Below are 72089 nucleotides of genomic sequence, written 5' to 3'. Positions count from 1 at the left end.
ACTGCATCAGCCTTTGGGTTTCGTTGATTTGTATTTGATTTCTGTTGAGCTCTCTTAAAAGATTCATGACTTCTGTCGTAGGATCCTGATGATCTGTCATTCTATCAATAGGGATATTTTGCCTTATCCTTCGAGTATAAATTTGCATTCACTTCTACAGGCTGGCAGAATCAAAAGCTTTGATACCACTGTAATGTTCCTAAGTACAAGGGGGTTGAGACTGAATAGAAATGAACTTTTTTGATGCCTGTACAAGGTGTCTTGGTAGGTGACGTACGATATGTGATGCAGGAGCATCTAGTAGTGTAAGGGCAATCCTATATCACCCAAAAATATGCTTAGTGTTAGTTTCTGTTTAAAGTGTTTTCATTTCTGGATACCCATTTGGGTCAAATAAAGATTCCAACTCTCATAGTTCCACTATTGGTTTCTGGGTTAGAGTTTTTGAGCACCTTGGGATATGTGTCAAATGCAGAAAATGGGTTATTTTGTAATTGAGCCATAATTATGATGAGTTAGAGGGTGTAAGTTGGAGGGATGATTATATTTGTAATTTGAAACACTCCAAAAAAAAAATTAGGTCAGAGGCTTTACGGTTTGAAAGTTATTGCAGTTTTAAGTTGCCTAGAGACCTCCTAAGAGTGCTTCCGAGTCAATCGGAGTCCTGGATCAAAAGTTATGCCTCTTGGAAGTTGGACTACCATTTCTGGATTCTTCTAATTTTACACCGGCTTCTAATGCGATTTCTAGAACCTTCTGTTTTGGCGGTGGATTCCCAATGGCATGTTCTAGAATGTATTCCTAACCTTAAACCTAATTGGGGTTTATTTAAGAATATTTCTGGCATTGTAAAGGCAGTTCTTGGTGTAATTTGAGAGAAGATATTGTGAGGAGGATTTTTTTCCAGGATCTAACCATTGTAGGCCCATAAGGCATGTATTTGGGTCTGTTTACATGTACTGAATGTAGTAGCATATTTTACTGATAATAATATTCCCCTTTTCCCCTGTTGCATTCATTCTAGTTGTGGTTTGTGTCTTCATCAGTATGGAAGGCACAAGAGTGACCGTACTGAGTCTAAACTTTGGCCGTATAGTAGCAAGTTGATAGCAAGGGGGTACAACCAATAATGGTCATATGGTGGAATGATATTCATACGGTGGAGGGTGTCAATGATGGTTGTACAGTGGAGGGGTGGCATACAGTAGGGGGCAGCAATCGTACGAGAGATGTGAAGGCCATATAGCAACACAAGATGTCGTACAGTGGTAGGTGGATTGTAGGAGGCGTATGGTTGAGATGAAATGAAAGGGCCATACGGTGGAGAAAAATGGAGGGCTGTACAGAAAGTAGACAATCGTGGGGAGTGGAAGGAAGCCATATAGTCGATCTAGGTGGTCGTACGTGGTCTAGGGAAAGTCGTATGGTGTAGGAGTGGTGGTTGAACAATAAGTGGAAGCCGTACAGTGAGTGTGGGGGTGTGATAATAGATTTAATGCCAAAGAAAAACCAATTCGTTGCCAGAGATTGAAATTGCCCAACAGAAGAGAGTAGATTAAATTAACCACAGTGATTCCTTCAATTCGCAATATGATGGTGCTCTGATTTGCCAGATCTAAGAAAAGTATTACAGGCAACGGAATAGGGTGAGGGTTGAATCCCACCGAAACTGGACAAAACAAATAAGGAAGGTCTTTCACTTCCGAAATGGCGAACAACACAGAAATCCAACAAAAATTCGTAGTACATAGAAAATAATCAAAAACTGCATATCTAACAACTAACTATCTATCGTGCTTAAATACCCATCGGGTAAGCCTTTCGAGGGTGAACAAAGATAGCCAACAGTCACACCTACCTACGAAAATGATTAAAAATAAAAATGGGTTCGAGATATATTAAATCAATCAGCCCATTAACAAGGTTTAATTAAATACATTTAGTTTATGACGGGGACATTACATTACGACAAATTTTCTCTATTTTTTAGCAAATTTACCTTGTCTTACATTGTCCTGAGGAAATATCTTTAACATCATTTGTTGAACCATAGGAGTCTTCTTTTGCGAACAAGTCGGGTCTTCTCTTCAAGGTTGCATTAGTTTCACATACTACATCTTGAGTATTGCATTATCAAAACCAAATCCAAAATCATCATCAACTAAATAACTCTCAGTATTTTGTTTGAGTTAATATATATAATAACTGATATCACTACTTGGAAAAATATTATTATCAGTTCATGTGATTACCTGCAGCAATTTCTGAAATAAAGTATTTACTCTCAGTGTATAGTATATAATATTAGATAGACATCAGTGATATTAACATAGTTACAAAACCATGTCCCTTTGGAGGAAAGGGGTGAGATGTTTGGAGGGAAATTGTGAAAAAATAAGATTCTGAGAGGACAACTGACTGGGGGGGAACCACTGATTTACAGCAAGTTCAGCGATCTTCAAGAACCTTTAAAAAGAATGGTGGGGGAGAAGGTGGCTGACTATATCGATGCCCAAAGGAGATGGAAGCATTTATCCACTGCTGGTATTCCTAACAGGGATGACCCTCTAGTTAAAGAGTTGGAGGAAATGATCAGTTACCACAAACTTCCCTTGCATGCTCAGCCTGATAAGGTGGTTTGGGATAAGAGGACTAATGGTTAGTTCTTGGTTAAATCTGCCTACCTCCTTATATTTGATAAGGATCAGACCCCTATCAGCTAAAGAAAGATCTGGAATAGTAATTTGCTGCCGAAAGTTAATTTCTTATGGTGGACGGTCATGCACGGCAAGATCTTAACTACTAACTGTCAGATTTAGGATCTCTGCAAATGTAACAACATTGTTGTAATTCTATTTGTTTCAATTGCAGATTTCCAAGATATATAAATATATCTTCAAGAGGCATGTGTTGTGAAGAGACATGTCTCTATGGTTATATTAATTAATCATTAATTAAAACATGATTAATTATAACATATATATAAATATATAATATATAGCATACTATATATATATATATATATATATATATATATATATATATATATATATATATATATATATATATATATATATATATATATATATATATATAGATAGATATATACTAGAGTATGTCTAATTAATGATTGCCAATAACCATAGAAGGATTAACTCTAGGACAGTTCAATCTGACAGAAGCTATAACTTAACACTCCCTCTTAGCTTAGGAGGATTGTTATAGAATACATTATCACGATAAACTTAGAATGTCATATTAAAGACATCAATATATATTTATCACACTAGATGTTATCCTTTGATAATATAAGTTTCAACAATAAGTCTTAATCATATAGTTGTGATCTTTATGTTTATAGTAGACATCGCTTCACGAAATGTGTCAGTATAAACATGCCAACAATATCTAATTCTAACAATGATATGTATATCAATCGTTTTCTACCACAGCTATGACTTAGATACAATTGAGGTTATTTCAACACTCCCTCTTTAGCAATGAGGGTTTGAAACATCTTTATACTACTAGGTATGAGTACCACTCAAAATGTGGCTGATAGAATATCCACTAGTAGTTTCAATATACAAAATTGCTAGCATCCTTAATACTCCCTCTTAACTAGGGAAGATTGATATATAACACATTATTCTTTTGAGTATATGAAGAGATATGATCTTAGAATGATATTCCTAAAATGACTTATTAAGAATATCAATATAATTCCATCAACACACATATGTATATATCAACATATTTAACATATGAAATTTAATTCAATTCACTATGAGGCTAAATTCCTCAAGAGGGAATTTAAAGAAGTATAACACAAGATTATACTCCACTTAAAATGTGGTCAAATTATGGTGTCCGGTAAAATCTGGCCCGAAGAACCATAATAGATTTTTCATGGTGTCCGGCAAATAATAGCCTGAAGAACCATGATGGTTATCAATGTGTCCAACAAAATCCGGCCCGAAGAACAATGACACCACTTTACCTTCAACACATTTGAAGGAGGGTCATCCAATCTGAATAACCAATTTACTTTCAACACATTTGAAGGAGGGTCATCTATTGATAAGATCGTCACCTTACAATAGATACTTTAAAACATATGTCAATGAAAGATCGTCACCTTCCATGACATATGCACCAACTAAATGATGCAAGTGCACCTCCATATCAACTAAATGATATAACTCATCCTTGTGATAAGTGCACCAGTATCACTCTTAAGATACATATCACAAGGTCACATGACATTAAGTCATGCAGCATTTTCCACAAGAGCAGATTTATTGCTATATGCATATAATCATCAACCATATGATGTTAGTCATAAGTGCATAAGAAACAAAAAAACATTAATCATATCAAGTTTACCTCTGAAGTGATATGGTCTACTCCCTCTGAATCTAATAATAATCTTTTCAACCTTTAGGTGATAAATCAATACTTCCTCATGATGTAAATAGAGTAGGCCCATCATAAATCACGAAGACACACCCATGTATTTCTAGACTCCCTCTGATTATAAATCTTTTGAGCTCCAACGTTGCCTTAGAAGAAATGTTAGACTCCCTCTTAATAAAGAAGGATACTCATAATCTCAATCATCGTGAATATTTGTTTCAAGATCCTCACATTATCACAACTTCTTTGGAGCTACTGTCATAAGATTGTTCAAACATAAAGGAAATGATCAAGGCAAATAACTCTTATAGTATGTATAGAATTACAAATAGGAGAGAGACTACAAATAGTAGATAAATGAAAAAGATAGGAAATACTTATCTGTACATGAAAGTTCCGAAATTTCCTTCTTAGATTATTTGAGAATGGAATATGGTTCAAGTGGGAATAGAACATTGACTATTATTCCCCCCTCAATGTAAGATTCCCACTCTTATATTGTTGACCCATAAGATCTACTTCAGTCTTGTGTCTCATCTACATATTTTGAGTAGAGTTTTGGTGATGGTTATCACACCAAATGTGTATGTGTTCAATGGAATCCTTTGAATAGACTACAAAATTCATAGTTATGATATCTTGCCCCGCAAAAAAGTGCACCTTATTTCTTATAACTGTATTTCTCAAATGGACCCATAACTTGATCGAAGAATTATAATAAGCTCTTCACACTCTTCTATTACAAATGATCAGTATTACACTTTTTTATCATAAGCTTACAATTTATGACCCACCATCATACGAATATGCGTATTCAACCAACAATACATTGTAGCAATAGAGTTCCTTCTGCAATCCTTTTTGGCTGTAGCAATTCTCTTGACTGAGTTTACACAAAAACTGGGATCTGATGTCAACACTGAAATATGGGCTATGTTAGTATGAACAAGCTCATGTGATCCTGCAACTCGAGGCAAATAATCATCTGCTTCTTCAACCAAAGTAGAAAGAAATGAACAGATGCAGATCTGTACTGCTGGAGACCTGTGTTGGACTGCAGTTGGACTCTGTTTTGTACCCTTCAGTAGATGGCAACCCTCTCAATACAGTCCACCGTGAGTTTCTATCCGCAATAATCACTAATTGTTTTGGCATTAGATTCCATATAAGCATTGCCCTCTTTGCCACTTTTTACTCTAATTTCTCCTTTGTCCGAATCTTTTATTGAAGACTCTTGGAACTTATCATCTGCTCATAGTATCCTCTATGATAGTATAGAGGTTTTTTTTTTTTTTTTTTTTTAATTTACAAATTTAAAATCTGCTTTCCATCTTTCATCTTTTCATAATCCACCGTAATGAATTATTTGTATTTAATTAAATCATGGCTTTGATCACACCCTTTCTTATCTTAGTTTTTTTTTTTAATTGCACTAATAATAGTTTTAATCTTTAGGCCGTGCAATTACTTTGAACAAATCATTCACATATTGTCGTATGTGTCAAACTTCTTGTTATGGACGGGTTACATTCCTTATAGATGTGTTGGTGGCTTAATCTTTGTTTGTCTGTAGACTTGGAGACTCGTACCAACAGACACATTCCTTATATGGCATCATTTCTGTCTATACCAATCATTTCTTTCCTCTATCAGGAGTCACGGTAAATCTGTGTGTCTATTTTGTTGTCAATAGAACCCCATTTCAGAGTATAACAGCCAATGACTTGGCAGATATATGGCCACTTTGACTATTCATGTGTATTCCCTATTATTTGTGTTTGCAGGATTTACAACTTCTCATTCTTACTCATTATGATTCATCGTAATTGCTCAAGAATCATAAATTCCAACTTCCTATCTTTGTAAAGAAAGCTTACTTTCTATTTTAAACACTCAGCATCATTCCCCTGAATATTATTTGATATCATTTTGACAGAGAGATGTATCATCTTCCGCACTTTTCTGTCTGAAGACTTTTGTTGTTCAGAAGTTCATTGATGTTGTGACTGGTTCGAATTTCTTTTACCAAACATGCACAAACTTGGTAAGCCTGCTTCAAAGGTGTTCATGCCAGACAGCAATTTATAATACTGGTGTTTTTGTTCAATTTAAGGTGTTCATGTTAAGGAAGTTAAGGATCAGTGATAGAGAAACTTAACAGTCTTTTATATCAGATTATATCAGATGATAGCTTTAAACTTTATCACAGATTTATATCTCTATATTCTTCCTTGAAGAATAATATATATGATCAACTTATCTCAGCCTTGATTGATATTGCAATAATATTGTGATTGTAAATATATATTGAGAACTTTATGAAGAATGCTCTTAATATCTGATTCAAATGACTATACTGTGAATTGCCTTTTAACGATAACAATATATTGTATATTGTATGCTTGCTGTAGGTAACAGTATTACCTCCTTTATTGATATGTTATGGCGTATAATATATTCTCCTTGGCAATTTTATGACCGTCCAAGAATTAAAACTAGCCAGTTCACTTCAGAGAAATCAGATAACCTAACTATCATTGTGTTCTAGGATTACTTTCCTGAATCTGTTGTTTAATTTACCACCTAACAACCACTGTAGTTGAAGCGATGAAGGCCATAGATATGTTGTACTTTGAACCGTCATAATTTTATTATCCTTCTAGATTTGCAGTTGGCTCTGATAGCATGTCAAATTTAGAATCTCTGCAAATGTAATAACATTGTTGTAATTCTATGTGTTTCAATTGCAGATTTCCAAGATATATAAATATATCTTCAAGAGGTATGTGTTGTGAAGAGACATGTCTCTATGGTTATATTAATTAATCATTAATTAAAACATTATTAATTATAACATATATATATATATATATATATATATATATATATATATATATATATATTAGAGTATGTCTAATTAATGATTGCCAATAACCATAGAAGGATTAACTCTAGGACAGTTAAATCCGACAAAAGCTATAACTTAACACTGACAACCTAAGGAAAAGAGGCATACCGATTACTAACAGATGCTATCTCTGCGAGGAGAAAGAGGAAAGCATTGTGCACCTCTTTCTTGAATGCCCCTATACTTCAAAGATATGGTCCTACATTTGGAACAAATTCCCATTGGTTTGGGTCATGAATAGAGGAATGGAAAAATTTGTGGAGAACTGGAATCGCCCCTTCTACCACCCCTAGCTCTAAATTCTTTGGAATATCCTCCCCCCACATGTTTGCTAGGGTGTCTGGAAGGAGAGGACTAATAGGATTTTCAAGGAGGAAGAAAGGGAGGAGGAGGTTGTGGGGGAGATATTGAGGAAGGTTGTTATTGAGAATGTTATGGTGGCTAAGTTTAGAGCACCACAAGAACCCCCAAGCATGAAGGATGGGGAGATTGCTAGAAATTGAAACATTCTCCCCAACTTCTAGCACTTTGACAGCTCGAAAATTTTAGCAAGAAAAAGAACCAATTGGATCCCTCCCATCATGTCTACTATCAAGCTCAACTTTGATGGTACAACGAGAGATGGTTTGATGGTAGTTGGTGGTATACTATGAAATGCTAGGGCAAAAGTGTTGTTAGCCTACTCGGGGAATTTGGGACAAGGAACCAATAACGTGGTTGAGACCACTACCTTACTTTGGGGTCTAAAATTTGCTGTAGAGATGAGGTTTAGGAAGTTACGCATAGAAGGTGATTCTAAAATCATCACTGACTCTATCCAAGGGAGAGCCCAACTAGGTTGGGCTATACATAGCATCTTGGGGGACATTTGGCAATTCCCTACGGCCCTTGATCACTATGAGCTATAGCACACTTACAGGGAAGGCAATGTGGTGGCAGATGCTATGGCAAGCTTGGGATTTGATTCGGGTAGCCTAAAAAGTTGGACGAGCACTGAAACGCTACCGAACTATGTTAATTCCCTCATTAGTGGGGAAAGGATCTCTCCAAATTATTTGTTAAATTGTTAAACTTTGTTAGTATTAAGTGCATGAGCTTTAGTACTTTTATTTACTGTTATGACGTTACTTTTGTTTTTGATGTAAATCATTAAGGGGTCTATTTGGTTGTCTGTTGATCTTCTGCTAGTAGTTTTGTGTAATGTCCCCATCTTTTTAGCATCTCAGTGGAGTTCTTAGCCTTTACATTCTCTGAAGGCTAAGTGGGGGAAATAAGGAGAAATTGATTAAATTAATTTCTTATAAAGTCATTAAATTAATTTAAAATTAAAAGGTGACTTTATATTTAATTGATTTAATTAAAAGTGACTAAAGTTAAATTAATTAATTAAAAGAATCTTCTAGGAGGAATTAAATATTATTTTATTTCTTCTAGAAGGAGGTCCATCTATTGGAGAAAAAGAATAAATAGAAAGGGCAGCCTCATTGTTGAGCATCGGATGTGTTGCTTCTACTCTTTTGGATAACTTGTGGAGCCAAAGGTTTCTACAATTGCTTCATTGATCATTGGGAACAAACACTCCAATTGACAATCCGTCTTGTTTTGATTCCACAGCTGCAAGGATATTTCCTTGGATAGATCCACGCATTCTAGAGTTGTAGGAACTTTGAAGATTTCTTCAATCACATCCAGATCCAAGCTGAAAAGTACCTTATTGTCTGCATCCTTAACTATCTTTGACTTGATAATAAAATGACATTCCCAGATGAACTTGAGTTCGAGGGCTGCCATAGAAAAGGTGGATACGAGATGAATGTGAGTTCTCCTGATACGCTGCATATCATGGCTAGAAGATGTTTCAACCCTCTACAAGAAATTGACCATATCTACATGACCAATCTTTGTATCTGAGATCTTATAAGAGGTAGATGAAACATGTGATGTAGTTGCATAGGCTAGCTCCTTATCATACTGATACATCATTTTTCCTTTAGCCTTTGGAGGTGTGGACACATCTCATGCTGCAACATGCAAATTCCAAAGAGTGAATACATCATTTGACAGGATTGGATCCATGAAGACATTGAATTTTGGGTTGCAATGGTAGATCTATGGAGGATAGGTGTTTGAAGCATGGATTAGATACTTATGGAACACATTTCATGGCTGGAAATGAACGGGACAGCTTGTATTTTGGGAAAAAATGACCAAAATCGGGTTTAGAATGATGGATTACATGTAGGCAAATTGGGGCTTTCGTTTTGAATGGCCAAGAATGCGAGTTGGAAACATATGGATATGTGCAAAATGAGAACTTTGTTATTTAAAAGTATGATCTTTCACCAAAAGCAGGTCTATGAGAGGTATTTACATGTGGTAAAAATTCATCAATTTTATTTGAAATAAATATGCAATCGGGTTTGGAAGATGCAACTGCATATGTAGGAATATGGATTTTGAATGTATTTGGAAAATGGATTGAGCATGGAAGATCAAAGCATGGATATGCACTTGCATTCTTGGGCACAAATCTTCAACTTTCCTCCAAAAAAAAAACCAAAACAAGTAACAAAGTATATACAAAAACTTGAAGACAAAAGAAAAACGTACCTCTTGCTTTGACTCAAACTTTGACAAACTCCAAAACATCACTTTGCATGCAATTTCATTTTTGAAATGGAGGAGCTTTGCATTCACAACAAAAATGAAGCTTTCAAATTTATTTAATAACTTGATGTAAAAATCTAGGGCTGCATTTGAACAAATGGACAACAAAGAGCCAAAGAATGCAACAAATTAGCAAAACAAGCAAGAAATGCAAGGAAAATTGAATCCGTACACTTACTTGGAGAGCAATGAGCAAAATTTGGAAGAAGAAGTTTGGATGAACTTGTTCTCTTCAAAATCAGGTTCTCCAAGTGAATTTGCATACAATGACCCAAAGTCTTTGAAAGATTCAAACCTTGGCTTCGAATTGGGTTTAGAAGATGCAAATACATGTTCAAGATGTTATCAATGAACTTGCAAATGCAATCCTAAGTAACAAAGTATATACAAAAATTTGAAAACAAAAGATAAACATACCTCTTGCTTTGACTCAAACTTTGACAAACTCTAAAACTTAGCTTTGCATGCAATTTTTTTTTGAGATGGAGGAGTTTTGCATACACAACAAAAATGAAGCTCTCAAACTTATTTAATAAGTTGATGTAAAAATCTAGGGCTGCATTTGAACAAATGGACAACAAAGAGCCAAAGAATGCAACAAATTAGCAAAACAAGCATGAAATGCAAGCAAAATCAAATCCTCACACTTACTTGGAGGGCAATGAGCAAAATTTGGGAGCAGAAGAAGTTTGGATGAACTTGTTCTCTTCAAAATTGGGTTCTCCAAGTGTATTTGCATGCAATGACCAAAAGTCTTTGAAAGATTCAAACCTTGGCTTCAAATTGGGTTTAGAAGATGCAAATACATGTGCAGGATGTTATCAATGAACTTGTGAATGCAATCCTAAGTGCAGATCACACTATTTGAAGAATTTCAATGTCTGAAAATGTCTCCCTTTGGCAAATCCTAGCCTTCAACTTGCATGTGGTTGTGTTTGATGCAAATGCTTCAAGAGACTCCTTCCTTCCAACATTTTATGCAAAATTGGATTTAGAATGCCCTATTGCATTGATGTTTTTGGCTTTGAGTAGAAAATCAGGAGGGCCAAACACATGTATTAAATGTGCAAGGTAAATGCATATACTTCCTTCCCAAGTCCAAATCGGGTTCTTTGGAGGCTAATACATGTAACATTTTTTAATGTAAATGCACTATTTCAAGGCAAACCAAGTTCTCAATGGACCTTTACATGTCACATTTTTACCTTATAAGAAAAAAAGGGTTCTCTAGACCCAATTGCATGCTTTAAAAATGCAATAGCGATTACATGCTGTGTTTCTACATGCAAGACTCAAAATTGGGGTTAGAAGAGCAAGATGCATGTAACGTTTTGCATGTTTTTGACCAAAGTTCATTTCCTTTGGAAAATCAGGTTCTCAAGAAGCATATACATGTGGTGTTTGGAGTTGAAGACCAAAATCGGGATCTCTATATGCAAATGCATGTTTCAAACATGTAACATGGATGCATGAAAGTCATATTGCAAGAAAAATCAAGGTCGTGAGAGGCTTTAGCATGTCATGCATTTGAACTTAGAAGGAAATCGCACTCTCTAGAGGTCATTGCATGTTTTAAATGTAATGTCCCCATCATAACTAAATAAATGTACTTATTTATTCTTTGCAACGGGCCGATTGATTTATTTTATCTCGAACCCAATTTTATTTAGTTTTCGTAGTTTGTGTCGCTGTCGGCTAACTTTGTACACCCTCAGAAAGCTTTTCCTGATGGGTATTTAAGCGCGGCTTGTAGGTAGTCTATAGGTATGCTCTTGGAATATATCTCTCTGCACTACGGATTCCTGTTGGAGTTCTGCATTGTTTGCCATTTCGGAAGTGAAAGACCTTCCCTATTTGGCTTGCACAGTTTCGGTGGGAATCAACCCTCACTCTATTACATTGGTGTTCATCGCAAATCTGTACTTGGCAAACTTGAAGGCTTAACTATATATCTCTGTTCCTGTTGGTGAATCAATTGGCTCTCCTTCTACAATTTGTGTATGTTTCTTCCTGCAATTCTAAGTAGCATTATTAATTTATCTTGCAACTTCTCCATTCATTCCACTTTCCACACTCATCGTACAACCTTTCCTAGCTTTCGTACGACCTTATTTTGCTAGTACGGCATGTTTCTGTGTTTCCACACTACCTTTCCTATCACTATATGGCTGAAATTGTCTTCATACAGTTTGTCACACCAACCGTACTGACTGCTCCTGGGTTGTTGTACGGCTTCTAATTACTCACCGTACGGCCTTGTGCCTTCCCTTCTTGTCGCACAGCTTCCACCGTACATCCTTCAACATCACACTATACGGTTTCTAGCCCGTACTGACATCTCTCCTACACCATACGGTCAATTCTATGCCACCGTACGGCCTTCATACAGGCATATCTATACTGCTTCATAGTCTCAAGATTTGCAGAGAGTGTGAATTAGAGGGTTAAATCGTAGAGGGAACCTTACAGTGGTATCTGAGCCTTCGATCTTGCCAACCTGTGGACTGTGAATGAGAGTTTATAGTCGGAAGAGGACACATTCCGTTGATCAAATGGCTGACAAACGAGAACCGACCGGCACCAAACTTGTGGCACTTCTAAGGGAACTTGCCCGGAATCAAGCACAAATCATGGATACGCAGTGACTCATGGAGAAAACCCTCAAGAAGTTGGCGGAGAACAAAATATCTAGTGAACAAAATGGGCACAGCATGGACTCAGTATCGGGTAAAGCACACCTTCAACCAGCACGCTCTCGACATTCTATGTTGACTTTCCCACCACAAACGGAAGCACATCACGAAGAGAGACTACCAACTTTCGAAGAGATAAGAGAAGATTTGCAAACCTTGAAGAGGATATTTCCTACAAAGATTACACAGATCTAAGGATGAGATAAAAGGGAGGCAGAAATAGGGGAGGATACTTTAACGATGATCTTAGGAGAAAATTGAGTAAGGTGAATCTGTCTCCATTTGAGGGATCGGGTTCTATTTCAGCACAGGTGTGGGTGATGAAAGCCGACACCTACTTCCGGCTGAATCCTAATGCCTGAAGAAGAAGCTATCAAATTTGCCACATTGCACTTGGAAGGAGTTGTGCACGAATGGTGGCACCACGGCACCATCACATTAGGGCATGATCAAATAAAGACCTATGTGGAATTTACGGAGAGATTAATAGAACGATTCGATGGGAAAGACCCCGAGCTCAATTTCAAAGATCTGGTGCAACTGAGGCAAACTTGATCCATAGATCAGTTCATTGCGAAATTTCAGAGACTTTCTGTGCTAGTCACGGACATTTCCAAAACAGGGCCGGTCATTCTCTTTATGGACGGACTGGCAGAACCACTGAAGGGTTGGGGGAAGGGATTCAATCCATCTACCCTGTCGAAAGCAATCAATAAGGCATGAACCATGACATCATTGTCGGCATCATCCTCATCCTCTCGGAGTCACTCACATCCGAAACTGCCAATGTTTCCGAGGGAAAACCTCTGCCCAAGAAGCCATCATTGGATGAAGCATCCCGACAAGAACTCCGAAGGAAGAAGTTGTGTTTCAATTGCAAGAGGCCTTGGGAGCTTGGCCACTGATGCCTTGGGAAGGGGAAGATCCATTACATCGAGGTAATGTCCGATGAAGAGGATGAACAGGAACAAGAGGAAATGCCAGTGGAAGATATCCAACGTAGCAGTGACACCAACATGGCCAGTTTAAATCGAACGGAGAGGATTTCCGCCTTGGTATAGCGCGGGGAATCCATTGCTTTGGCGGCCAGTCCAAGGTTCACAATTTTTCGTGTACGGGGTACCCTTCAGGGACAAAGGGTCACGATAATGTTGGATAGTGGAGCTACTATGAACTTCATAAACTCATCCTTGGTAAACCGCAAAAGTCTCCCTATGGAAGCACACGCAGGCTTTTAGGTCAAGGTTGCCGGAGGGACTTTCCTGCCTTGCACGCACCTTGTTCCTCAATTGAGCATCACGATGGCAAATCACATGGTGACGGAGGACTTTTTCATAGTGGACCTCGCTGATATGGAAGTCATTCTAGGCATACAATGGATGGAAACGCTTGATGAGTACACTCAGAGTTTCAAGCGAATGGACTTCACTTTTGTGGTTGACAAGAAGAATGTGGTCCTCTGAAGAACGGCAAATGAAGGACCAAAGGAAGTTTTCGCGCATCGTATGGAGGCAATCCTATGGCACGATGATGTTGCGTGGACTACGCATTGCTTTATCTCGGTAGAACCTATAAAGGGGCACCAAACACCTCCACAAGATAAAGTGCTTTAGGATATTTTAAGTAGGCATGAAAAGGTTTTCATGGATATTCCTCCTGGCATACCACCGCGTCGGGGATTTGAACACACAATAGAGTTGGAATTAGGAGCAAAACCCGTCATAACCACACCATACCGCCACCCCAAGAAGTTCAAGGATGAGATCGAATGGACGATTCAGAAGTTTCTTGAGAAGGGATGGATCTGTCCTAGTTCTAGCCCGTTTGCGTCATCCGTGGTGTTGGTCAAGAAGGACGGAACGTTGCGCATGTGTGTGGACTATCGCACTCTGAACAAAAGGACAATAAAGAACAAGTACCCCATCCCAAGGATAGATAAGTTGTTGGATGAACTACATGGCACAGTCTATTTTTCAAAAATAGATCTTCGTTCCGGATACCATCAAATCCGAATGAGGGAAGATGTGGAGAAAACGGCTTTCCAGTGCCACTACGGACACTATGAGTTCCTGGTCATGCCGTTCAGTCTGACCAATGCACATGCTACATTCTAGTCATGCATGAACCGCATCTTCAACAAACAGTTGCATAAGTATCTATTGGTATTTTTTGATGATCTTATTTATAGCAGAACATGGGAGGAGCACCTGTGTGTCTGAATGAGGTTCTAAGTATCATGGAGGAACAATCCCTGTTCGCCAAACAGTCCAAATGTGAGTTTGGGATGACAGAGATATTGTACTTGGGGCATGTTGTCAGTCAATATGGGGTTCAAGTGCATCAGGAGAAGATTCAAGCTATCCTTGACTGGTCTCCCCTACAATCACTCACGGATCTGCAAGGGTTCTTCGGATTATGCAGCTACTATAGAAGATTTATCCAAGGTTTTTCTTAGCTCAGCGCGCCTTTAACGGATCTGACAAAGAAAGGGGCTTTCCAGTCGAACAAAGAAGCACAATTCACATTTGATAAACTAAAAGAGGCCATGAGCACTTGCCTAGTTCTGGCACTGCCTGACTACACCCAACCGTTCATTTTGGAATGCGACGCGTTCGGGGAGGGCATTGGAGCGGTCCTGATGTAGGATAGACACCCCATTGCCTATGAGAGCAGGACGTTTACCCTAGCAGAACGCCTGGATTCTATCTATGATAAAGAAATGTTGGCCATCGTACATGCACTGACCAAGTTCCAACAGTATCTGGTTGGTGCCAAGTTCGTTGTCCATACGGATCACAACAACCTGAGATATTTCCTGGAGCAGCGGGACTTCAACGAACAGTGGTAAAAATGGGTAAGCAAAGTTCAATCTTTTGATTTCAACGTTGAATATGTAAAGGGGAAAAACAATGTTGTTGCAGATGCCTTGTCCAGAAAACCCACCATCTTCTCACTAGACCGGATTTCAGCTGACTAGAGGGGGCAACTGTTAGTAGAATATTCGAAGAATACATTTGCCTGTGAGATAATGGATGGCCACATCCTTGATGATCGCTACAGAGTGGTGGATGATATCATCTACTATAAAGACCGGATATACCTAGTGCGCCAGAATCCAAACTGAAGCAAAAGATTCTGAAGGAAGTGCACGACTCCCCTCTGACTGGACATCCCGGCTTCCTTAAAACCTACAGAAGTATTCAGGAGAGATTTTCACAGAAGGGACTAAAAGGGGACGTGTTGCAGCATGTCAGAGAATGTACGGTTTGCCAATAGGACAAGTCCGAACACACTCTTCCTACCGAGATGCTACAGCATTTGCCTATTCCTGAACATAAGTAGGAAAGTATATCCATGGGCTTCATAACAGGTCTTCCCAAGGTGAACGGAAAGGACTGCATCTTCGTGGTGCTTGACAGACTGAAAAAGTATGCTCACTTCTTCACCATTCCCTCGGACCTTCAGGCTGCACAAGTTGCCGAACTGTTTTTCCAAGAAGTCTTTCGCTTGCACGAGTTACCCTGAAACATCGTTAGTGATCGGGATGGTCGATTCATCAGTATCTTCTGGATAGAACTGTTTCGAATGGCAGGGACAGAATTATCACCGAGCACGAGTTACCACCCACAAACAGACGACCAAACTGAAATTGTAAACAAATGGCTCGAAGGCTACCTACAGAACTACATCTTGGCTCAACAACGCGCGTGGGTAAAATGGATCCATCTCGGGGAGTATTGCTACAATACCATCTATCATATGTTGATCGGGATGGCACCATTCCAAGCTCTGTACAAGCACGAACCACTCTCCTTCATCGACACAATTCTGGGTGACAGTCGCGTTCCAAGGGCGAAGGATTGGGTTCAAGAAGGATAGGACATTCTGAGGAGCCTAAAAGAAAACCTGCAGCAGGCACAAAACCAACAGAAGGTGTACGCGGACAGACACCGGATAGACAGGAGTTTTTAAGTGGGGGATCTGGTCTATCTCCGGCTTCAGCCATACTGATAGTCTTCATTAAAAGGAACAGGAAAGAAGCTGAAGCCGCATTTTTATGGTCCCTACCGCATGATCCGTCACATCGGTGAGGTAGCGTACGAACTGGAACTTCCAGAGGGTAGCCGCATTCACAATGTCTTCCATGTTTCCTGTCTGAACAAGGCTATTGGGAAAAATGTCACAGTCACTAGCGACCTTCCGCCACTCAATGAGGAAGAAAAGCTCATTCTAGAACCTGCTAAGATTCTTGAAGTGTGTGAAAAGGTCCTGCGGAACTGCACCGTGAGGGAGTACTTGGTACATTGGCGACATCTACCGATGGATGACGCAACATGGGAAGTCGAACACATCCTTCAGCACCCAGCATTGCACTTGCTTGAGGACAAGCAAATTTTAGGACAGGAGTATAATGTCCCTATCATAAAATAAATAAATGTACTTATTTAATCTTTGTAACATGCCGATTGATTTATTTTATCTTGGACCCAATTTTATTTAGTTTTCGTAGTTTGTGTCACCGTCGGCTAACTTTGTACACTCTCGGAAAGCTTTTCCCGATGGGTATTTAAGCGCAACTCGTAGGTAGTCTGTAGGTATGCTCTTGGAATATCTCTCTACACTGCAGATTCCTGTTGGAGTTCGGCATTATTCGCCATTTCGGAAGTGAAAAACCTTCCCTATTTGGCTTGCACAGTTTCGGTGGGAATCAACCCTCACCCTATTCCATTGGTGTTCGTCACAAATTTATACTTGGCAAACTTGAAGGCTTAACTGTATATCTCTGTTCCTATTGGTAAATCAATTGGCTCTACTTCTACAATTTGTGTATGTTTCTTCCTGCAATTCTAAGTAGCATTATTAATTTATCTTGCAACTTCTTCATTCATTCCACTTTCCACACTCATCGTACAACCTTTCCTAGCATTCGTACAGCCTTATTTTGCTAGTACGGCACGTTTCTATGTTTCCACATTGCCTTCCCTATCATCGTATGGCTGAAATTGTCTTCAAACAGTTTGTCACACCAACCGTACGGATCGCTCCTGGGTTGTTGTACAGCTTCTAATTACTCACCATACAGTCAACTGCTCATCATACGGCCTTGTGCCTTCCCTTCTTGCCGTACAGCTTCTACCGTACATCCTTCAGCATCACACTGTACGGTTTCCAACTCGTACAGACATCATCTCTCCTACACCGTACAGTCAATTCTGTGCCACCGTACGGCCTTCATGCAGGCATATCCGTACCGCTTCATAGTGTCGAGATATGCAGAGAGTGTGAATTAGAGGGTGAAATCGCAGAGGGAACACCACATTAAATATGCGATGCATTTACATATCCAAGCCAAAATCACACTCTCCAACTGCATTTACATGTATTTCATTTTCACGAATAACATGTAATGGAGTTACATCACCTAAGTTTCCTATTTAGCACATGTCTAATTGATTATTGAGAGAATATCACTTAAAGGGGTCAAATACAATTTTTTACACTATATAGCTTACATATTATGTGTAAATATATTCAAAAAGTAATATTTCATTTAAATGTTTTAAAATTAAACATTAAAGTAAATCTCAACATTAAATTAGACTATAAAATGCATGATGAGGGCACAACCTAAGACAAAATGAATGCAACAGGAAAGGAAACTTTTATTATCAGAAATGATATGCTAATACATTCATTATAGTAAAAACAGACTCAACTGTATGCCCTATGGGCTTACAACATAATCAGATTCTGGAGAAAAAATCCTTCTCGCAGTACCTTCTCTCAAACTCCACAAAAACTACCTTTACAATGCAAGAAATGACCTCAAGTAACCTGAATCAGGTTAAAGGTTAGGAATACATTTTAGAATATGCCATTTGGCATCCACCGCCAAAGTAGAAGGTTCTAGGAGACACGTCAGAAGTTAGTGCAAAATTAGAAGAATCCAGAAATGGTAGTCCAACTTCCAGGAGGCATAATTTTCTATCCGGGGGTCCAATTGATGAACAGTTTACATTTCCGAAAAGCTCTTTGAGTGCTCTATATGCCTATGCACCAACTTTTCTCATCCCCTATTTTTTGGGCCTGTACAAGGCTGTTTAGTGCCTCAAATCTGACTTTGAAGCATTCTTAAGAGGCCTCTAGGCAACTTAAAACTACAATAACTTTCAAACTGTAAAGCCTTTTGATCTGATTCTTTTTCTAGACTGCTTGAAATTAAAATCATCCTTCCAGCTTACACCCTTTGAATCATCATAATTATGGCTCAATTACAAAATAACCCATTTTCTACATTGGCACATATTCTGAGGTGCTCAAAAACACAAACCCAGAAAACTAATAGTGGAACTATGAGAGCTGGAATCTCTATTTGGCCCAAATGGGTATCCAAAAATACAAACACATTAAACAGAAACTAACACTAAGCATATTTTTGGGTGATACAGGATTGCCTTTACACCACTAGATGCTCCTGCATCAGTGCATAAAGTCACATAAGTGAAAAATTAAAAAGCAACTCAACATTAAATTATATCATAAAGTGCACTATAATGACTTAAGTGATAAAGTAACTTTGAAACATTAACATCAAGTCATTTTAAGTTATATTTTTCAAAAAGTGCAACTCAACATTAGAATATAAGGCCAATATTATAAATATGCAATTGGACTTGGAGAACCCACTTTTTAGGCCCTTAAACCTTCACATCTTTTGACTGATAACTCTGATTAAGCCCCAATAGATATTGAATCAAAGGGAAAACTGAAAGCACAAGATTAATGGGAACAAAAAGATTAACAATCTAAACAAGCACTCAAAAACGCAAAAGGGACTTTGAAGGCCTCACAAAAAAAGTATAGGCTAATAAACTGAAAAAATGGAAAAGACTTGATGAGAGCCTTTAGTAAAAAGATTCATTATATGAATTGGGAACGATCGGTTGATCAATCTTGGCCAATCAAATAGTGAATTATCTCAAAGAAATGCAAAACTCAATTGAAAAAGTTTTGTACCATTACCTACATGTTGTGGTGACAAAATGCAGCACAACAATAACACTCACAAAGGCAAATTTATTTCACCCAAGCCTTTTGTTGTTCTACATATAGTTTCTTAGGTATCCCTCCACCCATTTGTTCACTATCATTGTTTGTCCATCTATCTACGGGTGGTAGTTGGTGCTCGAAGTAAGCTTGGTTCCCCACAATCTGAACAACTCCTAGAAATGGCTCATGAACTAACTATCTTTGTTACTGACAATATTTTGAGGTAACCCATCAAGCTTGAATACCTCTCAGAAAAACAACTCTACTACCTGTGTAGTTGTATATGCAACGGTAATTGGGAAAAAGTGACCATATTTTGTCAGTCAATCAACAACTACATTTATACAATCCCTTTGGGCATTTGGCAAGCTCCTGAAAAAATCCATTGACAAACATTCTCACTTCCTATTAAGAATTAAAAGTGGTTGAAGTAGTCCTGCAAGGTATGTGTGCTCATGTTTATTCTGTTAACATACATGGCACTCTCTAACATATCTAAGAACATCTGCTAGATCCCTTTTCCAAGCAAAGTGCTCACGAACCTACCTATATGTTTTGAAATAACCCGGATGCCTTGCCATTAACTCATCATGAAAGAATCTCAACACTCTGCTCTTCATCTCCGACCTTGGGGTCAAATAAATTTGGCCTTTGTAAATGATCAGCTCATTTACAATAGAATACATGTTGTCGTAAATAGACTCCTCAACTATCCCTGCAACCTAGGTGTCTTTGGCATATTCTGCTACAATATTTTGGGTTCCCTTATAATCCCCTCTTTTGAATGTCTTCAAATTTGAGATTTGAGATTTGGAATAGGTTATAGTTTGATTGATTATGAATATATTTACACTCGAAAATATACAGAATCTATGTTTACCTCAAACTTAAATCATATGAATATATATGAAGAGTTATTCCATAAACAATATATATTATTATAGATCTCTCTAATAATATAATCTCCTTTACTACTTCCCCTCACTTTACTCCAATCATTCAATTAAGTAACCCTTATAATGGTTTCAATTTATTAACCCCTTTATCTTATTTGGGGTCTCTCATAATTCACTTTATTACCTCACCTCACGCTTTATTATCCCACTTAATAGTGGGCCCCTTATCCTGTGCGATGTCCTTGACTTCCTTGCTAACCATGCGCTTATTCTCCTATCCTTTGCCCGTCCTCTATGGTGATATCGCCCAAGGTTTATTTTTCCTTACTCTCAATTGTTCCGGCGGTCCTTTGTTTATAATCCAATTTCAAATCCATCTAATATCCCCTTTGCTATTTGTAGTCGCTCTTCTTTTTGGTCAACTGCCTTCTATTCCTCCCACTCGGCAATATAAGTTTAATTCGCTCCCTTTTCTCAATGTTGCCTTATATTTATGTTTGTCCTTATATGTAGTGGACCCCTTGGTTTTAAAGGCTTCCAAGCAATCATGTGGGACCCGTTTCACTTTCCACCAAATTCAATGTAGTAGGGCTAAGTGTGGTTATCACTTTACTGGTGACCTTCATAATTTGCTTCGACTCTGTTTTCTTCTATTTTGATGCTTGTTTATTGCCTCCATGTCAAACTATTTCCTCCTCCTCCAATTACGTTATTTTCGCCTATATCCTTCAATGTTTCTTTTTTTGTCTTTCGTTGCTGCTTTATATTTCGATTGTCCGCTATATCCATCTTCTCATTTGTTCCCACTTATATATCTGGTGGTCAAATGTCAAGACTCGCGTCTATTCATCACATGGGCCCAAAAGGTGGTGCCTCCTTCCCTGGGGTTGGAATTAAGAATAGTTTATAGATATACATTTAATGAAGTTTTTATGATAACTATAATGAGTAAGATATATAAGAAGTTGTTCTATTCAGGAACATTTAGAATGTTAAATATTATTATTATAAATAGATAATAGACTATTATAAAAATATATAATTGAATAATATATACAATGAATTGTGATCACTTATAAAGAGTGTTTTATTTCAATTAGGTATATAAATTTATTCATAATAGTGGCATAATTATCTTATGTATAATTCAAGGTTATATAATCATACTAATGTGTTAAAAGTATAGTCCATTGTTATTATACATTTAAATAATAATCATTTATGATTATCGCATCCCATTCTGGGAGGGGTCATGACAGCTCACCCTTCCTCAAATTGCTTGTCGTCAAGCAATGTAGAATCACTATGAGTGGCTTTTGTTGGAGGCTATTATGTTAATTAAGAAATTTATATTTCAATCTTATTCTAATTATTTTCTTATTCTAGAAATGCACGAGTGGCATGAAAGAATACACATGAATGCAAGATGCAGACACAGAGAGAACATATTGACGCATGGAAACACAAAGTATACACAATGCAAACACATAAGACACACATTATTCAATTCTATAATTTACATTTTTGGAAAGAGTCTAGGTTTAAAACATGATTCCCAAAATTTACTTCTTCCTTATGCTTTTACTATGAATCCTGCAACCACCAAGTAAATGTCAGTACTTACATATATATAATCTTTAAAGAAACTAGATTCATGATAAGTTAGTTCAAGTCCATCCCATGCTAAGCCCAAGAGCAGAACTTTGCCCCCCTTGGCTTCAGTGGCAAGTGTTAGGCATCCACACGAGGTTTTATACTTAGTGGGACGCTTGTTTCTATTTTTGTCTTGTATCTTCTCCAAGGCTCCCTGAGCCTCTTTCCCTTAACTAGTACTACAATAGGTTGTCCTAGTGGTACTCCATTTTGTAGACTCCGTAGGAAAGTTTCTTGCATCAAAGTACATCAAATTGTCTTTCCTTTAACTAGTACTACAATAGGGTGCCCTAGCCGTACTCCCTTAATCACAAAGTAGCAGGCTGCTTTCTTAGCAATTCTCCCCTAACTCTTTATCTAATAGGGTGCCCTCGCGATTCTCCCTTAATTGTAAACTCCATAGGAAAGGTATTTGCAATAGGGTGTCCTAGTAGTTCTCCTTTGATTGTATAGCAATAGGGTGCCTTCACAGCAGTTCTCCCTTAACTGTTTCTACAGTAGGGTGCCCTCGTATTTCTTTTAATTTATTTACAATATAATCAAAATTAGGTTACATTAATAAGATATTAGTACATTACCAAAAAAAATGATTTGAATTACTCTTGCGACTTTGGATGAACTTCCTCAAAAATCCATCGACTTTCTTCTTTGTCTATTGATTCAATGTTATTGAGATTCCCTTGATCATACTATTTTTCTTCGATGATGTTCCTTCTATATCGAGTATTCATTCTATTGTATGAACTTGACTTCTCTTTATGCACTTATGTCCTGGTTCCCATGATTCTTTATATCAAAAACATTACTTTCTCTTTCTCAACTCTTCTCATTGCTTTTGGGCTTTCACATCTCGATATATGTGTCCACATTAAAAGTTTTCATTACAATGAAAACATTTTTCTTTTTGGAGAATTCCTTTGTATGTCGTTCATCTCTATCATGAAATTGTTTTGTGTGGCTGCCTGGGGTCTATTGCTTGCTGAAGAGGTTTCCAAATTTAGAGTTGCTTCAAAAGCATCTTCAAGATTTCCTAGTTTTAAAGCACTGACCAAACCTTTTGAGTGGTTCCTTTAATCCGTCTATAAATAGAAAAGTGAGTCTATCCTCGTCTATTCTTGTCACTCGCACTGATATTCTATCAAACTTATTAATATAACTTTCGACTGTCCCATTTTGTTTAATATGTGTTAGTCTTTTGAAATCTTCTTGGGGACGTTTTCTATTGAATCTTTTCATAAATTTGTGTGAATTCCTTATATGAGTTAATATTGTCAAGGCCCCGAGTGTTTTTCCCATGGTACCTGTTACTAAAATTTTGCACACATGTAAAATTTAAGTATTCATATAAGGAAAGTACATAAATGCCTTTATTTCACAAAAAATAGAAATGTCCTTGTATTATTCATTTTCAAATATACAATTGATGTTTTCAAAAAATAAAATGAATTGATATGTTGAAAAGAAAAGATCTCAAACAAGCCGTGAGTATAGCTAGCTAACTTTCTTTCATAGAAGAACACACAAACGGATAACATATGTTTAAAAGAAAGAAACAAGGATAGCAATAAGCAGTCATTGCCTTTTGCTTTGCCCTGGCTTGCTCATCCAACTTTAAGCTTCGCATTCTTCAACAGCTGCAAAAAAGAAAGAAAATGATATTAGATCCCAAAGGATCTAAGCAATGACTGCCTATCTCTACTATTACACATATTATATGTTGATGTATTTCGTTACAAAAAGAAAGTAAGAAGTGACACTGAAATCTAGTGCTGAAACAGAAATAAAAGTTATTTATGAGTGTCATGAGCCCATGCTCAAACCTCATGAAATACAATTTCAAACATCATCAAAAGTCAGAATATCCCAACAGTCAGGAGATCATTATTTCAGCATGCAAAGACAATGAGTATTCAGGTGAATTTCAGCATCTAAAGTTTCTTGCAATAGTGTACAAAGAAAGAAGCAATGGCAATGAAATCCTCAATGCAAATTCAATTATTAAGGGATAAAGAGATCCATCTTCATCTTTTTCATGGCAAAAGAGAAAAAGAGGCAACTTAAAAGAAAAAGGCAAACAACTTTTGAAGGGAGGCCAAATTACAAATGTATGCAACGAGTTCCTTCAAGTTACCACAATGGTCAATGCACAAGAATTGGTGAGTGTTTCAAACATTAGTCACACAACGAAATTGAACATTGAAGGATGAATGCAAGAAAGTTTTTTTTTGATCTACAGAGCTCATGGTGGAAGTCAATGGGATCTTCTGAAGATTTAATGTACAGATGGACAGCTACAGCAGCAAATGCACAGTTTGGAAGGTTACATTCAGCAACAAGTTTAAATAATCATTTACCAAGCTGAAGGATTTAAATGTACGAAAAACACATTTCTGAGATTGGCTAATGGTTAGTGACCAGTTAGGAATCCTGCTGAAACTGCTGAGAAAAGCCTTAACACTTAACCTCAGGATTGCATTCAGTGTGGACTGCGGATGTTGCTAGAATCAACCCTGTAAATGTGGTTAAAAACTCATATTTTTCCAACGAGTGTAACCGTTAAATCTGCAAAGAAAATCACATTTGGATTTCATAATATAAAGTTTTCAGTCAAAACCGAACAGCACAAAAAATTCTCAAGTTCATTGTTCCAGTGATATAAAGGGTTTCAAATTGCCATTGGAAGAGAGAGGTCATTCTTCAGATCAAGGTGAGATCCTATATTCAGCTACAAATATTCTCAAGACAGTTTAAGGGACTTGGTCTTTTCTTAAGCAAAAGGGATTAATTGGCGCCCTCAAGAGTTTGAGTGAGTGCAGAGAAGCATTGCGAAAGATTGAAAGAAATATTTTCTTGCAGAGATAAATATGTACAAAAAACCCTCATAGAGATAACAAGCCCCAGTTTTCTATCACGAAGTAATCAAATGGTAGTTCAGAATGAAAGGCGCTCACAAAAAAACAATTTCCAACAAATGCAAAATGGTGGACAGCGAAAAATACATTTACACCAACTACTAGAGAACCCGAGCTTTGGGTTTTTCTTGAATGGAATTACTATAAAACCTGCAAGTAAACCCGTTCTGGGTTTTTTATGGGAACAAAATATAAGTTCCAAATATCTATCTTGCTCCAGCAAAACCCAAATATCTATAGAGCAAAACCCATTCTACAAAAAATGTAACTAGAATGTATATGTACAGCAGACACAACAAATATTTCACAGTGGCGGCATCAACATACATGATGGCATTTACAAGGAAAGAACAACAAAAGCCCGTATGAAGGCATTTTAAAACTAAAAGATATATGCTATGCACATCCAACAAATTCCTTCCAGGCATCTAACAATGTAATGGCTGCTCAAACAACAACAAAAAAATGCATCAAATTTCTTACCATATTTCTGGCAAGTCACAGTGAAATCCAAATTCGAAGTGCCAGCTGATGTTTTTCACGGTGGCTTCATCAAAACAGAAGGAAATCTATTCATGCAGTGAAATCCTTCACGATTTCTCCAGCAAGCTTCATGGATGGCAGCCACAAAAGAAGACCCAGAAAAAGCGCAAAAAAGGGATTTAAAAAAAATGCATAAGAGGCTCTAATTTTCCTCACAAAACCCTCGTTTTCCTCCATGGCGGCGAGAAATCATCTTTCACAATTTGCAAAAAATAAAATGAAAAGTTTTGATGTGGTTTAGGGTATTTGTATGATACCTTTTAGAGCTTTCTCATTCCATCAATTTTTGTGGGATTTTATTTTATTTTTCCAAGAGTCTTCTATGTCATGCGTTAGCCTTCTTGCATTTTGTTATAACTTTGCTAGGCTTTTGTAAAAAACAACCCAAGTGCCTTCCCTAGTTTCCTTTTTAGGTAAAATAAATATTTTATTTTTATTTATTTTTTATATTTATTATAAACCTTATAAATTATACTTCAATAAATATTAACTGGATTAATAATGTTAAGTGATTTAACGTATCAGTCAATAACATTATTAACACAATTAATACTTATTGAAATATAAATTATAAATGTTATAATAAATATTATTAATTTAAATATTAAACAAATTATGATTTATTTATCTAATTGATATTGATAAATTTTGACTAGATAACTAAATCACAAAGTATTTAATATTAATGATAAGAATAAGATTTTTTTTTATTTTTTTTTTTAAATAATTAGGAGGATCTTGGGATTTTTTTTGCAAAGTTAACATGAGTCATGTGTTGGTAAGACTTGAAGGCCAGGGAGTTATTGCATTTTGGGGACTTTTGGGAGTTTGCTTGGAGATATAACTGCATTTATGAGGGGCAATTATGATGATATTATCAGACCATGCCTTTAGGGCTATTTTGTACACCTTTTGAAGTCTGTTTAAAGACTCAAGTTTGGCCTCAAGGGCTGAATCCGACCCAGCATTTATGGCTTTCAAAATGCAATTGGATGGAGAGTGCATAAGTATGAGTTAAAGGCTCATTTTGTAAGAGGTTCTTCTTTTTCTCTGCCTTGCTGTTTCTTGTAAGTTTTTCAGGCTTCTTGACAGGAGCAGAGATCTTTTTGTAACCCATTATTCAGAGAGATATACAGATTTGCAACACTTTTGGACAGGAATTTCAGTTGTGCCTTCTTCTTTTTTAATGTGTGTGCGTCATATCGATGCCTTCTACAAGATTGTTTCAAGTCTTTTGCAGGTTGAAAGTTGTGTTATTGAGCATTTTTGAATTGTGAGTAATTTATCCTCCTTTTAAAGACTGTTATTTTAGCCTTCTTATCAGTTATTGATGCAAGGATTCTAATTATTGAGTTGTGCAAAGGAACTTCCTTGCTACTGTTTTATTATGTGTTGGTTATATGTTAGATCTCAAAGATACTTTTTCTAGTGCATCACCCTTAGGATTTAGATTTTTATTTTCTATTATCCTTCTACCCTTTTCCTCCATCAAAAAGAATCAGCTTCAGGTAGTATAAAGTGATTTACCAGATAGGAAGCTAGCCTAGAATCTGGAGATTCATTCCAGCCACAGTTTACCCACAACCTTGGAATGTTTCCATATTACTCTAAAAGGTTAAGTTTTTTGCAAACTTAACAGGGTGTAATTTTGGTAGATAATAATACCATCATTCTCGTGCTATACCAGCTAGATGGAAAATGGCGAATTGGAGTGCATCTTCTTCAATCATCGGGTTGAATGTTAGGTAAGTGTTCAATGTTTGTAGCCAATCATATGTCGTGATCTTTTCTGATCCATCAAAGTTCGGAACATCCACCTTATTTTCTTTATGCTTAAGATCCTTATTAACATGTGTCTTGGGTGTTTCCTTTCGCTTATCTTCACAAAACTCCCTAAATGATACCACTTCCCTAATATGAGGTTCTAGTTCGTCATATGCTCTTGCTTTATCCTCAATTCAATTCAAGGTTTGTTCTATCTCTTCTTCTTCTCTTAGTGATTCCCTCTTCGGTAAGAATGCGGTTGTGGTACCTTAGCCCTGGAAGACATATTATTATTCTCTGAGTGATTTGAGCTAGTATCTCTTGTATGAGTAGGTTGTCCTTTCAGATTATTACTGATTGAATTTCCCATACTTTGCAGTGCTTGGTTACAATTTTCCATTTAATTAATTAGTGTTTGGTTGTTTTGTTCCACACAGGCTCTTATGTCATTTGCTAGGTCATTCGTGGTGATTCTTTTTGTTCTTCCCTCTTGACTTTTCATAATCTTCTATTCACAGGATGGAAGGATTATGCTCTAATACCACTTGCAATGTCCCATTTTGAATGTCTTCTAATTTTTAATTTGAGATTTGGAATAGGTTATAATTTGAATGATTATGAATATATTTTACACTAAAAAATATATAGAATCTATGTTTACCTCAAACTTAAATAATATGAATATATATGAGAGGATTATTCCATAAACAATATATATTATTATAGATCTCTCTAATAATTAATATCTCCTTTACTACTTCCCCTCACTTTACTCCAATCATTCATTTAAGTAACCCTTAGCGTGGTTTCAATTTATTAACCCCTTTATCTTATTTAAGGTCTCTCTTAATTCACTTTATTACCCCACCCCACACTTTATTATCCGACTTAATAGTGGGCCCCTTATCCTATGCGGTGTCCTTGACTTCCCTTTTGACCTTGCACTTATTCTCCTATCCTTTGCCTGTCCTCTATGGTGATAACGCCCAGGGTTTCTTTTTCCTTACTCTTTATTGCCCTAGCGGTCCTTCATTTATACTCCACTTTCAAATCCATCTAAGATCTCCTTTGCTATTCATGGTCACTCTTCTTTTAGGTCAACTGCCTTATATTCCTCTCCCTCAGCAATATATCTTTAATTTGCTCCCTTTCTCGATGTCACGTTAATTTATCGGACCTATATAATTATTTATGTTTTTCCTTATATGTACTAGACCCCTCGTTTCCAAAGGCTTCCAAGTAATCACGTGGGACGCATTTTACTTTCCACCAAATTCAATGTGGCAAGGCTAAGTGTGGTTATCACTTTACTAGTGACCTTCGTACTTTTCTTCGACCTTTGTTTTCTTCTCGTATTTCGATGCTTGTTTATTGCCTCCACATCAAACTATTTCTTCCTCCAATTATGTTATTTTTACCTATATCCTTCAATGTTTATTTTTTTCTTTCGTTGCTGCTTTATATTCCGATCATCCCCTATATCCATCTTCTCATTCATTCCCACTTACATATCCAGTGGTCAAATGTCAAGACACGTATATTCATCACATAGGCCCAAAAGGTGGTGCCTCGTTCCATGGGGTTGGAATTAAGAATAGTTTATAGATATACATTTAATGAAGTGTTGATGATAACTATAATGAATAAGATATATAAGGAGTTATTCTAATTAGGAACATTTAGAATGTTAAATATTATTATTATAAATAGATAATAGACTATTATTACTATTATTATCTTAAAAAATTAATTGAATAATGTATTCAATGAATTGTGATCACTTATAAAGAGTGTTTGCTTTATTTCAATTAGGTATGTAAATTTATTCATAATAGTGGCATAATTATCTTATGTATAATTCAAGGTTATATAATCATACTGATGTGTTAAAATTATAGTCCATTGTTATTATATATTTACATAATAATCATTTATGATTATCGCATCTCATTCTGGGAGGGGTCATGACATCCCTTGACATAAGTGATGTCAAAGTCATATGCCTACAACTTACTAACCCACTTCTGCTGACGTTCATTGAAGTCTCATTGTCCTAGGAATACCTCAAGCTATTATGATCAATTTTTTTGCTAAATTTGTCGCCCACAAGATACTACCTAAACTTCGCCAAGGCATGCATAATGGTCAACATTTCCTTATCACATATGTTGTAACTCCTAAATGGTCCCCTAAGTTTTCAACTCTCAAAAGCAATCGAGTGCTTATCCTACATAAGCATGGCACCAATATGTATAAAACTAAAGCTCAAAAGGCTTTGTGAAATCAAGCATGACAAGAATAGATCATGTATTCATAAGCTCCTTAAACCTCATGAAATACTCCTGCACCTCAGGCGTACATATAAATGTACCATTTTTCATCAAATCCATCAAAGGTGTAGCGTGTTGTGAATATCCACTACCAAACCGGCAATAGAAGCCACATAAACCCAAGAATCCATGGAGTCGAGTGAGCTTTGTAGGAGACCAACCAATAATAGTGTTGATCTTCTTAGGGCCCATTTGCACACCCTCTGCACTGATAATGTGGCCTAAGTACAATAACTCTGTCATTCTCAAGTCACACTTCGAATCCTTGGCATAAAAGGACTCACTATTCAAAATTCCCAAAACTATATCCAAGTGTATAAGATGCTCCTCCCATGTCTTGCTATAAACCAAGATATCATCAAAAAAGACTAACACAAATTTCCTCAGCTAAGGCTGGAAGACACTAATCATAGTGGACAGGAAAATAGTCGGTGCATTGGTTAACTTGAATGGCATAACCACAAACTTGTAGTGCCCACAATGACACCTAATTGTTGTCGTCTCTATATGCTGCTCCCTAACACGGATCTAGCGATAGCCTGACCTCAAATCTATCTTTGAGAAATAAGTGTCATGCAACTCATCTATCTACAGAATGGGGTCCTATTTTTTATTGTCCTCTTAATCAGGACCCTACAGTCAATGCACATCCTCAAGGTACTGCCTGTTTTCTTCACTAACACAACTAAGGAATCATATGGTGACTTACTCGACTTGAAGTGTCTCATAGTGAGCAACTCGTGAATAGTTTTCATTATCTCATCCTTCAATTGCTTTGGGTGTTGGTAAGGTGTAGTCATAACAGGATTTGCACCCTCCTTCGACTCTATAATGTGCTTAATGTCCCTATTTGGAGATCTACCCAATGGAATGTCATTGAAAACATACACTCACTTGCCCACTCAACCATGTCATGAAACATGAGTCGTTCCATCCTACTAAGTGAAATCGTTCTGCAACTAGTATCCCAGATGGCTTTCAGCACATGTTTTTCCATCCTTCTTAAATATCATCTCCATATCTTGAAGGTCAAGAGTGAACCTCCTTATATCGTGCAACCATTGCATACCCAGAACCAAATCAATGTCTCCCATATTCACTACATAAAGATAAGTTTTGAACTCAATTCTTCAAGCATAAAGGAAGCATTGTAATCATTTTGTCACACTTAAGAGTGTAACCATAATGGGGTTTTGAACTGCAACTATGATGCAAAGCAGGCGAAGGATGATGGGAATACGGATGATCCAATTGTTCCTGTCAACAATGTTCCAGTTGTTGCAGCCCCTGGGGCCCCACAAGGAATTTATGGAGGGAAGGGGCCTTCACATGTGGAGAATATCACACAAGTTTTAGATGCTCCATGTGAGTTTGGTGAGGTGGGTCAAGGTGAATTGGAAAAAGGTCCCATTTGTTCTTCCTTATTTGGAAAAAAGTCTTCGTTCCCACCTGTCACTTCTAAATATTGTTGGGGAAAAGCTGAGTTTCATGTTTTTGTCCCAGATCCCTTTGTGGATCATTCAATATCTTCAATGGAATTTACCTTGGTGCGTAAATTTTTGAGGATGAGGCCTGACATTGAAAATTTGAGGGCAATGGTCAAAAGGAAATGGGCTCTACGTGGTCAAGTTGACATTGCGGCTTTTCTTCATTTCTTTTTACTTACAAAGAATTTATGAATATAGTGTTATGTATTGGTCTGTGGTCCTTTGGAAAAAGATCTCTAACTGTGAAGAATTGGGAACCTAATCTGGATTTGTCAGATGCCTTTTTGCTAATGACCCCTGTGTGGGTCAGACTCCCGAGTCTTCCTTTAGAGTTTTGGCACGAAGATGTTTTTAAAGGCTTGGCCGGATCTTTTGGAGAACTATTGGTTATTGATAACAAGACGATTGCTAGGTCAAGGTTGGTGTTTGCAAGAATGTGTTAAGGTGCACCAACTTAAGGATCTGCCCCAGAAGATTGATATTTTCTCTAAGCTAGGAAAATGGTTTCAGGAAGTTGAGTTTGAAGGCTTCCCTAATACTTGCTTTTAATGCAAAAAGGTGGGGCATTGGGCTAAGAAATGTCCAAAAAAACCACAAAGGCAAGCAAGAAGGAAGCTCCAAAATAGAAGAAATCCCAAGTGAAAAAAATGGTTTGGAAACCAAAGGTAGTGCAGGATAAGGACCATAACAAAGAATCAATGAAGGAGATCTAAGAAGAAGTTTACAAGGTGGTTGTTGAAGATCTGGTCAACACTGAAGAGGAACTAGTAGCTTAGAATGAAATAAATGCTAAAGTTGAGGATGAGGCACTCCCTGCCCAGAGTGGTAAGGAAGTTAAGGCAGATAGGCAAGTTCTAATGGACTCACAATCTCAAAACATTCAAAAAGATAGGGAATAGAAAAGCTATTGGGAAGGTATTGAGGAAGGATAAATCCAAGAGAATGATAATGAAGACCAATCTGGAATCTTGGTAAATAGAGTGGAAGATTCGTTGGATGGAGGGAACCCTCCAAAGTTAGAACCCTTCTTTGAGGAACAAACGTGTGAAATTTTGGGAGTTGATTCCCCCTTGGTTGAATGTGTGAAGTCAACCTATTTGGAAGATTATGCTAGGACAGAGGATTCTCAGGACAAATTACCTACTAAAAAAGGGAGCTTACCTATAATGGAAGAAAAAAGGCTCAAAAATGGAGACAAGAAGTCAGAGAAGGAAGGGTCGTCCTCATCTTCTTTGGTTGGGGTGTCAACCATAAGAAAGAAAACGGATCTGGCATCCCCTGTTGTTAAAGCGGATGTTGGTTCTCCAAGTAAACTGGGAAGGAAAAGCCTAAAAAACAAGAGAGGACAGGGAAGTTTGCATAATATAGTTGATGGAAAGCAGGTTACTATTTTGGAATTTACACCAAAAAGGAAATGAAAATCATATCTTGGAATATAAGGGGGCTTAATGGCCACCATGAAGTTGATGTGGTTAGAAATATTGTTCATGACCACAAGCCGGATATTCTTGTGCTTCAAGAGAATAAGATGAATAAATAAAGGGTGGAGAAGATTAGGCCTTTTAAAAATTGTGGTGTGATGGATAGAAGTTCTGAAGGGGCATCTGGAGGTATGATGGTGCTTTGGAACCACTCTTTGCTAAATGGCTCTTAAGCTTCGCCACTCAAGAATTTTGCTTGTTCTTTTTCCTTCATTCCTAAGGTGGCCTCTGATCATTTTCCTTTGGTTCTTGTTGCTGGTTCCTTTATGGGGAGAAGGAATTTCCCTTTTAGGTTTTAAAAAATGTGGATTTAGCACTCATAATTCTTGCATGAATTTGAAGGGTGCTGGAATATTAAGGTGGAAGGGTCTGCTCTCTTTAGAGTTGCAAAGAAATTGAGATTTGTCAAGGATATGATAAACATTTGGAATAAGACTTCTTTTGGAGATATTTTTCAGCTGTAGACATCTTCAAAACGAGATCTTAAAGAGATGCAAGATAGAATTCAAGTAGCAGGGTGTACCTTGGCGGGGATGATACCCTAGCCAAGCGAAACCCTGGCCAAGGGAAAACCACAGTGGGGATGATACCACAAGATGATTCACTAAACAATAGGATCTTGTTAAGGATATTGACTTTGTTAGGAGTCTGTGAAGTACATAGAGTGTCTCGAGTCCTTGTTAGAGGACTAGGCCTTGTTAGAAGCCTCAACCCTATTAGGAGTTGCTTCAACCTTGTTAGGAGTTGGTAGATCAAATACAAAGTATGCAAGAAGAACCCACTGCCCTAACATGCAATAATACAATTCAGTTCTTCACAAGAATAGATATACATACAATACTTTCTGTCTATTGTATTTTGCACTTGCTCTGATCATACATCAGATGTAGTTCACATATCATCTCATCAACTTCACATCAATCACAAATATTGCATAGATCATACATATGTCACACACTTATCTTCGCAAGATAAGATCTTTACTTATACCTCGTACATTCATAATTCATTGTTTAGTCGGCCTTCATGCTTTTACATGCTTGGTATAATATAAAATAACTTATGAAATAATATCCACATAGTCAGTTCATCATGACTTGGTTATTTTTTTTGTTACCTAAATAATTCCTTGAGTAGTACAACCAAATTCTCTGCTATGCTCTATTCTGCTCTATTTAATACCTGTACTGGTATTTCAATCATATCTTGTGTCGTATTGTCCGTACACACCTACGCACTAGTATACGTCATCATGACATTGTCATAGAACTTTCCTCAACTATGCATAAGCAAATTCTCAATGAGTCGTCCATACGCATCACATCTGCTCTTTGTGTTGCTGTAAACTGTCTAACACTTAGACAATTTTCTAACACTTAGACAATTTTCTATCCCTTTTCATCTCTCTTTTTGGGGGAGGGTTTTTCCCATGAGATTTTGCCTCTTTCTCCGCTTTATGAGAGATTGCATTTCATTATGTACATGGGTACCTAACATGGCCTAGTAGTCAGGACCCATTATGCATTTCATCCTAGTTTGTGAACTTAAGTGCATTCCCCTAAGTCGCACTTAGAGGGGGTATTGGTGTAAATAAGTATTTATTATTTACACTTAAGTTTACTTAGGTTAATGCATTATTTTAATATTTATTTATTAGTCACCTAGGAGTATGTGCACTCTTGTGAGTTGTTATATTGACAACACAAGAGTTCGCACCTCATTTATGCACATGGTGTCTACAACATCTCCACAAGTGGGACACCTTGTCATGCCTATCCTCTCATTGTTGCACGTAGATTCATGCATAATGATGTGTGCTTAGTTGTTAAGCTTATCTCCTAGCACCTTCTAGAGACATTCTAGATGCATCTTAGAGGCCTTTATATATAGGCACTCCTAGTGTGTACACTCATCTGAACACAGTAATGTGTCAGAACATGCTATGATATGTTGATCATATTCTTTTTGGTCTACAGTTGTGCTTGTGTTCAAGTTCTTCGATCTTGGGTGAATTTGCCCGAAGACAAATTCTTACATGGTATCAAAGCTTGGAGAATCTCTCTTCACATAGCCGTTTGAGACCATTGTTGCTTCAGCACCTCGATCCGAATCTGGAGAATCTGCAAAAATTGGGAGCATCTAGAGCCAGAATGGACCTCGCCATTGCATCTGAAACATCGAGTCGGTGCAAATCGGCTATAAATTCGGCTACCTGACGCCAAAGTCGATCGTGAGGCAAAAAAAATTTTGCAAATCGACACCCAAAGGCCCGATTTGCAACTTGGGTATGGTCATTTTTCAGATGTATTTAATTGTTTTCTAGATCTGATTTTTCTATTCTTTTTCAGGCAGTAGTTTCGAATATTTTTCCACTAGTTGCCTCTACAAAGAAAAAAAAATTTGCAGGAACCGGGCAATGAAACTTCGGCCCTTGCAAGTATTTTAGCGGGCATTTATTACAATACGGAGGCATAATCGGATCGGCGGGCATCACAGTAATTTCTATCATTCAAATCCATTTTCGGGCACTGTACATTCCGACCAGCCACATTAACTTCCCAGAGAGCACACAAGCCCAAGCACCCTACACCCACAAGCTACCTTATTTGCCTTGTTATCATGGAGCTTTGCTTTTAAAAACTTGGTACCCAACCTGCACAGCGGATGTGGGACTAAAGCCACAACCGCTGGCGGCCCTTACTTGCAGTCTGACTCCTTTCCCGGCCCGACACCGTGACAGCAACCCCCCGTGGCAATTAATTACACCGGCTCTAACATCAAATAACTTTCCGGCATGTTGTGATATTTTTTCCGGCTACACGCACAGTTGGCGACTCCAACAACTTCCCTCCAATCCCCGCACAACACGTGGAAAAGTAGCCACCATGGACCCTACCCAATCAACCAGTATAGGTGTACCGCACAGTGACTCAGCAGTTGTCCCAGTCAGCTGAAGTACACGTCATCTACTGAGTCACATAGACAACTTAGTGTACACAGACACATGCCTTCCTTTAGACTGACACGTGGACCGTTTTTTTTCCACGTGGCACGTTGCCACCTTAGCAGCCTGACCAATCAGCACGGACACATGTCCATCCGTCACACAATGACTCCTCATCTGTACTCTGCCACGTCACAAGTCATACCCACATCATCTTACACGTCAGCAGCCCTGACACATGTACTTTTCCGTACGACATGTGTCATCTGTACGTCCATACAATCTGCCACGTCAGCAGAGGAGGCTGATTTTTTGCCATGTCTACATTTCAGGCAATTAAATTTGACAATTATCTGACTATCATTCCCAGGCATTTTCTAACTACAACAACGATCATTTAACCATCAAATTTAAGCTCACAATTTTCTGCCCAGACCCCTCTCCAGATTCAATTTTGATTTGGCAACCCAACTTTGCGAGGCCATAACTCGATCATCCGAACTCCAAATCATGTGCAATTTTTTTTTGATTTTGGGTAGAATTTCTTGAACCTTTCAGTGGTGGTGTTCTTTTCTGGTTTTAGTGCAAGGATTTGTCAGAATTTGTGTCTTTTGGCGACTGTACCTGTCCAATCCTGCATTTTGCAACTTGAAACGCTGCTTACGGGCTCATCTGGACACATAATCAGGTTTCTTTTTTTTGAAAGTGCGTTAGTTTTCGTCTACTTTCTAGTTCTGCAATCAGAGTATAGGTTTGTGTGGACAGAAATATCACTTTCAGCATTAGGGCCTTTTTCGCATTATATTGCTTTGATTACTTTTCAAAATTGTTGTATATTTGAGCTACAATGCTTAGTTCCAAAGTTAGGCCTCAAAAGGCAGTTGTAACAGGCAAAATTAGAATTCCACTTTGTACATTTTGACAAGTGGCCTATTGTACATACACCACTTCTAAAGCACCGAATCTTACATTAGGAGGGGTTCTTTCATTTTTCTTGCATCTTTGGGGCCTACATTCATTTGTATATCATGGAAGAGGAAGATTTAATCATCTTGACACCAGACAACTATCAGGAATGGAGTCAATTGGTTATCCCATATCTCAGTCAGCACAATGCATTACCATATGCGAGAGGACTTACCTACAATGAGGACACAATTTCCCTCATTTAGCATACTCTCTTTCTATTTATGGATATGGAGGTGATGGATTCATCTTTGGGAGACGTATGGAGATCCACATATTCCTCCATTCCCAAAAGATTTACCTCCAGTTGTAGCTGCATCCTCTCCAGATGAGATCACACATCCAGATGCTCCTATTGTGACTTCTAATCCAGTTTCAGCCATAGATGTTTCGGATTCAGTGCAACAGGAACCTTCATGTCTTCTTACTTTACCTTCATGCGACGACTTCCTTCCAAACATTGCAGTGTTGTTCATGGAGTCTCACATTGAAGATGTGGGAGACGTCCTTGATTATATTCGTCATCTCTTTGAGGCGAATTTTTCATCTATTGCCACAATGACCGACTCATGTACTTTAGTACAATAGGGTACACTTTGTCTTCCAATTCCAACCTCAGGTGATGACTTCTTGACTGACATTTTAGGTTTGTTCGTGGAGTCACACAGCCGATTTGGGAGACTTCTTTGATGATATACTGCTTCTCTTTGATGAGGACAATCCTTCTATAGTTGTTGCGAGGGCTCACTCTGACCCTCATGTCCATTCTCTACATGATAGGTCTTTACAGGCTGAAGTGATTGTGGATCCTTATGTACAACAGGTGCAGGAGGTCTCTCTATCATTTGAGGAGATTGGTGGTTCTTTGAAACAGGTTCTACAGCAATCCTTGCTAGATCTGCACTTCTTCTCAGTAGTGTTGGAAGGGGCGACTATCAACATCAACATAGGGACAATTGAACAGGTTTCAGAGACACCTTTCATCATCGAGCTTCTTTCCACACCCAAGGGAAGCATCTCACCAGTACCTCTACCATTGTTTATTCCAAAGGGAGGAACATTATTCAGCAGTCAAGGATAAGCTTCTACATTGGAGCATTTCTCACTGGGCGGCACACTACTTTTGGGGGGGGGGGGGGGGGGGGGTGTGGCGGAGCCTACCTTGTCTCCTTCTTCATCTCCTTTATGGGGGGGACTTTTTCCTCTTAGGGGGTTTTTGTCCTTCTCCCATTCCTCTCTTGTATATACTTGATGTATGTCATAATGGGGGGTCTTAATTACTCCATCCATCCATGCATCTAGTTTTTTCATCAGTCTTTTTTGGGGGAGGGTTTTTCCCATGAGGTTTTCCCTCTTTCTCCGCTTTATGAGAGATTGCATTTCATTATGTACATGGGTACCTAACATGGCCTAGTAGTCAGGACCCATTATGCATTTCATCCTAGTTTGTGAACTTAAGTGCATTCCCCTAAGTCGCACTTAGGGGGGGGTGTTAATGTAAATAAGTATTTACTGTTTACACTTACTTAAGTTTACTTAGGTTAATGCATTATTTTAATATTTATTTATTAGTCACCTAGGAGTATGTCCACTCTTGTGAGTTGTCTACAACACAGGAGTTAGCACACTAATTGAGCACATGGTGTCTACAACATCTACACACATGGGACACCTTGTCATGCTTATCCTCTCAATGTTGCATGTACATTCATGCACAATGGAGGACGTGTGCTTAGTTGTCAAGCTTATCTCCTAGCACCTTCTAGAGACATTCTAGATACATCTTAGAGGCCTTTATATACAGGGACTCCTAGTGTGTACACTCATCTGAACACATAGTGATGTATCAAAACATGCTATGATATATTGATCATACTCTTTTTGGTCTACAGTTGTGCTTGTGTTCGAGTTCTTTGATCTTGGGTGAATTTGCCCTAAGACAAATTCTTACATGACCATATTGCCAACAATCCCCCCTTTGGCATTTATGGCAACATTTGGGAAAATTAGCTAAATCCCAAAATAATGTTATACATAACAAAAACAAATAAAAGTAACTATACAAAATTGCCTTCAAAACATAACAATTTTATTCATGTTTTGATGGATCATTACATTCCTTATCACTCCTTTACATTGATACATGAGTACATAAGTGTACTCCCCCTTTACATATACAATACATACAATTTTCCTTTACATATTACTCCCCCTTTGACATCAATGGCAAAGGTGTCAAAAACTGTGTAGCCTATTGTTGATCAACTTGTCATTCTGGAAAAACAATCTGCATAAACAAGTTTTAGCTTATTCACTTCTTTCTTCCAGTTTCCTTTACCGAATCAGAAATACTGATTAGTGCGCATAGTGCATAGGATGTCACTTCAACTGCGCTCAGGTTAGTATATGCAAACTTGTCATAGGAAGTCTTTGCTGCAAGACATTCCTCTAGCTGCCTCAAACAAAGTACTTATCTTTGGTGACAAATTTTCTCTAAGACTAGAGAATCTCTTTGTTGCCTTCTCCTTGTCAAATTCCAAGCCTCTGATCACACTCTGGATCTTCTCCACTTCTATTCCACACTCTTCAATGCTGGTCTCTAGGAGTTGTAATTTCGCAGTGAGTGATTCAAGTTCACTCATCTTACCTGTAATTTGACTCTCAAAGTCAGTCAGGTATTTGTATGACAGTGCGTACTGTCCATACAATCTCTTCCCTTCATCAATGTGTTTTCTAATTTCCTTGATGCTTCCATCAAGTGCTTTCAAGTCATTTCTCACATTAGTGCATACTGTATGAAACAGTGATGCATCATGCTTCGCCTGTGCTTGCACTGAAGCTACTTCTCCTAAAGTTGTGAAATCTTCATCAAAGATTTTATTCACCAACTCTTTGGCCTTTACCTGTAAGTCTGGATTAGCTACACTTTTGTTAACTGTCTTCTGTATTTTGTCCAAAACTTCAATAAGAGTCTTTTCCAAAGACTTTAAAGATTTGTTCTTCTCAAACAATTTGCTCAATAAGCTCATTAATCCTTTTTTATCATCATCATCATCATCATCATTTGATGGCACTGATACTGTTGCTGCTATGATTGGAGTTATTATAGGAATAGGTGTAACTACTTTCAATTTTGCGATCTTCTCTTCCTCAACTTTCTTCTTCTCTTCTTCAAATTTTTTAGCTTCTTTCCTTGCATCTTCTTCAGCTTTCTTCTTTCTTTCCTCATCTACTTTCTTCATCTTTTCTTCTTCTTCCTTCTTTCTCTTCTCCTCTTCTTCTTGCTTTTCCTTCTTCTCCTCTTTCTTTTTCTTTTCTTCCTCTAACCTCTTTACTTCTGCATTCCTCTCTATTTCTTTCTTCTTCTCTTCTTGTTCCTTCTTTTTCTCAACTTGTTTCTTTTTTTCTTCTTCTTCATCTTCATCTGAGCTGGTGTAAGTTGTTATATTGCTGATATTGCCAACAATATTTGCTCCATATCCTACAAAAGGATTCCCCTTTGCATCTACAGTTATGTGTGTATTGTCCACTTGCATGGATTCAGTACCTGTAACAATGTGCGGTGGTGAGGGTGCTTATTGTTGCTCATCTGCTTCTCCCTCATCACTAGATGGTGAGTTTGCTTCCACATATACTAGGCTATCAGGCTTTGACTGCGCACTCACCTCAGGCATTGTAGTCATGAATTTAACAATTGCCTCTTCAGTTTCCTTCCTAACATCCTCATAATTGCCTCCCATCAGAAGAATTGTTCTTCTTTTGTTCCTCAGCAAGGGCTTAATACCCTTCAAAATTATGTCCAAATCCTCCTTAGAGTCAACTTCACCTAGTTTATTTATCATTGTGATCCTCAAATTCAGATCTTTTTCCAATACTCTCTTCTTGTTTATTAGCCTATTATAAAGGTCTTTAGGTATCTTATTCTGAATATTATCAAACTTCTTACATCTTATAATCATGTTCCTTACAATGGCATTTTCCAATTGCCTTCTATCCATGTTACTATACAAGCTATAATACTTATTAAATTAAACAAAATTATCATCATTTATTATTTGTATGTTAAGGTTCTCTACCTTAGGCCTCCATGCTCTATTTCCAGCTGATGTTCTGCCTTCCTGCACATCTTGTTCAATGGGTCTATCTTCAGCTTCTTCTTCTGATTCCTCAGAATCACTTATTTGCACCATTTTCCTTCTCTTGCCTAGTTCACATGTGGTCTACTTGACCCTTTTCTTGGATGATGTTGCAGGTTCTTGCTTTACCTTTACCAATCTCTCAGATTTCCTCTGTGTTGTAGGTGCTTCCACCTCTTGCTACTTCCTTGGCCGATCACTTCTTGTCCTCACAAGTTGCACTTGCGCAACTGTTGCATATGGTGGAATGGTGACCTACGCACATGGTTGTGCTATTGTCACACCTTCTGAAGGTCTTGCAACAGCAATAGGAGTTGTTTCCTAATTCCTTGAGGATGGAATTGTCATGTCCCCAATTTCTGCCGTTCCTTAGTGACAACATTTCTAGCAAAGTTGGTCTATTATCTGGTTCCCATAAGCCAGCAGAGCATAGAGGGAACCAACCCAGGGGCTTTGAGAGTCATGCATGAGCATCGCAAGTAGTTTGGAGCAGTAGACAATAGTTTCTTACAATTTAGGAGGGATTCCTAATTTGTAGGGATTGACTAGGAGTGGTCTAGAAGGCATTTGGAGACCTCAGCGAACGTTTTGGAGATTTAGAGTGCATCTCCTATTTTTTAGGAGGAACTCCCAGTTCAGTGACAGTTCTCTCAAAGGTGCACACAGTAGGGGAGTCATTGGAACTCAATTTTGGTTGATTGGGGCTGTCTCCTACTTTTTAGGAGCATCCCTAGATTTTAGGGATGGACTGCCAGTTGACCCATCTTGTCCAGCATCAGTCACAGACAAGTGACAAGGTCAAATTCATGTTTGATTGGTCATTTTGGGCCTTTTGGGACCATTTGGGAAATATTTTAATATATTTAAATATTTCCTAAGTTGGTGATTAAATAAATTAAAATAAGGTTAATAATATAACCATTTTGGAGTAATAAGGGGTTTTTGGCTTCAGTTGATCAGGTACACCTATGTGTTATAGCTCGTTGGAAAGGTCTCGAATTATTATACATGATTTTTACTATCTGTAGACTTTTTGGTGCCTTCAACTATGGAATTTTAATAAAGTAATGTTTTCCCTATAGCATGAACGACTTTAATTGGGAAAATGTTATTTTATTATATTTTATTTAAAGGGAAAAGTGAAATTTCCCTTTAGGGTTCAATTTACAATTGGAAGGGGATATAAGGAGATGGAGACCTAATTTCTTATTATCTTTTGCATATTGAAAAACTTGTTTTTGTGAATTGGCTCTGAGAAAGCAATTCTTCATCTGGGACGCAAACACCAGGTTCTGGATTGGCTGGGACGTAGCCCTCAGCAATTATTGGCATTGGATTCTTCAGACAGTGTGCGTTGCTATCAGGGATAGAGTACACCATTCTTTATTGTGGATTCAAATTGCAAATTTATGGTTTCAGCGCTACAGATTGATTCTTTCAGCTGGGACGTGATTCCTTGTAGTCTTACGAATGCCATTTGCAACAGTTTGGCATCATTGTTGGATGTAAGCTCCTTGGAACTGCATTGGATTTATTATTTAGCTTTATAAATCAGAAATCTGCCTGGTACAATTTATAGCAATTCTGATTTGGTTCTATGTTCTTATTTATTTCCAGTCTGCTCTCATGTTTATTGTTCATTATTCATTACTATTGTGAAAACTATCAAAAAACACAAAACAAACCTTCTGCAACTTCTGTCTATTCTCATTCTATCTATTCTCAAAGACCATCAAATAAATCACAGGAAAATATAGTTTATTAATTTAAAAACTACAGCAGATCAGCAAGGGCATCTATCAGGGATCTTTCAGTGGTATCAGAGCCTACATCCTGCCAGCCTGTAGGGTTTGTGAAAAATTGTCACAACAGATTTTGGCATCTGGGTATTGGATAAAAAGTTTTGATAATTCATTTCAGCATCTGGGTACTTGTTTAAAAGTTTTGATAATTCATTTTGGCATCTGGGTATTGAATAAAAAGTTTTGATAATTCATTTCAGCATCTGGGTACTGGCTAAAAAATTTTGATAATTCATTTTGGCATCTGGGTACTGGATCAAAAGTTTTGATAATTCATATTAGCAGTACAAAGTCGATTTTTGCTCTGGCATGTTAGTTTCAGTTGGTCAGCGTGGTAGTTCATTATGGAAAAATTATTAAGAGATATAACCCTATGGAAAGAATGGGAACAGTCACAACAAAAATTCAAGCTTCAATTGCAGCAATTCAATGATTCTATGTCAAGGAAATTTGGACATGCTAGTGGATCATCATCTTCTTCTAGAAAGGATCCATTGCTACTAGACAGGAAAAAAGAAGTAATTAGCATACTTGAGGAGTATAATACTCTTCCTCAATATGTTAGGGAGAACTTTCATTTCAAAGATTACATTGACATGCATCCAAAAATTTGTCATAAGGTTAAGCTTGCAAAAAATGAATACCATGCCATAGTTGATGATATGTTTTCATGTGAGAAAGAAGATTTGTGTCAATCTATCCATGTTCATGATAAAAACACCATAATGGATCAGTCACTTGCAGGGTATGCAGAAGAAAGGCATGAAGATGTGTTATCATTTGAGTTGCAGCCTATGAAAAACAAAAATCAGTCATCATGTGGGATTCCTAAAGAAGAAATAACTCTAGATCAGGAGGAGACACATAGCACACCATTGATTCATCAAGTTGATCACAAAATGGAAGAGATTACAATCATGGATCAGTCCATTAGGGATGCTAAAAGCATGTCTCCAAGGTCTGATCCCTATTCCAATTTTTGCAATAGTAGCTCTAGTCATGTGGTATCATCCATTTCACATGAAGGTAATGAGGTTGTTGAGTCTTCCTATGATGGTACTCAGGTTAAGTGTGTTGCACATGAGATTTATATTGTGGATTCAAACCACAAAGGTTTTGATTGTGTTTACCCCACCTTGGAAGATGTTGAAAAGGCTCAAGAGACGTGCAATGGATGGTCACATAGAGCTAAGAAGGCCAAGATGCTTGCTGCCCAAGCAAGACAACACTTACAAGAGGTCAAGGAAAGATGCAATCAGCTTGATAATGCAAGAAGACAAAGAGAGTCATACATTAGATCCTTATTTCTTCCAAGGGAAGAAAGTGAGAATGTTGAGCATACAAGGGAAGAGCTTCTTGAGGTAAGTCCACAAGAAGAGCATGTCGAGATGTGTGAAGAGGAAAAGAGTTATGATTTAGAAAACTCAGTTTGGTCTAGTTTGCATAATGAAGTTTATGACGTTCCTCTTTTAAAGAGCCCCTTAAAAGCTCCAAACAATGATGATATTAGTTTCACACTTGATGGACCAGCCACAAGTGTTATTTTCATTTGTGTGGAATGGAACATTATTGATTCTGATTTGGTTAGTCATGCATCATCTACAATGGAAGGACAATTGTTAAGATTATATGAAGCATCTTGTCTTAAAGAGATGATTAGGGAGACTAAGAGGCTGCTTACTAAGAAGATATTGCATTTTGATAATGTTTGGTTTGTTTGGCATACTACACCTTGTAGTTTGTTAGTAATGGAAAACATATCAGTTATGGAGATAGAGGTATGGATCAGATTTTGGGCAGCTAAGGCAGTTAATGGGACATGCTATATTCATTTGAGCACACCCCATGGACCAGCACCTTTAGAGGAGTCACCTACCTTGGAAGGAGAGGCAAGAGAAGACCGCAAAAACATTGTGGAAAGGTATGAACATACTTCTGATTTTCTGACTTTGAACAGCAATTCTCTTTCATCTCATGAGTCAAACTTTGAACTTTGGGTTGGTTACATTCAAGTTGGGGTGTTCAAGTGTGAAGTTGATCCTTCCCTACTAAGAGTTGATGATATATTAAGTTGCATACCTAGTGGACCAGCCACAAAGAGCCTGTCTTAGTTGAGAATTAGAAACATCTCTCATTCATCAATGGGTTTATCACCTCTTCCATATGATAGGGCAGCGATGTACCTTTTCATTGAAGATTCAGACTTTTTAAATATTAAATTGGGCTTTCAAGATCAGAATATAAGGGACTTCGTTGGTTACATGGTTAAACAAAACATTTACTTAACAACCTTTAATGAAGGCACACTAATTTGTGGAAATATAGGTAAAGTTGCAGCAGCTGTTTGGAAGAGTTGGAAAAGTATTCAACAAACTTTCCTTGCCGATGATTGGCTCATTTGTGAATTCCTAACAGCATTGGTTGTTGGTAGTAATTGTGGTTTCATTTGGAGTGAAGTTCTTAGTTGGTTGGATGAGGTGCAGTTTCACAACAACAACATAATGAGTATCAACATGCCGCAGGGGTGTGTCAGTGCAAAGATTTGGGATCTTGGTATCAACATGTGTTGGGCATTTCTTCAGTGGATTCATATTGAGTTGCTTCACTTTTGGTATACAGATGTTTACATCAGAGTAGTGCAGTGGTTGGGTGGAGCAACATTTCTCAGATCGATATGGGATTCAAGAATTGATAATCCTACAATGTTAGGTACAAATGACACATGCTTTGGTTTTTCTCATGATGGCATACATACTTCATCTTCAAGTTTGTCATCTACATCCATTGATATGGCAGTGGTATCCTTGTTGATTGGTGATTCCATAGTCTTCGATTCCTTATGGACTAGTGGTTGTCCAAGCTGGGATCATTTACTATTTGACTTGGCATTGACTACATCCATGATTCAGTATGAGGGCATTGAGGAGTATTTCTTTGGGACATTTGTTGTTTGGACTTGGTATGATGATGTCTATGATATCATTCGAGTTGCCGGTCAGAATTATAGCAGCATTGTTAGGTGGTCATGTGGGTTGGAATACTGGTTTATGGGAGTTCACTTTCACACCTTGCTGGTCTGCTTCATTGTATGTATGTTTCATGGAGTGCGGTTGAGATACTTCTTCATCTCATTCAGTACATTTGGTATTTTGGTTTGGGATCCAAGCCTTGGTCTCATTAATACATTGGTGCTTGAGCGTCCTAATGAATTGCTTCACAACTTGTGGTTCACTAATATTTATATCAGAGTGACGAAGCGTCAGCATGGTGGTTCCCTTTTGAGGTGGATTTGGAATCCTGGAATCACTTGGATTTGTAGTTCAATAGTTGAGGATGTGGAAGCCAATGTAGGCTTACTAGAGTTTCCGCCTTTAGTGTTCCAGTTTGGTTCTTTCGGAGAGCAATTCATTGAGGAGTTGACAGAGTTGGTACAGTATTTGATTGCTCTTCCTTCAGGGAGTTTTCATGAGGCTACTTGTTTGGGTGCAGTGCAGGACAGTGTTTCTAGAAGATGGAACTACAAACCTTCCAGGATGGCTTGGGACCCTAGGATCATTCTTGGTTCTGGTATGGACTTGCCTAATGTTTGTGGAGTTGGATTGACATTGCTTGAGGACAAGCAATCTTTGGGAAGGAAGGATTGTCATGTCCCCAATTTCTGTCGTTCCTTAGTGACAACATTTCTAGCGAGGTTGGTCTATTATCCGGTTCCCATAGGCCAGCAGAGCATAAAGGGAACCAACCCAGGGGCTTTGAGAGTCATGCATGAGCTTCCCAAGTAGTTTGGAGCAGTAGACAATAGTTTCTTACAATTTAGGAGGGATTCCTAATTTGTAGGGATTGACTAGGAGTGGTCTAGAAGGCATTTGGAGACCTCAGCGAACGTTTTGGAGATTTAGAGTGCATATCCTATTTTTTAAGAGGAACTCCCAGTTCAGTGACAGTTCTCTAAGAGGTGCACACAGTAGGGGAGTCATTGGGACTCAATTTTAGTTGATTGGGGCTGTCTCCTACTTTTTAGGAGCATCCCTAGATTTTAGGGATGGATTGCCAGCTGACCCATCTTGTCCGGCATCAGCCATAGACAAGTGACAAGGTCAGATTCATGTTTGATTGGTCATTTTGGGCCTTTTGGGACCATTTGGGAAATATTTTAATATATTTAAATATTTCCTAAGTTGGTGATTAAATAAATTAAAATAAGGTTAATAATATAACCATTTTGGAGTAATAAGGGGATTTTGGCTTCAGTTGATCAGGTACACCTATGTGTTATAGCTCGTTGGAAAGGTCTTGAATTATTATGCATGATTTTTACTATCTGTAGACTTTTTGGTGCCTTCAACTATGGAATTTTAATAAAGTAATGTTTTCCCTATAGCATGAACAACTTTAATTGGGAAAATGTTATTTTATTATATTGTATTTAAAGGGAAAAGTGTAATTTCCCTTTAGGGTTCAATTTACAATTGGAAGGGGATATAAGGAGATGGAGACCTAATTTCTTATTATCTTTTGCATATTGAAAAACATGTTTTTGTGAATTGGCTCTGAGAGAGCAATTCTTCATTTGGGACGCAAACCCCAGGTTTTAGATTGGCTGGGACGTAGCCCTCAGCAGTTATTGGCATTGGATTCTTCAGACAGTGTGCGTTGCTATCAGGGATAGAGTACACCATTCTTTATTGTGGATTCAAGTTGCAAATTTATGGTTTCAGCGTTACAGATTGATTCTTTCAGCTGGGACGTGATTCCTTGCAGTCTTACAGCTGCCATTTGCAACAGTTTGGCATCATTGTTGGATGTAAGCTCCTTGGAATTGCATTGGATTTATAAATCAGAAATCAGAAATCTGCCTGGTACGATTTATTATTTGGCTTTATTATTTGGCTTTATAAATCAGAAATCTGCCTGGTACGATTTATAGCAATTCTGATTTGGTTCTATGTTCTTATTTATTTCCAGTCTCCTCTCATGTTTATTGTTCATTATTCATTACTATTGTGAAAACTATCAAAAAACACAAAACAAAAACAAAACCTTCTGCAACTTCTGTCTATTCTCAAAGACCATCAAAGAAATCACAGGAAAATATAGTTTATTAATTTAAAAACTACAGCAGATCAGCAAGGGCATCTATCAGGGATCTTTCAGGAATCTATCACCTTTTCTACTTTCTTCTTGCTTTCTTGCTGTGTAATTCTGACTAAACTATTCTCATTTTCTCCTCATAGGTTCCCCATCTAGGGCACTCTGTTTCCTTTTCTAACTGGAGTATGATTTGCACATACCCTTCTATGAGCTCTGCGCTCATTTCATATCCCATGGGTTCAATGAACTTAACCCTTGGTACCACAACTTCCATATAGGTGTTGTCTATCTCCACCATGAAGCATATCTCATCCTTGTACTTGTCTACCATTGAGGGAGGTATTCTATACCTCTGTTTCATTTCTGACTAGAAACTTTTCATCATTCTATCAATGTCATCATCTCTGACATTCTCCAACTTTGATCTGTAGCATTGAGTCACCATCTTCATTGCGCACTTGTTGCTATCCCATATTGTCATTCCAGGAAACTTCCTTGTAGCATAGAAAAATAAATGAGTCAATAGGAACTCAAATTTGAAAACTACACTCTTTGTTTTCTTCACTTTGGCAATGTTATCCAACAATTGCAGTTTGATAATCTCACATAGATTAACCTTTCTCCCTTGAACTACCATTACATAAGCCACATGTAGAAATCTAGCTGGTACTGAGTTAACCCTTGATCCATGGTTGAACTTGTACCCTAGTATCTTGCTTAATAATTTTACTCCTTTGTCTTGAATTAAGTCTACCTTCATGTTTCTTCCATCAAACCTTGTGTTCAAGTTTGTTTGAACCATCTTTCTTACATTCTTCTCATTTACGAGATTGCATCCCTCGTTGCTCAGACCTATGACCTTATGAATTAGGTCATTATCAATAACTATCTGCACATCACCTAGCCATAACAAATCATTGTGTACCCTAGTCAAAATGATTCGGGTCTAATCGTGATTATCAAATTCTATATAAAACATATATTTTACTAAATTCAACTCGCTCAAGTGCACATACTCAAATTCCAAAGAGAGGTCACTATTACACGTGGTTCCCAAATCTTTGTGAATATCTTCATCTCCTATGCTTTCAATCTTACAATGGATATAACTTCTAATATCCTCAACATGAAGCACATTCTCCGGAACTTGCAAAAATGTGCCCAATGGGTCATCCAAAAGTGAAATAAACAGATGTTTCTTGAACACATACCATGGTCTATCACTCACATCATAGACGGTCTGACTAGCCATTGCAATTCTACTATATTCACTGAAAAACTTAGGTTTAGCTCCGTAAAATACCTTAAAATCGCGTTTAAGGGCTTCTACAACTTCGCGCTTCAAGAAGTTCTTTGGCACTTTACTTCGCTGTCAAATTGCTCCTCAATTCGTGCAAGACACTTCGCATGAACAAATGGTACACACAATCTTGTTTGCAATCCTTAAATCATTTCAAATCAGACTGTGCATTGAATGTGTATCTACCACAAATTCAAATACTGTCAATGTTTACCAGTAAGCTTGTTTTCTAAATTCTTGCTCACTGAGATCATATCTAGACTTGCACACTTGACCTTTCTCTCTATGTCCTTTACCTTTTGTTAACTGTGCAACTTCCAAATCTCTATCTAACATCAGTTCTATCCAACTGATGCACTACCTCTACTAAAATTGCTTAATTTAGGTAGGATGAGTCACAAACAATCTGTGACTTCAATTTCTCATCAAGTGCATCGAAATATTGTTCCTCCAAAACTATATAAGAGCTTTTTGGTTCCTTAGCTTTCGCAAATGCTTCTTTGAATTCATCAACATGTTCCTTGACTACTTCCTTCTAACTATTAAGACTGCCATTATGATTTCTTCTGCCATTTATGTTGTTGCTCCTTTTGTAGTTGGGATTCCTATTGAAGGTCCTTTTGTCCATTCTACAATATCTCGTTGTGTGTCCGAAGTTATTACATAACTGACATACAAGTGCATTTCTTCTCTAATTTGTTTCATTATGACTTTTAGGTGTTCTGTAATTCCTTGCAATGTGTCCAAGATTGTTACACTTGTAACACGCAAACTGGTTCTTTTCTCCATTAGATTTCTCTCCATCATTGGATCTACTCTGGGATCTACCTCTTTCATTACCTACAGGGTTAGCCTTCCTAAAAATTCTACTATTCCCATTATTACCGTCAAATTTAGGTTTCTTACATTCTATTGTTTTATGTCAATAACCATGACAATTATAACAATAGAGATTAGTAATAGGTTTGAAAGACTTACCTGTGCAATCTCTCTTCATATGTCCAACTTCATTGCATATGAAACCTCTACCGCTGAACTCACGTCTTACTTCCTTGGGTGGTTCTTCTTGCTTAGGTTTATCAACTTGCTCTGTTTTCTTAGGTTCATCATGTTTCACTAACAAATCAATTAGTTCAACTTCCTTTGATACTTCAATAGATGTGCTTGATTCTACCTTACTTAGATCAGATTCCTTAAGGGATCCAATAACTGGATCTGGTTCTCTTTTGATTTCAACTTTTTTGTTTGTATTCTCTCCAATAAGATATCCAAGTCCTGTCTTGTCATAAGGTCTCTGGTGAAATATTTGTTCATCTATCTTCTCACTACTAGAACATAGTTGCTCTAACTATTGCTTAGCTTGTGTCAATTCTCCTTTCACAATGATATTGTACTTTTCTAATTTTGCATGCTCAATCTTGATTATATCTAGTTCAAATGTAACTTGACTTAACGGGGATCTAAGGTCTTTATTCTCAGTTTTCAGTTCAGGTTCATTCTTGCCACCATTTTTCTTAAAACTCAACTTAAGTTCAACAATTTTCAATTCATGTTTCAAAATCTCATTTTCTTTCTAGAGATTTCCTACTTCATCATTGTCACTAGTCTGCACAATTGATTCCTTGCCAGATTCCAGATCATCAATCTTGTTTTTCAATTTACCAATAAAAACTTTTGCATCTTCATATCTATCTTTCAGGTTATCTCTTTCTTCAGTAAGAAGATCAATCTGCTCAAGAGCTTCTTCAAGGTTTTTCTTCAACTATTCCATATCTATGGGGATCTTACTCAAACTGCTAAACTTCTTCAGAGTAACTAGGCTCTGATACCAATTGTTAGAAATAGATAATACTGAGAAGGGGGGGTGAAGCAGTATTCTACAAACTTTTGTCCACCACTGAATATTGTTAATTACTTTATAACTTGCATATGAAAGTAAACCAACAATGTTGAACAGTAAATATAACCATACACATAGAGAAATCATAACACCATTATTTGTTAGCTAGGGAAAACCTAGCCAAGGGAAAACCCCGGTGGGGATGATACCCACAAGATGATTCACTAAACAATAGGATCCTGTTAAGAATATTGACCCTGTTAGGACTCTGTGAAGTACATATAGTGTCTCGAGTCCTTGTTAGAGGACTAGGCCTTGTTAAAAGCCTCAACCCTGTTAGGAGTTGCTTCAACCCTATTTGGAGTTGGTAGATTAAATAGAAAGTATGCAAGAAGAGCCCATTGCCCTAACATGCAATAATACAATTTAGTTCTTCACAAGAATAGATATACATACAATACTTTTTGTATGTTGTATTTTGCAATTGCTCTGATCATACATATGATGTAGTTCACATATCATCTCATCAACTTCACATCAATCACAAATATTGCATAGATCTTCACAAGATAAGATCTTTACTTATACCTCGCACATTCATAATTTACTGCTTAGTCGCCTTCATGCTTTTACATGCTTGGCATAATATAAAATAACTTATGGAATAATATCCATATGGTCAGCTCATGATGACTTAGTAATTATTTTGTTACCAAAATAATTCCTTAAGTCGTACAACCCAATTCTCTACTATGCTCTACGCTGCTCTTTTAATACATGTACTGGTATTTCAATCATATCTCATGTCATACTATTTGTACACACCTACACACTAGTATACATCATCATGACATTGTCATAGAATTTTCCTCAACTGCGCATAAGCTAACTCTCTATGAGTCGTCCATACATATCACATCTGCTCTTTGTGGTGCTCCAAATTGTCTAACAATTAGACAATTTTCTATCTCTAAATGCATAAATGAAATGCTAAATATATGTTGCCATAAATGACAACTCTGAAGACATCTATCTGACCATATTGCCAATAGTGGAAACCTTGAATTTCTTCATAAGGCCAAGATGCGGGTTGACATCTCCCTCATGGCGAATACTTGGATATAATGAGATAAATTTACTGAAGAAGCTGGTCAAGGATCTACAAGCTAGTCTTGAGGCAAAGAAAAAAAAAGATGAAGCTAGAAGCAAAGGTTGGGGATATTCCTGGTAAGCTCCTTGATTATGAGGCCAAACTATGGTAGTTTGTCAAGAATAGTGAGCAAAACGTGAATATGGTTACCTCTAGCTTATGTGTCGTTGTTGCTAGCTTGGGAAGGAGAAGTGCAGAAGAGATTGTTTCCCTAATAGCAACATCACTAAGTGGAGATCTCAGTAAGCATACAAGGTTGAGTACAAAGAAGGCTATTGAGGCAGCTCCAAGTTCAACTGCTAAAGAATCAATTAAAAGAGGTGGCTAGTCTTGGGAAGAACCTGGCTAAAGCTGTAAAGGAGCTCGTCGAGTGCGGTGGTGTATCTTTTTGCTCTCTTTGTTCTTCTAGTAGTTCATCGTCCTGGTCGGGTGTGCTGGTATCTGTTTCTTCCAATAGCAGTTAGGCGTTTCCTTTAGGGGCTTTGTTTTGAACTATTTTTTATTATCTCTAAGGTTTCAAGTCCTTGTAAAACCTGTTTTTTCCTATTGATAGTATGGACTTAGTGCTTTATCTTGGATAATTTTTGTATGGGGTTTTAGGTCCCCTCAAAACCTGTTTTTACATTAATCCAAAAACCACCAGCCGCCCATACTCTTATGCCTTCAAATTCTTGAGTAGGAATCCCACATGTTCCTACCAATCTAGTATCAATGAAGTTATGAGTGGCACCTATATGCAATAAAGTGATAATCCATTGTCCCGCTAGCACACCACACATTCGAAAAGAGTCTTCCTACTTAATGCTAGTAAGACGTACCTCCTTAAGCTTAATCTCTCCTTCATAAGACTGCATTTTCTCCAACCTTTCTAGCTTGTTTTCAGCCCTTCCCACATCGGAATCCTCAAGATCAAATTTGCTAGGCTGAATTTCCAGATTCGGAATCTTCATAGCATGCCCACAGAACACGGTTTGCTTTACCATTGGGCCTCAAAGGACAGTCATGGTTTGCATTATAAGGGTCCTTGTAGTAGAAACACAACTTTTTATTGCGTAGGTCATTAAATGTTTCCTTGTCAATAACGCTACTGATTTCCCTTTTTGATCCCCTTTGAAATCTGATTTTTCTGTCCCTCACAAAAAACTATGTGAAGATGACCCCTTGGGTAGAAACTTGCTCTGAGGAGTTGTAGGTTCCATACTTAGTAGCCTTCTTCATTGCAGCCTATAATGTCACTGGGTCAAATCCCTTTACTCACCCTTTTAAGGGTTCCATTAGGCCCTTGATAAATAGCACAACCAACCTCCACTCTTAAAATGTCAATAACCATAACATATAGCCTCTAGAAATCACTAAAATAACTCTCTAAACTCCCAACTTGTTTCAACTGGACAAGATCTCTAAAACATGTCTTTGGGTCCTTATCAAAGCAGTCAACCAACCTATCTACATACCTTAATACCACTAATTGTGGGTTTTTCCCTCTAGATGCAATGTGACATATTTAATGGCTTCTTCCTCAGATATGGGTCAAAGTGATAGGAAGGTATCTAACTTGTAGATCCAAGACTGAGTTGTTACCTTGTCGTTGCCATCAAAATAAGGTAATGCGATTTTACTAGTGGTGTGCTTTAAGTCATTGTTTTGAATTCGTGGCCTATGCCCCTGTCAAGACTTGTACTCAATCCTCAAATATATAAACCTGTGAATATGCATTCGTTCGCACATTTCTGGAGTCAATAACACCCAATCATCATTGGCTGCCATAACTGCATCAACATATGTTGGATCCTCAGCCTCTTCAGCATTCTCCTCCGCCCTTGGTTCCCTCAAAAAAGTGGACCGAGTAGGCCTATCTGTTGTCTATGAAGGGGCTCTATGTCCTCTATATGATCCAGCTACACTTTGATCATCACCTTAATCCTGGAGGTATCTCCTAGGTGCATTCAATTGTTGCAGAGTTGTCGTGAGCTGTTGTAATACCCCAGTTACCTATTGTTGGCCAACCCCTAAATCTCTCAGAGTCTCTCTCCCTTCCATATCACAATCTATATCCCTATTTCTCTTGTCATTACTTTGTGGAATTTCTTCTGCTTTGTCACCCATTGCTGCTAATGGTTCCTCTGCAAACTAATTGTCTTCTTGTCAATTCTCTTTTGGTTCTATTTTTCTGTATGTATTGTATCTGTGGTGACTTTTCATGTGAACCCCTAACCCTCTAGGATGGCAAGAACTTGACTCTAATACCAATATAAGAACCCTTCAAGACCGTAACTGTTGAACTGACTGTGCTTGGTGTTGGTTTTTTATGTTTTCAAACTTTTTTGTGTTTTTGAGATGGTTTGACATCAAAAAAATACATATGATGAAATTAAACTTTGTAAATATGTAAACTAAATACTAGGGAAGGAAGTAGAAGCTTTCAATCATTCTTCTTCATTATTTCATAGAGAAAAAACTTGTTACAATCAAATGGCATACCTAGAGAGTGATTGAAGCCCTTATAACAAGTGTTGGCCAAAAAAGTAAGTCAAGAATATAAACCCTTCACCAATCAGCAACAAAAACTTCAAGAGATGATGCCAAACTCTGTAGTAGCCCTAGGTGTTCCTTCTTATAGTTTTTATTAGATTTTTTGGGACTTTTTCACCAAAACCAAACTGTGAAGAGTAGGTAGGGCAGATGAAGAACCACCAAAAAAACAATGATTTCGAACCACTATAAACAGCCAATAGTTTCACAATCCAATGCCCTCAATCTGCCATAAAATATGCCTTCCATCTATCAATAAATTGTAAGATTTATTTCTCCAATCAGTACAATGCTGACCTGGGTAAGAAGCCATCCCAATAAGCAATCAAAGATGAATATTTCACCCCCTTTGACTGCTGCTACAAAGAAGAAGCAATTCTCTCCAATATCGATAAACTCAGAACTTTGTTGAAACCCTTGGTCTCTTACAAATTCCCATGCTCCAAAGAAGAAAATACCAATTCAACAATCAACATCATAACAATAAGAATGAGCACTTAAGTCCCTTTTATTTTATTCTTGTGAGAGCTCAAACACTTTCCTAGCCAATGTGGGATAAAAGATATATTCCCACTTTTAAATTTTTTCACTTTAAATTCTATAATTGGTGCACAAATAATTCTTTTAAAATTAATAATTCACTTAGGCCCATCTATGATAACTTGACCTTTCACTTAAGTGACTTAAGTTATAATATAAAATTATATATAAATTAATAATATATGCTCAAAACTATTACTATTTATTTTGGCCAAATAAATATTAATATCTCAATTATTACCCATTATCTTTGCACGTCGCCTAAACAAGGAGCTAACATGATCAAGATGATCAAGCTGCATACGACCATACCCCATTTCAAAAAATAGCAGGGGTCCCTCTTTGACTCTCTCAAAAGTTAATATAAGTAGAAAAACATGCTATAAATAACAATTACTACATATGGAGTCCTTGAGACCTCGAACGAAAGCCAGACCTGCAAAACTCTAACCACTGGAGAAGATGCATCCCTCACAGGACCCCCTAACCAACCTCATTAGCCTATGCGAGTTGGTGATAGGCTAATCTAATTTGTTGATTGATATCAACTAGAAGAGGGAGATCACAACTTGGCTCATGAAGCATTGTCTTGATCATTAAATCAAAAGGATCTATTCTTGAGTGTGGCTGGGTTTTCCCCTGATTAGGAGGGTTTTCCCAAGATAAATCTGTGTTTGGCTTTCTTGTCCTTTCTAGTTAAAGGTTCTGATTATTGCTATTGATAATATTCTGGTTCAAAACATTAACATGGGGATATTTAAAGGTAGTTTTTACAGGTTTATAAGCATTAGGGCTATGCAGTTGAACTATTTTCACTGAACCAACTTTTGATGCAATAGGATGCACGTGAATGAGTGATTGTTGTTCTTCTATTCAGCTTATACTTAAAGGCATTCGCTTAATGAATGAAAAAGTATAACTATTCCAGTCCCGCTCATCTCTCATAAGGAAGCCTCTCTAATTAACAACCTAATGTACAATCCTCAAAGAAAGTGAGCCTTTTAATAAACCACTTTTAGAGGAAATTTTAGTTAGCATAATAAAATTCGAATGGAAAAAATCACTAAACAGAAAGATAATATAATCGAATCAATTATTGCAACTTCTAAAATTCAACAATGCAAGCAGAAAGACTAGTCCAGATAAAGATAAATCCCAAGTATGCTTATGCTTTCCGTATATGCTATAAATTCTTAAAGAATGCATATGCTATATGGTGCAGACAATAAAAGAAAAGTTTCCCTGTATATTGATAATCAAAGCCATGTGTGTTTATTTCGAGATTTTGTCCATTTGGGAGCAAATTTAATCCTAAAATGGAATACACAAAATAAGTCAGGCAATTTAGAATCCTATCCTGCAAAGAATAGTTTATTAGGTTCGTTTAAACAAGAAATACCTGCAATCTGATAAGCCAAGCCTTGATGAATTTGTATCTTCTTGAATCTTTATCTTCTTGAACCCCACTTGGATGTTAAAACTCCTGCATCGAAATACAAAAGATGAAGTTAACTCAATTTCTATCATGACGAGAATAATTTGAAGCAAATATATCTGAGAACTGGTAAGCCTTGACTGATACAGAATGTATCTTCTTCTATCGTTATCCATTTAGCTATCAAAGCAATCCGGTTAAAGAATTTCAAAGATGAAATACGTATCTTCTTTGAACCTTGGCAAGAACAGAATCAATGTCTACAAAGCATTCCTGCTACAGATAAGGTAAAATGAAGTCCATTGAAATTAACCTTCCTGTAAATAATGTCTTAATTAATCAGAGTCTAAAACTGCAATAACTTTGATAAATCGAACCTTCTAGCTAAATTGATTAGGTGTAAAAGCAATTCTTCTATAAAATCTCAAGAAACATTTGATAATTCCAATCTTTCTTCTGCAATGAATGATGTTTGTTAACCCAAAAATTGCCTTACTACATAGTGGATCTCCTCCAAGCCTTTGTCCCTCCGGCTCAAGGGAATTAAAATAACAAAAACCTAAAACTATCGCAAGAATTGCTTATTTGCTCCGACTTCGCATGTCAGCTCTTCAAATCTTCTTCTAGCTTTTTGTCAATTTCAAATCACAGCATATTTTATGAATTAGTAAGCAGATATATCTTTAGAATCTTCTTTAAACAAATTTCAAATCACAGCCTCTGTAAAATTGAAAGCAGAAATACGCTTACAATCTTCGTTTAAATAATTTCAAATCACGGCCTGTCTTTGTCAATTTTAAAGCAGAAATAAGTTTATAAGAGATTGAACTAAATTCAAATCGAATGTACAGATTTTGTACCGTTTAACCTATTTTGTACCGTTAATCCTATTTTGCCCCGATTTGTGTCCGTGCATGGGGATTTATTCAGATTAGTACATTAAAAAATTCAATGATGGATGCTTTTAGGAATTAATTAATCAAATTTTATTTTATTTTGTTTTATAATATAATAAAGTTGTATTAAATTTGATTAATTTAGAGGAGGTCTAAGTGGTGGTTGGGAGGAATGCTCGCCTTTCAACCTAACCAAATGTTAATCTAGCTAAGTTCTAATAAACATTACAACTCCAAAAAATAAAAGACCTAAGGCAAGTCATGGAAGAACAACTCACATTGTGAGAGAATTGTCGGACGGTCGTGGAGGATAATATTTGTCATTGAAATCACGCGAGCCACATTGCAAGGTGCATTGCCCCAATGCTTTCAGAGCTATAATAAATGATCCACCTCAAGAGCAGCTTTGTTAGCTTGCTTCTAAATCTGAAAGAAAGCATTGTTATAGATACATGCCTTAGCAAAGATGGACACATTCATGTCAATAATAGTATTAGAAAAAATTGTTCAATTCCTTTCCTTCCATATTTGAAAGAGAATTGTCATTTTGAAAGTTTGCTAAGTATGAAGGATAGGAAAGGGAAGCGAAGGGTGATCTCCAAACAAAATGTGGGACAAAGCAAACATGAGAGGAGGAAAAGGGACGAAGAGGCTATGAATCCATGCCCAATAATTTTGTGTTCTTGAAAAAACAAAATGGGTGAACAAAAGTTTCAGGTTATTGGCAAAAAGGACAGCAAGGATTGAAAACACCCAAGGATTGTAATTGAACACCCAAAGGTAAGCCTTAAAACAACAAACACCAATTAAAATGAGCAATTCTAGGGTTTATAATACTAAACCAAACAGTAAAAAACTACTGCCTCCATTAAGATTGAATGACTGCACATGACATCTCTAGTTCAAGATTTCCACCATAGGCAAATGGCATGAAAGCTAGAGGTACCCCTATCAAGGGCAGTATCTATCAAAGGTAGTATTTAGATATCATTGTCAATCCTTCGACTATGGCTTTCTAGGGGTGATGCCAATCTTATGCAATAATTATAGTGGTGGGAAGGAGACAAGCAATTCAAATTTGCCCTTGTCATGACTAGAAAGACCAAATTGTGCACGGACATTCTCCCACATGCGAACTGATGTTATTTCTCAACAAAAATGATCTTAGGGAGTGTGCAGACCTTGGCAGTGAAAATGTATAGCCTACAGTCCTGGAACTCTTGCTAGTGGCATTCCTTGCACGCAAATGAGAGAAGACCACTAAAGGCTACATTGATTAAAAGAGATCCCATTACAGAAGGTCAAACCATGCCAACACAACCACGAGTGTGCAACCTACCAAGCTTGCCAAATACTTTTGACAACAAATGTGCCTAAAATCTGTATTGATTCTGTCATGAGAAGGATGTTGTACAACCCTGAATCTTTTCATGTAAGGTGGTGAACTGGATATCTAGAAGCAATGTAATGACAAAGCAAAACTTTCCATGATTCATAGCAAGAAAAGTTGTAGACAATCCATTTAACACAAAGAGCATGACCTTATCTGTTAACGGATATGACACCTAAATATTTGGAATGACGAGGGGGACAACAATACTCACAAGCCATGCAGTGAAATCCATGTTGTTTAGAATCAAAGTCCCAAAGAAAATCCTAGAGTAGGTGATCCAATCTTGCATGTGCTACTTGAAAAGTTGACCAATGGGAGGGATAATAAACATGTACGGTTGCAAGAATCTTGAAACAAATTTAAAATTTACCAACATGGGAAAGGGGCTTAGTGATCCAATAAAAAAGTTCAATCTCAATCTTTGCTAAAACAACATTCCATAACTCAACTAGGGATCCATGAAAGGAAAGTAGAATTCCCAAGAAGTGGAATATTTGACCATAGTGAATCCATTGCCAATTATAATTAAAATTCCATTGGGGGTGGCAGAAAGGATAGTTGAAAACAAAGACTCGCATGTCATTAGATAGAAGAGCTATAGACCAAGCAAAAGATATTCAGGCAATGGATGGCTTCATCCTCAATAAGATTGAGGAAGGAATCACCTACAAAGTGACTATTAACCAATTGAGTAGTGGAATTGGGTAAAGAGATGTCACAAACAGGCCTAGTTGAGGTAGTAGAGGCAAGAAGATAGCCAAAGTCCTCAACAGCCAAAACATATAAGGTAGGAGCAACAAGCAACCTTGCCTAATGAACTTGTGTAAACCAAAAGAGGTAGACTACTAGTCATTAATGGTAATGTAGGCATTGGCAATGGAAAAAGTTATTTGAATATAGGAAACAAAATGGGTTTTGCAAGAGAGACAACATAGATAAGATAAAATGTCATTATATATGGTCATAAGCCTTGGCAAAATCTTTTTTTTTTAAATAGCTAGCAATGAGGGACACAACCCTATTCCATACCTTCCTAGAAAGCAATAATATCATCCAAAATATAATGGGATTGGATAATTTTGTTTGTTCTGGTCTGACAATTTGGGGTAGAAGATGACAAATTTGAAGAGCCAAAGTTTTAGCAATACTTCTGTAAGAAACATTAAGCAAAGTGATAGGGCACAAATTACATATGCCTTTTGTATCACCAAATTTATGTATGAACTTTATATTTCCTTTTAATTTCACTACCTAAAGTACCAATTTGAATGGCTTCTAAATAGACATGGTACAAATCACTCCCTAAAGTATCCCATAAGGCTTTATAGAATTCAAGTGGGAAACCATCACATCCTTGAGCTTTTTCATCAATCATGGAGAAGGCAACCTCTCTAAGGTCCTTCTCGAACAAAAGCCTATTACAAAAGGCAACTTGGGAAGGAGAAAGATGAATAGGGACACAAGCTAAGCAATCTAAAAGAGCTCGTTGGGAAGCAAAAGTGAGTTCCCGAGGAGTGAAAATTGGCTTATAATGAGCTACAAATGCTTGAAGAATGTTAGGAAATTTGGTCAAAATAACATCTCCTACTTTGATATTTTGTATTCATAAATTAGAATGTTTTAGGTGGAGTGCTCAAAAGAATTCCTTAGTAGCACAATCCCCCACTTTAAGCCAGTGTAATCGTGCTTTAATTTGAGCTCCTCTAGCGACATAAGAGTCTACAATATTCTTTGCATGATGAAGTTTTGCCACCCTAGCTGTAGCTCAGATGAAAAGGATTGAGAAATCATCTAATCAATAACTTCATGCAAACCCTTTGTAGTCCTGGCATTGGACCGACAATGGAAAAAAGCTAGGTGTTTGCCAAAAAATTAGTAAAAAATGTGTGGTTTGAGAAACCAAAACATTTTACAATTCAATCCAACCTAGCAACTAGGATAGTCTTAGTTAAAGGTTCCAAACATTCTTTATGTGGGTGAAAGTGCTTGAATAATGAAGAAATGGCATCTTAGCTAGAAATTTGGCGATGAAAGACGTTGCCGATGAGATACCCGTACAATAGAAAACTTAACAGGAAAGTGGTCTCACAAAGTCATGTCAAGTAAAGGCATAATCAGTAATTCTTGAGAAGTCACAAAAGAAAGAAAAAAATGAGGAGATCAAAGCATGATCAAGCTTCTTAAATACTTTATCAAGATCGGCTCAAAAATTGCACCATGTCTGCTAGGCCACATGTGTGATGCAATGGTTAATTGGGGTCAAAACAACCCAATTTATTGTGCATGTAGAACCAATCTTTTCTCTCATCAGATGGCTAGCAAAAATGTAAAATGTCATCTTTATATGAGGTCACTTCAACCATATTAAAATTACCATGTAGTAACCAAGTAGCATAAGGCAATGAATCAACAATATGTCGCCAAAGAGATGTATTGTTAGAATAGTCATTGGGAGCATACAACTTAATAACACCAAAATGGTTATTATTAATATTAAACAAAATCCAAACCAACTAATGACTAGGATCCTCTTGATGCAGGAGCATCTTGCATGGGAAAATTTATTTTTAAAAAATTGGAGGAGAGAGAAAGTGATTAAAATTAGAGGAGAAATAATTTTTTTTTAAAAAGAAAAAAAGGGGAAAAGGAGAAAAAAGGAATTTCTATTTTCGAGGTGCATAGGTGGCGTAAATAGAAAATTAAATTAAAATGGTTGCCATTCCATTTATCGAGGTGTGTAGGTGGAATTCTAGAAGTTTGTGAACATTTTATTTAATCATACATTTAATATTTGTTGGGCCATGCAGTGGTGCTTAGTTGTATTTGGGTGGGAATTAAATATTTGTTGAAAGGTAGTTACATTTACCTTTTATCCCACATTGGTTGTGTTTATAATATCTTGGGTGGAAAGTGCCTATTTAAGCAAGGCATATGAGCATTTCTAATCAAGCTTGAAGGTGTGATCTCTTCTTAGTAGAAGCTTGGAGAGAAGGAGGAATTAGAGGAGCGAGTTTTCCTGAGTTTGTGGACAGAGCGGAAAATGTGAGGCAGTTTACAATAGGATTGTGTTGGGGTTGCAAGTTTGTGTGAAGAGCTAGTGGTTGCAATTTAGAAACAAGGAGGTGGCTTGGTGGCTTGCGAGCACAAGTTGAGATCTTGGAGGTTTCTACTAGAGTGTGGATTTGGACTAGCTAGTGTATGGGTTGGATCTTGAGGGATCTTGCAGAACTGTTATTGTAATTGCTTTGTATTCGGCCATAACCGAGAAGACCTTATAGCCCGACACATTGCATGTAATAGTTATTTTATGAATAAAGAGTTGTGATTTGATATCAGATATTGCATTGTTGTTGTGTTTCCATTGTGTGGTTATATAGCTGGGGGTTAGGACATCTCCTTTGGGGATTCTCCTACCTTGCACTTTGTCACTTCTCCATGAGAGAGTATGAATTTTGCCAACATGGAGCTAACAAAATAACAACACCTCCTCTACCAAACTCATGAGAGGAGGAAAAAATTAAACTCTGAAGCCAAATCACTTTCTAGGCAGAAGGGAGAAGAAAATTTGCAACTTTGATCTCTTGAAAATGAAAAAAAAATCAATATGAGTGAATTGATGACAAACATCTCGAACTAAGTATTTGTGGAGGAGGTCAATAAGACTTTTAACATTTCAAGAAAGAAATTTCATTAGAAACCATCACTCATTGTTTTCTCACTCCCTAAAGAGGAGAAACTATTATGCAAGAAGATTGACTCAAAATTGAACCTGTGGTAGAGGTCTCCTAGGCATAATTATTTCTTACCTTTGTGACATCAAATTTATTATGCCCTAAAGGGTTGTGAGAATGACAACGAAGATAACCAACAAGATCCACTAGGGTTGAAATTGGAATTATAGAAGCCACATGAGCTGAAGGAGATGATGACTATTTTTTTGGTGGGTCTTGTTGTGGTTTCACAATGCACACCCTATTTCTCCTAGAAATGGGGACCCCCTAGTAAATTTTTTGTCTCCTAGACCCCTAGTCTGAGGCCTAGGTTATTTTGGAACTCCATTTGGAGTTTGGGTCTTGCCTTTGTTCTTTAATTGAGAAAATCTAGCTGTCAAAATTGGGAAAGTTTGGAAAAAGAGAGTGTTTTTGTGCTTAAGAGCACACATGCACACTTATCGCACATGCACACCTATCTATGGTGCACAAGTGTGCTAAATTTTTATGTGCACCTTTGTCTCCCTTTGGATATGTACACCTATGCACCCCCAAGGGTGCACACTTACCTAAAAGATAAAATCTTAAAACAGCTATAAAAATCCTAAGTGAGAGGTTTTCATTTGTGGATCTTTTCATCCTTGCAACCTAAGGCTTAAAACAACTAAGCCTAAAGGAAAGGTGCGCATGTGCACACCTCTTTAAGGTGCGCACATGTGCACATTTCGAAGACCCTAAGGCACACATAAGGGTGCACACATGCACACCCTACCAAGGTGCACATGTGTGCACCCTTTTTTAAACAAGGCTTAGACTTAAGTTCCCTCCCTTTATGCACTTGCCAAGTGCATGTGCACACCTCACCAAGGTGTGCACATGTGTAGGTGCACAACTACGCCAAAATGGCCTTAAAATGACCATTCAGTGCACTTAGCCCACCTATCAAGGTGTGCTAGGTGCACTATTTTGCTTATCAGGGGCTTATGGGGGGATTTAATTGGTTTTTCACTATTTTGGAGCATTTCTGCCAGGTTTTTTTTCAGTTAGGGTTTGTTTTAGGTTATATTGTCAACTCTCTAGACTAATGTTTGCTTCTTTGTGTAGGCAAAAAGGCATCCTTAACTTGTTAGGGTCATAAATTTTGACCTAGAGCTCAAAATTCAAAGTCGTTTACACCATTGGAAAGAAGAACTAAAAATCTAATTTCAATCCCTAAAATAGTGAGCCTTCAGCTACACAATTTTTAGGGACCGATGAAAGTTTCAATTTGAAATTTTGAGTAGAAGACCTCCAAAAAAGCCAATTAAAAATGCCTAGAAAATCTTGTTAAAAAAAAAATGAAAAAGTTTCAAACATTTGATCATTCTGGATAATCTGGATCACCTGATCTCTAACCAAGAAGGATAAGGTAGTTAGAGAGAAGAAAAAATCAAGGAATGGACTTCACAATGCATGAAGATGTGCACAACACGAAGGTGTGGCGCATAATGCACATGTGCACAGATCACCATATCATCTTCATTATTAATAGCAATCGAGATCTCACCTAAGTTGTAACCTTCACCTTCAAAGGAGTCACGTGTAAGTTTTGATTCATGAATTTACATTGAAGATCAAAGATGCAAAGGTTGGACACATGAACCATAACAAGTTCCTCATCTTATGCAACTATTAATGACAAGATTCAACACTGATGCCTTGAAAATTCAAATAGAATAAGCAGAAGCAATTCAAATGTATGAATTTTTTTGGCTATAAAGAGGGTATAAATCATCAAAAAGGGAAAAATAAGTACATTGGAGTGCTCCCAGACCTCATCTGAGAAAAACCCAAAAATCATTTTCAAAACTACGAACTTTAATTTTTTGGTGAATTGAGCACCTTGTACAAATTTCACTAAGGTGCGCAAGGTGTGCCTCTCCAAAGGTGCTCCAAATTTTTTGAAGAAGTCAGAGGTGTGCCGACAGTTAACTACCAATCCCAAATTTAGAGCTTTCCATGCACTAAAATTGCATTCTAACTTCAATTTAACTCCTGCAAACATCTAGAGAAGGTTGAGATTCTATTTTTGGCATCTCCAGAGACTCCTATATCATCTTACAATTTCCTTCTTATTTTCATGCTTTCTTTGTTTTAAGACGTAAAGGCTCATGCACCCATTAATTGATATAAACAAGGGGGGGGTCCTACTTAACACCATTTAGAGAGTTAGTTTGTACATAATTAGATTTGTTTTATTAGTTTTAAGCATATATTTGCATGAAGGAATCTCTCACTCTCAACACAAATTGAGGAGATCATTTTTTATAAATTCAGGAATGTAACATGTATTCCAGTATGTTATTTTGATGTAATAATATACGCTATTGGTGCTCTCATTTGGAGTGTAGTTATTCTTGCCTGAGTGTGTTATATTTTGTGAATGTATATTCATGGAGTGTAATGGAGCCAATAGTTTTATTGTGTTATTTTGATTGAGCAATCTTTTAGTTCTGGTGTTTGCCACATGTTTACAAATTCTGCTAACATACTTAGTTGGAGAAGAGATCACCCTATTGTTCCTGCATAGCTCTTTGTCTCACATGAGCACAGTTTCTATGGCCTTGCGATCTTACAGTTACTGAATCCCCATGAAAAATGAACATCTTATGATTACTGAATCCCCATTGATGATTGCATCAGTGGAATTAAGGAAGCACTACTCCTATTTTCATTGGTTACCTACTGATCTTTTTATAGGCTTAACTCATAGATGTGTTGTTTTTGTGGCTTATGTTCATTAGGGATTTACTTTTCAAGTTATTTTCTTAAACTTCTTGTTACCCTATCTTCACAATTTTCTTTTATAGACACTTGGTTGATTTAGGAATTCATATAATTGCATAGTTAAAATTGCATTCATTATATTAAAAAAAAAATACAAAAATATATTTCTTTTTTGTGTGGTTACTTTTTTTGAGATAGCAAGAAGATTCAACATCTTATTCAAAATTAGTCAGAACTAGCAAAGGCCTCCTCGTGAACACTCACATTTATCTTCTATTGAGTGGATTCCAGTAGGTGACAAGATCACCTGGAACCTTGGAGTTGATCCCAGATTAGCTTTTCAAGAGAGGAGTTTGAAAGGAATCATGTTGTTGAGCATCGTGTGAAATGATAGCTCAATAGGTATGAAGAAGTCAAAACATTCCTGAGGCAATCGGGTTTGAAACTACAGTGGAAAACTTAGTGGTAGAAGCATATGCTTGAGGAGACAGAACACGCTATTTAGAAGCAGTCAACTTGAGCTTACAAATCACAGCTGTCCAAGTTGTAGCTTATTTTGGAGTGTTTGAGGTGCAAGGAGCAATAGAATCCTTGGTCACCACAAGAGCTAGTAACATTGTCCTAGGTTCTGAGGTTATTAAGGGACAATCCTTGATCTTATGTTTATTCGAATGGCATTGGAAATAAGATTTTTTTATATTTAAATATATAACTTTTTTTGAAAAAGAATGATCCCCAACTTAGATTTCCAAGGACTTGCAAAGATCATGAGCAAGGTCAATTTCCACACAAACCCCTTTTTATGGGAAAGTATGGTAAATTGATTAGGTTCCAACCAATTGATACACCAGAGGGATTGGGAAATGTTAGCCAAAAAGAGCCAATAGGGCAAAGGAAAACCTAGGAATTCAACCCATACAAAAACTCTATGTTTCTTGTCATCAAAGACTTGAAAGTCACAGGACCAAGGTTGGAAAAACAAAAGAGAATTTCAAATAAATTGGAGATTATTTTTAAGAGCAATGTCTACATGGGAAGGGTTGCCAAATTGTAAATGAAATAATTCTTTAGTGAGGTTATGAATTCCATCAAGGTAAATTGATGAGGGAGCCAAGACTTGGAAACGCAATCACTGAGCACACTTTCAAAAGGAATTCTCCCAACAAAGTAGCTAACAAATGTATGATTTGACAAAGTCAAAATAATAAGGGATTTATCATTATGAGTTGACAAAATTCTTTTTATATGTGTTGGTAAATAGATTTGTCACTTGCAAATTATTCAACTTAGCCCAATGGGATGTATGTGGAAAACTATTTCCAACATTTGGATAGGACCTTGATATGCGACCTTCTTTTGCATTTAGAGGGGCATCTCCCTTGTAAAATATATATTTTTATTTTAAAACTTGAAGTATATGAACTTGGAAAATTTTAAAAGAAAGTCATTAACAACAAATATAGAAATGAGTTCAATGCTTCCATGAATTAACTTGAGTGACTGACAAAAACAATCAAGATCTACGCTTGAAAGCTAATATCAATCATCAAATTCAATTCAACCATCTGTGAGCATTATCATAATACAATGAAAAATAAACAGTACTATCGAGATCAAAGCTTTGGCTATTTAGATTTATGAAAAAGAGTCCCAAATGTGGTTCTTTTCATATTCTTATACTAAGAATACAAAAGAAACATTTTATTACAAAGACACAATTTGTAATTACTTTTCAAACTTTTCCTTACAAAAAAATTCGAGCATAAGTGTTCCTTTCTTCACTAAAACCCAAAAGTCTCTTTTACATGTGATATTCATGAATTTATAAGTCATTCTAACAGAACCAACTTCTTGGATTCGTAACTACTTGAAAAGTTAGAGTTTGGAATTTTTTTAGAATAGTTCATAACCAACCATATCTCTTTATAGACTCTAACTTTCAATGCTTAACCATAAGTAACAAAAGATTAAGGCATTGACTAAAACCAAAACCAGTCCTAAAGTTGACCATTTACAAAATGTACAAATAAAACATCGAAGACAACTTTAGACATTCCTATGTCTACCTTTGAGTGTGATCATTGGTATCTCTTGCATCTTTTCTTTGATCTAGAGGTGTTGTGAGTAGTTGAGTCAAATTTTCTTTGTATGATCTAAATTGATTTGATTATCTTTGCCAAAGTCTTATTTTTTATGATGACCAAACTCTTCATTTTCAGCTTGCATAGTTCATGGCAATTCCTGATTTCATCCAACTCTAGGGTGTAACTTGGTAATTTTTAATGCAAGAATCTAATGCCACTGATAGGATGTTCAATCTTATCAATTTTCTACATCCAAACATTTTTACTGCCAAGTTTAGCGTTGATCTTTAATTCTATGCATTCCAAAATAGAAGATATGGTTGGATCATGAATATGTTTACTGATAGGGACACCTTATACAATTGTTGGTACATTCCCCAAGGCCTTTGTTTTCAACTGCTTGCAAGCATTCAGGCGCTTCTCTTCATTGTCTATTTGTTGATCCATGCTAGCACATTTTTGTTTGATGTTTTCCAGCCATATGTCAATTTTTTCTACTTCCCCCACTTGTAACTAATTTTAGAGATTTGACTATATCAATGTCCATTCCGTTAATTTCTATAAAATTACTATCAATTTCTCTCTAGAAAAATTGGTGTTCCTTAAGAGTTCCTAGTTCCTTTTGAATGTTTTTCTCTATGTGATTATCCTTACCATACATGACTTTACTTCCTAAAATAAGCTTGATGATCATTCCTTCATGTGCTTCATCCATGCATTCACCATCTTATCGTATGATTGACACTATCTTATGTTTTGAATAACACTTTCATCAACCATCTTTTTAGGATTATCGATTGTCTTTGTAGAAGAACTAGGATCTGGAAACAAATCACCTATCATTGATCAGATGCATGAGGAAAGGGCTCAAACTTGGTGTTTGAGCTAATTTTTAGTTTTCTTATCTCTTTTTGATTTTTCAATATAGACTATAGATGACACCTAGAAATTATGCTCCCTACCTTCACAAGTGCCCTGACTTAAGTCCACTTGAGTTATGTTAAAATTAGATTCATCTGCTTCATCTATGTTCTTCTCGGTGATAGGTTGTGCAATCTCAAAAAATAGGTTTCCTAAGGTGGGATTCACTACTAATCTAGAATCTACTCTAGTCTTCTTCACCTTCATACCTTTATGTACTTTATCATCTATTGCATCTAGATTTTGTGTTTCTAATTGGATCACCCTTTTCTTTTTTCTCTTTGAACTTTGTTGCAGCCAAGATGTCGAGACAGTGGTAGGTGGTTCTATTACTGAAGGAACATTCAAAACCATAGGTGAGAGCTCCTAGTTATTTGTATTTTCTATAACTAGCATCTCTTGAGTCCCTTCAATACTTTTAGGAGATGGCAAGTGTGTAGAAGAGGTTGTACACTAAATCATTTCATCTAGTAATGATGATGGTAAGACATTCATCTCAAGGGCTTCATCTATCATTTGTTGAATGGGATTTAAGATCTTGTCCTTGGGTTTATACCTCTTCTTTATGGTGATTGTGTTGAGCTCACATACTAAGACTAAATCAATTCCTCTTTTAGGATCTTTATCATCACCTTCACCTTGTGTTCCCTATGGCAAATTGGAAGTAATAGGTAGAGTAAATGGAATGGTTGAATTAGATGTACCTTCTTGTGAACTATTGTTCTTCTTTATGCTTCATTTTCCTTATCAGCTTAGTGACTATGGCCTCTTTGACTTTTCTTTTTATCCAATTCTTTGTTCACTATATAACAAAGAAGGTTCTCTCCCTAAGATCTTTCAATTCTAGTAGGGATCAATTAATGTAAGGTAATTCATGTAACTACATTCATTCGAAGAAGAAAGGGTCAATTAGATTCGATCCATCTTCTTGTATGTCTATCACATCCCACCCCATCTTGTAATCAATTATTTTTTGCACTGTGAATCTCATCCAACCTCTTTTTCTCACCTTAAAATCATTCTCACAATTTTCCCAATAGTCTTCTGTTGTAGGGCTAGGTCCTAGTGCTTATTTGTTTTCAACATACCCGCTGTCATCAAACAAAAAAAAAATTTAAAAAGAGTAAAGAGGTATCATGACAATAGATCTTTCGATGTTTTGAGCCTCTAAAGAAGAAGGACAACTATAATGTCCTATACCAATTGGGAAAGGAATAGTTCCTTTATTACTTCACTTTTTGTGCACCTAGCCAATCTACCTACAAACTTCTGTAAGTACCAATTTGTCATCTATGAAATGAGGCAACATTAGAGGACATTCTTGAAAACCTCCAACCTAAATGTAGGTTAAGTGATGATATTGTATGAAAAAGTTCTCATAAGTGCTGATGAGACTAGTTGCTTAAGGAGTGATTTAGAGTCTTATATCCCCTAGTAACTCCCTGGCTGTGAGCATAGAAAAAACATCATTCACTCTGTGGAAATGTGTATTGCTTCATTTTAGCTACAATTGGGGGTAATAATTATAGATTTATGTAGTCACATTATATTCCCCATAAGGATTGAGACCAAGCTATTCTTTCATACTAGCAATCACATAAATAAGGTAAGAGGACATGTAGAATCCCTAATTCATATTGAATTGAGTCAATTGGTTGTGAAGGGCATTATTGGTCCTCTCCCCCCAATTGATAATTTTTTTTTCTAATAGTATATGGTATTGATGTATTAAAATATCCAATCCTAAAAATTGTCAGTCGTCTCATTCCTAACCACCCTGCTAAGAAGAACAATCATATCTAAAATATCTTCATTAAAAAGGATCATGCGAAGAGTCCTTCATGGTAATTGTGATTATCCTTTCCTCAATTGATCCAACCAACTTATGGAAATAGTATTCAAACACTTTCTTTTATTTTTATGGAAATATCCTTGAGCACCTTGTGTGGAGATCACTATGAATTCCTCTCTCATTGGAAATCTAAACAAAATGGAAATAGATATAGGATCAAGCCTTGCTATGACATTACCTTCTAAATTTCTAATGGCTCTAGAGTTTCAATCATATGCTTTCATACATTCCAAAACCAGTTCAGTGCACTGAATTGTGAGTGGATGTCCTCCTACATGGGCTATCCCACTATCTAATGTTCATCGTGCTAAAGGTGATCTATCCTTTTTTCTCATTTCTTGTCAGAAATATCCAATGTTAACATGTCCCATTTTTGTGTCTCATATCTTTGGAAGCATACTTATTAATGTTGTAGAGGGCTCCTTGCCTTGGAACTTATATTTCATTGATTCACTTATTTGACTTCTCTTTCCAAATACTTGAGTCTAAAGACTAGTAGCATGCTTTTCTAACTCTCCAATTACAATAGTTATAATAGATCTTTTGTTCACATACCCTATTGTCACTCATCGTCAAGGTTTTCCTTGTACTATATGCACAATCTTGTGATTCAGTCATCCACATGTAGCTCTTTGATTCAATCTTGTATAGCAAGCTGTTTCAAAGTCACATGCTTAAACTTTTTATCGAGCCTTCATTCTCTTTATCTATGCTCTCATTTTTTGATGCACAATTCAGTTTCTTTTTACCACAAGTAATTATGCTTTGGATGGCAAGGACATTTGTGTAATGCCCACTAAGGAACCCAAAAGAAACTAACCTAAAGTTTCACTAAGTTTCTCAAAAAAAATTTTAAAAATAATTATTTAATAAAACAAAATACCAGAACCCCCAAACAAGAAAAATCACTCCATATTTAAAATTGCAATTACCGCAGTAATTAGAAAATTATTGTGGTGTGTGTGTGTGTGTGTGTGTGTGTGTGTGTGTGTGTGTAATGTATTTTCAAATGTAGATATGATAGGACAACAATATTAAAACAACCAAAATAATAAACTAAATACAGTTATCCTTTCAAAATCCTATCCCAAAAACACAGATTTCTTAATCGATTCAATCTATGAATTACCAAATTAATTAAATGAGGGTTTCAGATATTAAATTCATTGATAGATGCTTTTGAAAATGAAGAAAAATATTTTAAAAAAAAGGGTTTCAACCTGATTGAATTTTTTAAACTAGATCCATAAGAAGACATGGAGAAGACAGAGAAATCAAAGCATGAAAACTAATGCGCAAAACTCACGAGATACTACTTGGATCTAATGCTAAACAATGGATGCATAGAGCTCGCAAGCAATTTCCCTTTTTTCCAAAAACCCTTCTTTGAGAATTCGTTCCTCCAAATCCTTCTATGGAGAAATGAACTCTAATTCAATAATAAAGAGTTATTCCCCAAATTAGGGCTTCAATTGTGCAATCACACAAAACCCCTTTTCCATAATTACTTTATTATATTTTAATTTCATGCACAAACTTTTGCAATTTAAATTAAATAATCTGTATTGATCAATTCCTTTCTCTCTCTTATTAAATCACGAGATGTTTTAAATAAAATATTTTTTTAATTTAACTAATAGTACTATTTAGACTTTATTTTGAAAATGAAACTCCTAAACAATTATTCATAAGTTAAATAAATATAATCACACAAAGATGACACTTTAATAAAATCTTTAAATTTAATACTTTTATTTAATTAATTTATCAATTAATTAAATATTGAATTTTCTTTATAACATTTTCATTAAATTATCTTTTAATTTGATTTAATTATAACTAAGAGTCACAATAGACCCACATGACTAAATACAAAAACTCAATTGAAAGACAAAGCACATATTCAAACTACAAGGTCAAAATCACGAATT

At 36.9% G+C, this 72089-nt stretch overlaps 1 protein-coding gene and 1 long non-coding RNA gene across 2 annotated transcripts; one reads left to right on the top strand and one right to left on the bottom strand.

Annotated features, from left to right (window-relative positions):
* Positions 1-16755: 16755 nt before the first annotated feature.
* Positions 16756-17115, top strand: LOC149550378 (uncharacterized). The gene has a single exon (XM_089794465.1). It carries the CDS (start codon positions 16756-16758, stop codon positions 17113-17115), a length of 360 nt encoding a protein of 119 aa, XP_089650591.1.
* A 6534-nt stretch (positions 17116-23649) lies between these two features.
* Positions 23650-57411, bottom strand: LOC149550377 (uncharacterized). The gene is made up of 4 exons (XR_016354197.1): positions 57287-57411; positions 57033-57163; positions 56501-56853; positions 23650-23917 (listed from the first exon to the last, which is right to left on the bottom strand). It is a non-coding gene; the product is annotated as an uncharacterized LOC149550377 (long non-coding RNA).
* Between the last annotated feature and the right edge of the window lie 14678 nt (positions 57412-72089).

This window comes from Cupressus sempervirens, chromosome 7 (genome assembly GCF_028749045.1).
Source record: "Cupressus sempervirens isolate cs-2001-9-10 chromosome 7, ASM2874904v1, whole genome shotgun sequence".
NCBI classification, from domain to species: Eukaryota; Viridiplantae; Streptophyta; class Pinopsida; order Cupressales; family Cupressaceae; genus Cupressus; species Cupressus sempervirens.
This window is presented reverse-complemented; position numbering and strand designations above follow the sequence as displayed.

Coding starts and splice junctions, on each gene's coding strand:
- LOC149550378 (XM_089794465.1), top strand. CDS start 16,756: ATGATCCGTCACATCGGTGAGGTAGCGTACGAACTGGAACTTCCAGAG.